The 69357-nt window shown below is 52.8% G+C and overlaps 2 protein-coding genes across 2 annotated transcripts in view; one reads left to right on the forward strand and one right to left on the reverse strand.

Annotated features, from left to right (window-relative positions):
• Positions 1-8558: 8558 nt before the first annotated feature.
• On the forward strand, positions 8559-34541 carry CLIC4 (chloride intracellular channel 4). Its single transcript, XM_038160699.1, has 6 exons — positions 8559-8746; positions 22815-22924; positions 27507-27632; positions 28437-28543; positions 29690-29871; positions 30529-34541. The coding sequence occupies exons 1-6, from the start codon at positions 8675-8677 to the stop codon at positions 30691-30693; spliced, it is 762 nt and encodes a 253-aa protein (XP_038016627.1). The 5' UTR covers positions 8559-8674; the 3' UTR covers positions 30694-34541.
• Positions 34542-57377: 22836 nt separating this feature from the next.
• The window catches only part of RUNX3 (RUNX family transcription factor 3), a 33497-nt gene continuing 21517 nt past the window's right edge, over positions 57378-69357 (reverse strand). The window contains exon 5 of the mRNA XM_038160953.1: positions 57378-60904. Within this exon, the coding sequence (XP_038016881.1) occupies positions 60381-60904 (524 nt within the window). The 3' untranslated portion in view covers positions 57378-60380. The remainder of the gene's footprint in view (positions 60905-69357) is intronic.

The following is a 69357-nucleotide window of genomic DNA, read 5'->3' on the forward strand; positions in this document are numbered from 1 at the left end:
GGACTTGACCTCAGGGCCAGGCCAGGGGAGGCCGCCCAGCCCGGGATGGGGTCAGGAATCCTTCTGAACTCCCACATCTGCTTCCCCGGGCCGAGGAGCTGAAGGCAGGAGGGATGTGGGTCCGGAGCATCCTTCCTCCCACACAAAGGCAGGATGTGGCTGCCCCGGCAGCTCCCGCAGTCAATGTGGGCTCTGTGCACCAGGCCTCGGGCAGGGACCCCTGGAGCCGGGGCTGCTCCTGATGGAGCTGCTGAATCCCGGGGAGAAACGGAGAAGGACCTTGTCCGGCAGGTCCTGGGGAGCTCAGGCTGCTTTTGGCGTGGGGCTGGTCCTCGTGCTGATCCAAGCGTGGGGAGGATGATGCTCTGAATCCCTGGGAAGTTCAGGATCCTTCTGTTTCACTTCCAAGAAAACACGGAGAGCAGCTGTGCTGGGAAAGCAGCGCTGGGGGCAGGCAGTCGTGGGGAGTTGTTCGGTTCCCCCACAGAGACTTTGTGTTCAGTCCAGGGGCAGAGCTGCAGCTCTCCTGTAAATTGTCGTGGCTATGAAATAAATGGAATTCTGCTGCCGGCGTCAGCTGGGAATGGCCCCTGGAGAGGAGGGTCAGCGTGAGGGGCCGGACTCTGCAGAGCACGTGCGGTCCTTATCAGCTCAGCCAGAGCTTCCTCTGGTTTGTCCCCAGCCCTGACCTGTGCCGAGGCCGTGTCCTGCTCCGGGCTGGCCCCGAGTGCTCTCAGCTCCGTGGGGTGCAGCCCCTGACCCACACGTGCAGTGGGAGAAGGGAGTGTCTGGGGGGCACAGCCTGGGAAGCTCTCAGGAGTTTTTTTTACCAGGGGAGCTTTTTGTAATTCCTCACTCAGGCTTTAAAACTCGAGCTTGAGATGAAACCAAAGCTGATGGAATGGTTGTGAGAAATGTGGATCCCTTTTAAGAGTAACCCCCCCGGGCTTCCCCTCTCCAGGAGGGAGGAAGCTCCCATTAAAAATTGATAGTCTCCCTGTCAGCTGGATTTTAATTCAGCAAGTGGATTTGACTACTGATGTGAAAAAAATTACCTTTGTCACCGTGCTGATATTTTTTTAATGAGACAGAAATGGTTTGGCACCTTTCCAGCTTATTAAAACCTTTGTGAGTCCACCAGCACAAGGGGACGAGAAGGGAAAATTGCATTAAGTGCATGATTGGCAAAACAAAATTGAGCTCTTTTTTATTTATTTATTTTTAATCTATTACAAGCCTGTGAATGAATCTTGTATTATTTATGGGGGAGGATAAAGGGAGCCGTCCCTGTGGCTGCAGGCAGACTCCACTTTCAGTTCAACTCTTCTTTCCAGACAGGGAAAGTGGACACCTGCTGTTATCCAGGACAGAGATAAGTGGAGGGAGCTGTGTGAAAAGGGAGAAATCCCCATGTTCTGTGGGAGAACAGGGCCCTGGGGATGATTGATCTCCACGGCCGCTGGGTTCTCCGTGGTCTGTGGGTTCCCAGCTCGCCACAGGGTGGATTTCTCCACTGGATAAAAGCCTTGCCCCCTCCCAGGGGGATCAGACCCTTTCATCCCACGAGCTGAGCCTCCCCAGGGTCTCCATCCTGTGCCGGACCAGCCGCAGGAGCTGCTGCAGCCCCCAGGCTTTGCTGTCCCAAGGCCGGCCGCGTTGCCAGCGGGGATCTGGCCCCTGTCCGGCTCCGCTTCCTTCCTCCTGCCCCCAGCCCGGCCCCGCTGCAGCCGGCGCTCAGCCAGGGCCCTGCTCCCTGCCTTCCGTGGGCTCGGTGCTGAGCTGGAACGCTGACACACCGTGGGACTCCCTGGGATCCCCCTCCTGCCTCAGCGTCCCCTCAGTGTCCCCGGGCTCAGCATTCCCTGATGCCAGGGAGATCGCTGTTGATAAAGGGCTCCATGGAGCTGATGGGATGGACGCTGTGTGCTGATAACCCAGGCTCTTCCGGGCTGCAGAGGGGCCCGGGAGGGGCTGGCCCTGCTGGCACCAGCCCCCGGAGAAGGCGGCTGAGCAGAGAGGGGTTTCCCCCTGCTGCCAACGGAGGCTTTGGGTTTATCCTCTCCAACTGCACATCCCACTATTAATGAGCAGCCAGGGTACCATTTGAATTTTAATGACATCACAGATACAGTGCTGCTAATTGCTCATTTGCTTATCTGGAATGAGCTTTAAATCTGTGAAAGAAACCTGAATCATGGAAACCTCTTGTGCAGCTGATCAGGGCAGGGTTAGAGAAGCAGCTGTCCGTGGTTTAACCCCCTCAGTGACAATTCCTCCCCTTTCCATCCCACTGCCCACCTTGCTGCACCGATCAGCTGGGATTCATGGCTGGGTTTAAAAGCAAAGGATTTAAAAAGGGAAAACCTCCACAGCCTTGGTACTCAGAGAGATGCTCCGAGAGCCTGGCTGGGTTTGGACATCCCTGGCTGGGCAGAGGAGTGGCTCCAGTCCTCAATTATCTCTCCCGGGTTTGTGCCTAAATGTTTGGTTCTAACCAGTTCATATCGTTGCTCAGTAGGAGCCCGAAGAGCCTTACAGCAATCATTACACAGACAAACCACGGGGTAAGGAGGTGATAATTAAAATTGCAAAAGCAAGGACCCGATGATCTGAAATACCAGAATTTCAGCCTGAGCAGGTCGAGCGTGTGCTGCAGATAAGCAGCAGAGAGACAGGAAGATTTGGGAACTCTTTGGTCCTGCCCTGCAGGATTGTTGTTGTTCTCCCCATCTGCAGGGCACAGTGGCTTTGCTGGGGACCGCAGCTGCTTTTTGAGTCGGTGACTCAGGAGGTTTGGGTTCAGTTCCCCGTCCTGCTGTGGGTATCTCAGGGATTTAGGATCTCATTCCCTTGGCAGTGCCTCAGGCTGCAAGGTTTGGAGAAGGTGGAGGAGTTTCTGTCGCTGTGTTTGGAGAGCTGGAGCACTCTACATGCTGCTGCAATGCAAATAATTTTATCAGAAAGATTATTTCTAAATCCTGGTAGAACTGCGAGATCTTGGCCTCTTGTCCTGCCCACAATTCCTTTCCTTTCCGGAGTACTTGGAAAAAAATCTGGCTCCTTCCAGTGTGAGTCAGGTAGGAGGAAATAAACCCCACATTCATCATGTCACTGCTTGAGTCAGATCAGCATTTACGCCATCGCCAGGGAGCAGGGTGGCTCTGGGAGAGGTGTTCCCTTTGTTCCCTGGGACGAGTGCCATCCATCCCAGAGGTGGACTTTGCCCAAGGAACCTCCTGGAAAGCTCTGGGGATTTGGGATGCACAGCTTCACCCCACAGGCAGAGCAGAGCAGAGATGTGAAGCTTCAGCTGGTGCCCAGCTGTACTGAAGAGGTTTGGGTTTGTGCAGGTGATGGCCCTAAACTGGGGTGGGTTATCAGGTGCCTGCACTGATGGAATCATGGAATGGTTTGGGGTGGAAGGGACCCTAAAGATGATCCTGTCCCACCCCTGCCATGGGCAGGGACACCTTCCACTATCGCAGGCTGCTGCCAGGGGATCCAGGGCAGCCTGTGCCACGGCCTCCCCACCCTCACAGGGAAGGTTTTTTTCCTAATACAGCTTTGGATCAAGCCAGCTGGAGATAAGGAGGTTTTGTGTTGGACTTGGTTTTTTTTTTGTGAATCTTTTTCTCTCTGGTGTTGGGCTGCACCTCAGAGAGAAAATGGAGCGTCTTGGTGTTGTTGCTGTGACCGGATTGATCCCTGCAGATCCATGGGAGGGGCTGGAAGCCGGGAAGGAGCTGCTGCTTCCCTTTCCCCACACACGGACGGCAGCACACGGAGCCAGCACTGCCTTCCCACAGCTGCCCCCAGACCTGCAGCCACTGAAACCCCAGCAAGCCGAGTTTCTGCATTCAGCTCCTGCCAGGAGCCAGTCCACGCGCTGGATCCCAGCGGGGAGAGAAGGGGCAGGGCTCATTAGGGGAGCCCCAGCTACCAGCACCTTCCAGGCTTTTCTGATGATGGGAGTTCAGCAGGAAACCTGGCTGGAGTGTTTGATTGCTGCTGCAGGGGACTGTGGCTGATTGAACCACTTAATCAACCTCAGCCAGGCAAAGCTGGGGTTGTTATTTTGGGAGAAGCAGGTTTTCTAGTGCTTTTTTCTTCACCAAATCTCCTTATCAGCCCAGGTGTTTGAATCATCTGGGGACTAGCCTTGAAAGAAAACAGACAATATCTGAATTTATTTACTTTCAAGCAACTTCTATACATAAAGGTGGGGAAATATAGATATTAATCAGGTTCACAAAACTAAGGGGTTTTTTCCCCCAAATAACTTTTCAAACTAGAAATGCAGTGGATTTTGGGATTTTTGTTGAAGGACTCCTTGGTTTGAAGGAAACCTTGGTTGAAGGTTTCCCAGCACTCAGACCCAGCTCCATCTCTGCCTCTTTATCCTTTCCAGGTCTCTTCCTGCAGAAGGAAGAAGCCCAAATCTTTGTTTCCTGATGCTCACAGCAGAGGACAGGCTGATATCTGAATTTGGAAAGTAGGGCAGCAAGAAACCCGGGGCAGAGCACAGCAACAGCCTCCTGCTGAAAGGGGAGAGTCAGGCATTCAATTACTCCTGTCGTGTGTGGTCCTGGGAGCCAACTTTCCTTTCCCCCCCTCGGATCTCACCTCCAAAGGCAGGGAGGTGACGAGCCCTTCAACTTCCCCCGTGTTCCAAAGGAAGCGAGGTGAAAGCTCTGCCTGTGTCAGCATTCCCAAAAAGCTGCCCCTGGTGCCTCCGTGGAGGGGACCCACGGCAGAGGGAAACCTGCAGACAATGCCTGCTTTGTCCCCTCCCTGCTTCTTGGGCGCCCTGAGATGCTGAGTCCAAACGTTTAACCACAAAATGCATTAATTACCATCCAGCTCCCCGGGGAAAGGACCATATGCCAGGATCCAGGGGAAACAAAAAAGGAAGAAGCACGGAAAGGCCATTGATTATTAAATTACTCCAAGTGCAATTACTGCCACCGAACGTTCTTGATGAACATTTCCTAGAAACATTGAGTTCTCCAGCCTCTGCTAACTTGGGCCGTGGAGCACAGGAGTGACCCAGAAATTGTGGGGTGAGGTCACCTTCCCACAGAATGCCACGGGATGTGTCCTGTGCTGCCGGAGCCCTGCTCAGCCTGCAGCACAAAGCTGTTTTCTGTGGCAGCTGTGAGCTCCGGGGCCGGCTCCACGCGTGTCCTCAGCTGCTCACTGCAGCTAATCCTAAAGTTTGGCAGCCACCCCAGAGGAAAATGAGCCATCCAGGGACAGCTGGTTGGGAATCGCAGCAAGCTGCGAACAGTCTGACACCGGCAGAAGCTGGGTTTCCCCCGCAATCCTTGGAAATCTGGCAAACCCAACCCTGCTCGGCGCAGGGGCAATGGAGGAGGAAGGAGCCGTAACAAACGCATCCCTCCCGGGAGGCAGGTGACAAATGGAGCCCAAACCCCTCTCGGTGCCTGGATGGGAGGAACGTGCAGCTCCTGGGGTTGCTCTGCTGAGGGGCGGCAGCTCAGCAGAGCGTCTGACACGAGGGCTGGGCCTGCGGTGGCTGCGCCTCCCAGCCCAGGATCCCAAGCTAGCTGTGGAATGGGAATGCTGCTATTTCCAAGCAGGGTGTGTCAGTCCTGCCTGCCTTTAATAGGTGTCCCTGGGCAGGTTCCTGTCCCAGCTGTGAGCAGCATGGCTTTCAGGAGCTCTACTGAACCCGGCAGTCAGGACAGGCTCCTGCTTCCAGCCACGGCCAGCGCTGGATGCTCTCCTTCCCAAACCTCCTCACATCTTTCTTCTCGCAGCAGTTTCATTGTAATTTAAAAAATGGGACGTTCTTACGTGCGTCCCACTGAGTGACAACATGACCCGTGTGCTGAGCTCCTCCCGTGCCTGAAAAATTCCCCGTGGAAATAAAAACCCATTTTTGAGTCCCGGGGTCAGCGTGGCAGAGAGTTCCACCGGAGGAACACGGCCAGGGCAGGACAGGGCCTGCTTTGATATCTTTAACATCTGATGCCTCCAGTTTCAAAAGCACTTGGAAAGTTTGAGATGGAAAAACTGCTGCAGAAAGGCCAAAACTGCTGGAGAAGTGAAACAATCCCACGTTGTTTTGCTGCTCTGCCAAATGGGGACGAAGCTCCTGAATGCAGCATAAAATAATATTGAGGGAGTGACCCACTGAGCACTCGTGGGGGGCCAGAGTCGCTTTGTTCCCCCTCCGTGGCTCGGTGCAGATTTAGCTTTGAGTAAGTCACTGAGCTGCTTCCCTGACTCATTCCTCACTGCTGTTAAAGGTGGGTGATGCTCATTTCCCTATGGATTGTTAGGAGCACTGGTGGTTTATTATGTAAAGCGTGGACAAATTAATTCTGAGTGCTCTAAAAAAGAAAGAAAGAAATCCAGAATAATACAAACAGCAGTTACTGAAGGAGGAAAGAATTGAGAGCTTTCAGGCTGAACATTGTTAGATGTTTCATTTGAATGGGGAGCACGAGGGGTTTGGTAAGTGGTAGCTGGAAACCAGGAAAATGTCATCTGAAAGTGAAATAATTGAAAAGATATTAAAGCAGAGCCAGGGCTGGTGCAGCTGGGTATAAATGAAATAAGCTATTAGCTGCTCTGCGAGATACCAGCAGGGGAGAGCTTTTGTTAGAGCAGAAATGCAGCAGCGGTGAGGGAAAAACAGCCCTGGCAGCTCCTTTGTGGGGCTGGGAACATAAAAAGGCCCCGAGAGCCTCGCAGACCTCAAATTTGTTGCTCTACACCCACTTCTGCGGGCGCCGTGGGAGAGCAGTTTCTTTGTGCTAAACCACTGCCTGTCCTCGAGCAGGTGGGTCTGTGCTGGGGGGAGCCCTGGGAACGACTGCAAGTTTGACAAAACCCTGGGGTTTTAAACTTTGTGGTGAAGCAGAGAGGAAGGCTTGGTCCTTGGCTGAGGGGGAGTGCCTGGCTCAGCGTTCCTTGTCCTGGAAGAAGGACTCAGCTCCTGCCTTTCCCAGCAGGCAGAGGATCCAACTTTCCTTCCTTCCCTCGTTAAACCAGTCCCAGAATCCACATTTGACCCCAACTGGTGTAAATTCCTTACTCTGCCATGCAAAAAAATGGATGCAAAGCCTAAGACAGATGCTTGGGGAGTCTCTGGGACAGCCCCATTTAAGGGAAATTTCTTCCCTTCTCTTGGAACCCACGTTCCAACAACAACAGTGGGACGGTGTCCTTCATGGTGCAGGCTGCAATTAATTAACGGGTAATTACCAAGGGAGGTTCCTGGCCGGGGCTGGACTGCACAGCCCCACATCAGTTTGGTTCCAGTGCCACACCAATTTGCAGCCCAGGCTGTCCCACCCCATGAATCAGCGAGATTCCTTGGACTCTAAACCAAGCACAGACGGATGTTCCACTGGCTCCCGAGGAGCTGGGGCTGTCCAGAAGCTGCAGGAACGGGAATGAAAAGGACTTTGTCACATCGGTGGCCCAGCCCTATCAGCTCCGGAGAGGGGCTCGCAGCAGTTTTTCCTGCTCCAGATGAATTCAAGGGCATTCAAAGCTGATATTTGCTTAAAGACATCCGGTTATGCAGAACCGAGGGCAGCAAACGCCTGGAGAGACGGGAGGTTTTGTTATTAGCAGCGAGGGCTCCGTTGGTAACCATTCCATGTGGAGCCATCCCGGGCTGCATTTGGGTACAAATTACAGGGAGGCTCAGCCCGGGTCACAGACGGCATTGAAGTCACTCCGTGCCACCTCGGGGGATGCCACAGCCCCGGCCTGCCCTGGGAACGGCTCTGCCGAGACGCTCAGGTGCAGCTGCACTCAGACTATTAAAAATAGAGTCTGGGCTTCCAAAGGGAAAGCGAGGACTGGGAGCAAGGGCGGGAGGCGCCGAGGCATGAAAGCCGCTCTGTTGTGTGGAGCCGCACGGGGAAAATGTGAGCGCGGCTCTGCTGTTCCGCTGGAAAGGCTGGAAAAAGTGCGGTTTCCTCTCTTTCCGATGGTTCACCCACTTGTCCCGCACTTTTTTTTGTCCGGCTCCTCAGTCCCTGACCTTAATAGTGAGGGGAAAATTAGGCTGGAGACTCACTTGGGATGGATTTTTTCCCCCTGCCAGGAAAGGAGCTGTTGGTGCTGCTCTGGTGTGGTGGGTGTATGAGGGGGAAGTTTCTAGATTTTAAGTTTTTTCCCTTGAGGGCGAGGCGGGCTGTGCCGATGGCGGGGGGGACACATACCCCGGGACTACTGGCAGCTCCCACAGGGCTTGGCCCCGCCAAGGCCGCTCCCAGACGTTGTCACCGAGCATGACATCAGCCGCGGGCGGTGACACGGGGGTGTCCCTGCCACCATGGTGGGGATCACGGGGACCCCCATCCCTGAGGGGACTCCGCGACCGCCACGGCCGGTGCTGCCCCTCACAACTGTCCCCTCACGGCGGCCGCGCCCCCGCGCGCAGACCACGCCCCCAGCGCGGCCCCGCATTGTCCCCTCAGGGAGGCCACGCCCCCTCAGCGATGCCCCCCTCAATTCTTGTCCCGCCCCCTCCCGGGGCCCCGCCCACGCGCGCGGCCCCGGCGGGCTCCCGGCGCGGGGCGGGGCCGCTCTCAGTCGCGCGCAGGGCGGGTGAGGGGAGCGGAGCGGCGTCGCCGTCCCGGCTGTGGCAGCGGCGGGCGAGGCGGGGGCAGGGGCTGCAGCAGCGAGAGCAATGGCGCTGTCCGTGCCGGTCAACGGGCTGAAGGAAAGCGACAAGGAGCCCGTCATCGAGCTCTTCGTCAAGGTACGGCCGAGGGGAGGCAGAGGAGGGCAGGTGGGGCGAGGGGAGTCTCGTCCCGTCTGAGCGCCGAGCGCGCGCGCGCCGCGACCGTTGGGCGCTCCCCCCCCCCCCTTCCTCCCTCGGCTTTCCCGCCCAGGGGGCTCCGAGTCCCCTCACGGCTCCCTCGGGCCCCTCCGTGCGCGCCCCGCTCCCCGCGGACCCCGGCACGGCGGGGGGAGCCCCTCGCAGCGACCCCCCCGAACACCCCGCGGGCGCGGGGGGCTCCGCTCGGGGCGGCTCCCGCACAAAAGCGGAGCCCAGGGCGTGTGCCCGGCGCCGGGAGGGAGTGCGGGAGCCGCGGTGAGTCAGAGCGCGCAGATGGAGCGGGCGATAGCGCCGGCGGACCGCCAGAGAAGTCACTTTTTTGGGGAGGGGAAAGTGCGGCCCGGATGCGTTTTGCTGGAAGATTCTCCGCCCGGAGCGAAGGGTGCCGCGGGTGCGGGGCAGCACCGCGGGCAGCGCTGGCGCACGGGAAGAACCGAGCGCCACAATGGATCGCCCTCGCTCGGCATTGTGTGCCCCGCGAAGCGCAGCAAGGCGGCAAAAAAGCAGCAAAAACACGAGTTAGTCCTCGCTCCCCGCCCCAAAAGTCTACTTTTTATGACGGGGAATGAGTATGTAAAGTAACGCCAGGTTTTTATCCAAACTAGAAGAATGAGCATGTGTTGTGCTGCCCTTATCTGGCGAAGATACCATATGGTATCTCCACATGTTTTGCATTCATTTATTGCTGTATGATGCAATATTTTGCATCCTCCGGGGCTCTGGTGATGCAGCACCTTACTTTTACTTCATATCAAAAGTAACACCAATTACTCCGTGCAATCTTCTCTTTCTGTGCTTAAGCGTCCTTTAATGAAAGCCGCTGCAGAAAAGTATTTAAATTCTTCAGATAGAGTTTCTTCCACTTGCAGTGAGAAAATCAGAGATCTCTTAATCTGGGAACTTGGGAATTGCTTTGTGTAAAAGCAGCGATGACAAACATGAAAATTTCCAGCTAGAGCTTTGGAAATAAGTTATTAAATATAGACTTTATTTCTTAAATGATACTCTAAAAGTGTTGAATTTTTCCTCTTTTCATACTTCCTGATAGTTGTATCAAGAGGCACTAATGGGACACCAGGGAGAGCATTGCAGTGGAGGATTCCAGACCTGATTTTGGTCAGAGTATTTAGGCTCTTGGTGTAGAGGTTAGAACTTACAACTGCAGCAATTAAGTTACAGATTACTTTGAATTATTTATGGCAGTGTATCTTTAATAAAAAATGCCAGTTTATCTTCCTCTGTCCTAAAGTTCGTCAGCTGATTTTTCTTATTTTTAAACAAATTTGAACAGTGATTGATGGCAGGATGATTTGGGGGCAGAGAGAAATCAGCTTTGTGGGTGTGTTTAAAGAGAATATTTCATGCATGAGGAGTGGCATGGAAGAAGCTGTAAAAATAGTTTTGAGAGAGATGTGTTCATTCTGATTAAATCAGAATGGGACCAATAAACCTGTGGGATTATATGAAAGGGGGAAATCGGGGGAATTTTCTGTCCTTTTCAGTGAATTTTTTTTATTGGCATGGGTTTAAGAAGGCCAAATTTTGGGTTATCAGTGAGGATTTTTTCCCTCAAGGAAACCTTTTCCCATTGTTATGGATGACTGCTGCACGCTGAGCACTGTCTGCCCTAAGGATAAAGTTCAGGTTAAAATAAGAAGTTATTACTGCCTGCCTTCCCAATCTTCAGGTAAAGGTTATTTCCTTTAAAATCCTTCAGATAAAGGACAACCCCCAGCCCAGCAGACAGAACCAAAACAGTTGTTTCACCTGGGTGTTGCTGCCTGTCCCACGCTTTATGGAAGCTGTTGAGGATTATCAGGACAGCTTTTTTGTAAGGCAAATAAAATCTTGTTTTCTGACTCATTTAGATGCTCACTTCAGAAACTGCTAGGAGAATATGTTCATTGAAGAGAACCAACAGTGTCTGTCTGTCTAAAGGAGCACTAAATCTGAATTTTGGTAATTATATTTTCCTCTGTGAATGGGATGCTCACTTGCAGTTTTTCCACGTGGTTGTGGGTGCGATCTAGAAAAAAAAACCCGAAGTTACCGAGAGTTTCTCCACTCAGATAATCACTCTGCAAGCCGTGGCTGGGATCTACCTGAGCCCTGTTAGCCAGGGAAGCTCTTCAGGCAGAGGTAGTGGAAAAAGTTCTGGACCAAAGTGGAGCTCTCAGCCCAACGCCCGGCCCAGGGGCGGTGACTGCATGACCTGAGCACAAAGGATTGTAGCAGCCAGACCTGAGATGAAACAAAGGTAGGGATTAAAGCTTGAGAAACAAACCTGTGAAGCAGGAGAAAGGGTCTGGCTCTGTGCCCAAACTGCGGGGTTTGAGCCTTATTAAATTGTGATCAGAAACCAAATAGGATGGGCACGGCGCGGGGAGGAGCACACACACGGCGGGTTCGGTTGGGAGTGACTGTCACGGTGGGAATGGCTGTTGGGAGTGACTGTTGGGAATGGCTGTTGGGAGTGACTGTCACGGTGGGAATGACTGTTGGGAATGGCTGTCACAGTGGGAATGACTGTTGGGAGTGACTGTCACGGTGTTGTCACAGCACATCCATAGGATTTTTCCCACCAGACAATGTATCAGTCTGCTGTAACTTGTATTTTCATAGTCCGTGAGAACTCCGTGCTGGATTAGGGTATTAAGTTAAGAAAATCTCTTGCAGTGCTGATTCTGTTTCTTGGTGTCACAATGAAAACTTCCAGCACATTTTCATTGCAGAGCCGGTGGGCTGCCTGTGGTCTCTTTTTAAACCAAATGTAAATATTTTTCGAGTCTTTTCTCTTGAGAGCTGATTAGGACAAAAGCAGCGGTGTATCTGATTTCATTTCGTTTCCTTGTCTGTTCCATGTTTTATTAACGAGGGAGGCTTCCATTGTCTAAGAGGAATATTTTTATGTGCCCTAGTGGCATTTCAGAGCAGTGAAGGCTGCATTGTGCTGAATGTGCTCGGAGAAACTTGAGCTCTGGGATTGGAGTGCAGCTCAGACAGGTCACTTGGAATAATAGCTGAGCTTTAGTTGGTGGTGTGTGGAATTTTATTGTAAATAATAAACGCGGTGAGGTGACTTGGTGAAATAGGCCCAGTCAGCTGTGGAAATCATAGAACAGTTACAAAACTGCCTGTGCAGCTCCTGTAAGGGAGAGTGTGAGGATGGAGCTGCTGAAAGCTCAGCCCTGGGCGTTCTGGAGGGCACTCAGTGATTGCATCTTCTGCTCCTACCGAGGTGAAGACACAGAGGGTCAACAAGTTCGGTGTTAAAGGAAACTAACACCAGTCTCCACTAACGAGAAATTCAGAGTTGTGTGTCTCTGCTGGCATGGCTTGGCTTGCAGCTGATGCAGGGAGCCAGTGAGGAAGGTCTCCCCTCTCCATGGGTAACGTGTGTGTACTTGTAATTAATCAGACCTGGGATTGCTGGCAGCTCCCAAGTAAGGTGTCATTGCGAAATGGGGCAGCTGTGCTGAAAATCAGATAGAGTCTACTCCCCGTTTACCCTTGAGCTGTCTGTCAGTGCAGAAGAAAAAGCTGTGATTTCACATTTAATAAATTCCACAGTGACTGTAGCAGAAGCTTGTCTCCATTTTTGTGTGTCTGATCCAAACAGAGATTTGGCAGGTGAACTGTTTGTCTTCCGGGCTTGGGGTCTGTTGTGTTCAGTGCAATGCTGGGGCCGAGGCAGGAAGGGGATGTGAGCATCTCCAGAGGATGGATTTGTGTGGATTCAGGTCTGCCTTTGTCTCACCCTGTGCTCATTCCCTTATGTAAGCTCTGCTGTGGCACTCTGCAGCCCTGTAGCTCTGTACATTGGTTTATTGCAAACCATCCCTGAGCTTCTTTGTCATCAGTTTTTGGGTTTTTTTTTTTCACCCACAAAGTAGCTGTATGATTTAAAAGCACATCAGTACAAGGAAATAACAGGACTGGAGACATGCAGTGCTGCTTCTCAGAGATAGTCTTGGCAGGGTTATTGCTTGATAATCTTATTAGATAAGTCTCCTCCTTATGCCCCAGATCATCCTTGAAGGGTTTGATGTAACCTCAGCAGCTGAGAGCCTCCTCAGCCTGTCTTTGATACGTGTTTGGTGCGGACAGCAGAATGTCATGTGAGGGTTGTTTCTTGGGAGTGTTGTAAAGGAGCCCTTTGTGAACTGAGGTGTAGCTATTAGTTATACCCTGTGCTCAGTGGGTATAAACCAGGCCTTTTCCTTCTCCGGCCAGCAAACCCTAATTCCTTTCAGTTCTGCCTGGGGAGGTCCTCACAGCCAGAAACATCCTCAGCTTTTTCATTTGGCTCTGGTTGGTGATGCAGGAACTGCTGCTCTTGCTGCACAGTTGTTTAAAAGCACAGAGATGGTCCCAAGTGTAAATGTAATTTTTTTTGCAAATCATTGGTAAGTAAGCCTAAAGCCTCCTGGCAATCATTTCCAGAGGGTTAACTCATTTCCAGATGAGTTAGCTTTCCTTCAGTCAGGAATTGCTTCTGAGTAATGGTTCTATTCCCTGGCATCCCTTCTCCCCTTCGCAATGATTAGCATCAGACAGCTCTGATTGTCAGAACTTCTGTTTGACTTTGCAGCTGAAATGTGTCTTAACACTCAGGCACTTTTCCTCTTCTCCCCTCAGAGGGCTCTAGAAACGGTGAATTCCCAGATTTCAGCTGGTGGCCCGTCAGGGGCTGAGGGCTGGGCTCTCTGGGGGTGCTTGTGAGTCACTCCCTCCGTGGGACACGTGCCACGGACACATTCCTGCAGCGCAGATCCTGCTACAAAAGACAAGCCTGTCCTCAGTTTTCCCAGCTGGGATTTCTCAGGCTGCGCATCGAGGGCTTGAAGTGGAAGGAAAGGGAAAGCCTGAGTGGCAGAGCAAACGTTGTGGGGCAAACTTTGGGGCCTGGAGGCTGCTGAAAGGCAGGGATGAACGAACACTGAGGATCCAGGGCTTGTGCTGATGTTTGGTGTGTCAGTCTGGGACTGAGTGTGCAGTGGTGAGTTCACCAAGCAGGGAAGGGCACTGTGAACACCAGCATTGCTGTGAATACGAGTAAAGAGAGTGAGATCCTCTTTAAAGAGAGTTTTGGGTGGCCATGAAGATACGTGATTGTTGAGAAGCAAGGAGATATGAGAAATCCTTCCATCAACTTAGGGAGTGGGTGGGAGGTGCTGCTAATCTGGCAGTGGGCAGCCCTGGGACAGGATTAGCACACTGAGAAGTTGGTGATCATCCCCCTCCCAGCCTGGGGTGACTCATGGCACTGTCTGCTCCTTCCATGGCTATCCTGACCTCATCTTGGGCATGGAAGGAGGTCTTTATTCGAGGAGCAAGCCTGTCTGTCCTGGAATGGGGAGAGCAGAGAAGTTGTTGGTTCTCTGGATGTGGATTTTTGAAGGCTGAGTTGTCCCTTCCTGGAATCTGTATTTGGAGGAATCTAATTGGGGAATTCCTTGAACTCCGAGCTAAACAGTAAGCTGTGTACTCTGGGAAGTGACTGTTGGACTCTAAAGTTTGATTTTTTAAAGTGTTCATTAGCTCAAAGGGACAAAAAAAAAAAAGCCCCGGACTGTTATTTTCTCACCAGTGTGTGTTCAGATTGTGTTTAAATGAAACATTTCTTGTGATGTGACAAACACAAGGCCTGCAAGCTTTTGTAACAGTGCCTGCACCAATCCCAGCTTCTGGCCAGGCTGGACATACCACTTGAAAATCCACAAGAACGACTTTCAAGACTGGATAACCGTACTTGGCAGTAATTGGATTTGTTGCCTTGTTTTGGTAGATGTTCTTTTCCCAGTGAACTGAGCAGTGCAGTTCTGCAAAGCCTGAACTGGACAGTGTGGGAGAAAACAAGGTGGTTTTTGTCTGCCAGGGGAGGCACTTGCTTTGTCTAAGACAACAAAATTTAATTAAGGTGGTGCTTGGTTGCAAATTGATGGTTCATGGAAAAATAGTTTACATCTGTATTTGTTATCCATCTAATTTGATTTTTATCTTCAAAGTTCTTGGTAAATAAGCTGTAACAAACAGCTTATTGTCCTAATCGGGTCTGGGGTTTTTTCCCTGCATATTCTTCAGTGTGGAATAATATAGTTTTAGTCTTAAAATAGATGCTAGGTGCTCCTTTGTGGTATTAAGAGTTTGTGCATATTTTAACAGTAAAAACACCCAATCCCAAAATTGTTATGTTATCTTCATAGGAGTTTCAATAGAGGTTTGACTTCAGGAGCTTTAAATCCTTTATTTAGAATATTTTTTCCCTAAAAAAAGGATAACAGTTAATTTTTTAAACTTGCTTTGAGTAGTTTGGGGGTTTTAATTCAGGTCAAATACATTTGTGGCACAATCTGGATTTTTAGGGTTTGCTTCTGCTGAAGTGAAAAATAAAAGCTAAAGTGCTGTTAATGACAAACATCTTTGTGTGGGAATTCTCGGAGAGCTCAGACTTATTCCTTGTATTGTTGGCCAGACAAAGGGCAAGGAACTTACCCGAGGAAAGGAAATGACTGAGTTCTCCCCACTGAATCTCCATATTAGGTATAAACTAAATATAGGAGTGTAATCCAGGAGTGAAGTCATATCTGAATATTTTCCCCAGAAGAGCTGATGGGATCACTCAGTGCTACTGGGCCAGCCTCAGAGGTTTTTTGGCTCTCTTGGAGCTTTACTATTTTGGCTCTGCTTTGGAGAGCTGCTTTTCTGAAATAAAGGAAATAGCTTTTTTTACATGGTTTTATCTGAAAATAAAATCAGAGCAAGCCTAAGGTGGCCTTTCAGGGTGCTGCACGAGGTGAGACGCGGTGTTCTGGAGCTCAGGGAGATCAGGACCCGGTCCCAGAGGAGAAAAGTGGCTTCCATCTGCCAGGGGAGGGGGAATTCAGTCAGGGAGGTGCCTTTAGTTGGGCATTGCTTGTGTTGGACAGAGAGCAGGCCTCCCCCGGTCCCTTCACTCTGAAATAGAAACTCCAGCCCCACTTTTGCTCTCAGATAACGTTTTTCCTCCGCAGAGCTTGTGCACGTGCTGCTGACAGTGGAACAGGTTCAGGGCTGGGTTTTGGGAGGCTGCTGAGCGTCTGGGCAGTGTGTGTCCTTTGTGGGCACTGCCAGGCTGAGGCAGTGCTTCAGCTGCACATCCTGTGTTCTGCCAGGCTTCGAGGCCCCAGCTGGTGCCTTTTGGGCTGCAGTTTGGACAGGAAACTCCTCTGGGCTTTGCTGCTCCTGGGAGGGTTCAGACCAAGTCAGCTGGGCTGGGATGACCAGGAGGAGGAGGAGGAGGAGCAGCCCAGGGTGAGGCTGGAGCAGCTCTTGGTTGTTCTCTGCTCATCTGTCTCTAAATGAGGTTATAAATACCACAAACACAGCTCTAGCTTTTCCTGTCCCACGGAAGCGAGGCACAGTCAGAGGTTTATTTGAAGAACTCTGAAATGCCACAGATACAGATTTGACTGATTTCTGAGCCCCAATGACAGCGTTTGCTGTTCTTTCCTCTCGCTTTGGTGCTTCATGGTTTGGTGGGGGAGGTTTGGAAATGGGTCTCTTGGGCTGTAGCCAAGGCACACACTGTACTTCAGCAAATTGAATAAGTCCAGGGAGAGAGAATCGCTGTCATGAACAATTCCTGCTCTAGGTTTATGTGCTGGAGACCCAAAGGCAGCTTTCAGGCAGCGTAAAAGAAACCCTCAGGCTGCAGGGTTAATTGTCTGCCAGCAGTTTCCTACCAGAAAATTGCAAGATTGTGTCAAGATGTTGCCCAGCACATTGCAGCTTGTGTGACCCTGCTGACCCTGCGGGGTTTGTTCACCAGCAGCTCTCTGTTCGAGGTATTGCCACAGCAGAGATGCCAGGCCTGTGCCATTAGAGAATAATTGGATTTTCCTGTGCCAGCCCAGGAAGTGTCCTGCGTCTGTCCACAATAAAGCCAGGGTTTGGTGTTCCTGTCATTAAGCTTCACTGAAGAAAATGGTGATTTGTATTTAAAGCAGGTTTGGGACTCTCCATCTGATTCTTCCAAAGGATGAGCATGGAATAATTCCTGTTCTCCAAAGGACTAGAAGCACTTAATTAAATTCTGCTGAATTGTGAATTTACTTCCCTACACCGTGAGGATCCCACAGCATCTTCCAAAAGCTTCTCAGTGAGAATTGGGCAGTGATGAGCAGGAGCTGCAGCAAAGTGTGCAGGACAAGTCTGCTAATGATTTTCTTGGGAGCAGCATCACAGGGCTAAAAATAGCATCATCCTAAAATGGCCAGAGGCTGTTCCAGTCTGGTGTGTGACACAGAGGGGGCTTATCAGAAAGGTAGTGACTGAAGGGGCAGCTTGGATGGGCTGGCAAACATTCCTTTCCTGCTGAAAGAGCCAGATCTCAAGCAAACACAGGCACTCGAGTTAATTATTTTGAAGTATTTTTTGAATTTAAAGGAATTTCAGCTGAAGTGGAACTTGGGTTGGTTACAAATGGTGATAGGGGTCAGGAGAGGCAGTGGTAACTCAGGTTGGTTTTGCCCTGGGTCTGTTAATGTCAGTCAACATATAGCAAATGTACACTAATTATCTTAGGTTAATTATCTTAGGGAATTCCAGGTGTCAGCACTGATCTGGTGCTTTTTGTTTTCCATTTTCCCATGTTTTTCTCAAAGGAATGGCTATTTAAAGCAGTGATGGCCTGAGTTGTTCAGTAGAGCTAAATTTGGGCAGGGTGTGGTGGTTGTGACTTGAGAGTTTACCTTCAGACAGTGTTACCAAGTTAAAAATTCACTTTCAAAAGGCACTTCTGATGTCCTGAACCCTCTGCAGGATGTGCTGTTGGTTTTCTCCCCGATTCCCACCTTTCCTGGTTTTGTTCTTGGTGACAGGGAAGTTCTTTGGGCTGTCAGCCCCATTTTTGTGCCAGCCCCGTGCTGAAGTCTTCTGTTCATGTGTGCCCTGCCTGGTGGCACGAGGAAAAGCTTTGCCTTGGAGATCGTGGCCCCAGCTGTGCCCTGTCCTGGAGAGCCAGAGGTGACAGGAGGAAGTGTCCCTGTCACTCAGCCCTCAGATTAAATCTGGTTGAACCAGATTTAGCCAGGGCTGGACTCTGCCTTGCTCCCTGACCTGTTCCTCCCCTAAAAACAAACCAACTCCCTTCTCAAACTGCAGGTCTGGGAGGGAGCAGATCAGCTTTTCCAGCCCTGCGCCTCACTGCCTTGTCACTTGTTCTGCTCTTTGAATAAGAGACCATCAATACTGATCAATATTGGAGCCGCTGGGAGCCGTTGAGCTCTGCTTTGCTTTGCAGAGCGGGTGTGAGCACAGAGCATCCCCGAGGCCCATCCATCCCTGCCCCAGCACAGGGAACACTTGCAGCAATGGCCCTGTGGGGAGCGTTTGTTACATCCATCGACTGCTGTCACTCCTCCCGTGGCTGCAGCTCTTGACAGCTTATCTGAAACACCTTCAGGCAGCAGCACAATTCTGCTGTTCAGCCTGGCAAGGGAAAGGTCCAGGGGTTTGGGCTGGCACAGCCAGACCCTTTTCATGTGTGGAACATCAAACCACGCCTTTCTGGATCCTCTGTTCCCTTATCTCACACCTTGCAACTGCTGCGGGTTTTTCACTTGAATGGCTTTGTTAGCTCGCCTTAAACCATTTCCTCTCAAAACAGTAATCCTTAAAGGATTATTATTAATTACTCAGTTTTGGAATGAGCCTACTGCTTATTAAGCATGCAGAATTGATTGTTATCTGCTGCTTTGAGGCGATGGCTTTGCATCGTGCTGGGTTGCTCATGCAGTTTTCTCAGCAGGTTTGGTTTGCATTGTTAGAACTCAAGACATATTTCCAGATTACTGAGTTCAGAGTTTGAAAATACCCTCTCTTTCATTTTCATTTCCCCCCCCAATCTGTTTATTGGCTGGAGCATTATTCTTCTAGACTTTGCAGAGTGTGCTGTCCCACTTGGGGGAGTGGGGATTTCCTTGCTGCTGCAGTCACATGGCTCCAGTCGTTGCCTCTGGTGAAAAGGATTCTGTGAGATGCTTCTAAAATGTCTTCATCCCTCTTCATCCAAACTCCTTTTACCACTTCTGGTAAAGATGTCACATCTGGGAGAAATTCCCTTGAGAGTTTTGGGTAAATTAAGAAATGTCTTCTGGTGTTCTGCCCTTTCCTTTTGTTCTATTTTTGCAGGCAGAGGCTGAGCTGTATCACATTGCTCATCACATGCACTTTGACTTTATTATTTTTCTGCAGTTATTTGAGCTAGTTTGGGAAACTTGTAGCGGGCTCCCTTTAACTGGTTAATATATGAAACAGTTTTGCAGAAATCTTCGGGACCAAGGATTTCTAGAATTCTCAGATCCGTGCTGGATAAGAATAGTTTTATGCCCTTTAATGTTTCTTTGCTTGTCTGGCTTTTTGTTGGTCTTGCAATAAACTTCAGCACTCCCTTGCTGAGGTAAATCCACTCAGGTTCTCGTGTCAGGACTCAGGTTAATTTTTATGCAGCTGTAAAGACAAACATTTCACAATTTAAATGGATTTTTTTCCCTTCCCTTGGCTTGTTCAGCCACTCAAACAGATGTTTGCTTGCTTGTACTCTCTGGGGTTTTGTTTTTTTGGACAGTCTCATTTGAATGAAATCACTATTCAGGGAAAGAGAAAGGGAGGAGGTGGCTTCCAAGCTAAGCTCGCTCCTGCAGACCCTAAGCAGATTTTGGGGTTTTTCCCTTTCCCAAGGGCTGCACTCCTGCCTGGGCCGAGCTGCTGGGCCCTGGGAGCTGCCAGGAGTTTCAGTGTGGCTGTGATAAACCAGGCTGGCTTCTCCATGAGCAGCTGATCTGTGTCACTGCCCTGGAACTCTCCCATTCTTGTTTGAACTTCCTTTCTTATTGAATGTTTCTTTAAAAATAGCTTGATTTGTTTTCACAGAACACTGTAGAGCAGTGTTCTGGAGGGTGTGGGCTCTGCTCTCTTACAATTAACAAGGTCCTTTTTGCCACCTTCTCAGAAGTTTTCTGAATTCAATTCAGTTTCTAGAGGGTAACACACAAGTGAAAAATTCCATTTTTCTCGTTGTGTGGAAGGTGTGGCACTTTTCCTCTGCCTGATCCTAATCCCTACAGTTGAAAACTGAAATTCAGTGAAATTAGATATATGGTGAGGTTTTTGAACACATATCCTTCAGTGTGCAATGGTAGAATTGGAAATGAGCCCTAATTGCAGGCAGTTTGGCATTAGTAATGTTACCGGTATTTTTGTAATAAAGATTTTTAGACTGGTTTTAAAAAGAATTTGAAATAAAACCGCAAAGCTTCTTGGTATAGAATGACTATAACCTTGTTAAATAACAAATAACCTATGCTGAGGTTAGTGCAAAGAAGTCAACATTTAATATTTGCTTTACTCTGCTGGTGATGAGGATTAGACACCGAAGACATCCTGGAATTTTATGGCCTGAGTTCAAAGGCAAGGCAATGACAAGAACAATTATTCTGTGATTAACCCCTGCATGTCAAATCATGTCAGATTTCAGAGTATTCTTCTAACGTGTAAAGTTTAGAGTTTACTGCCAGCACAGCTCTGTTGTGGCAGAGAAAAGCAGAGCCAGGAGTGACTCCTGCAGGAGCACCCACCCCAGCGGGGACCCTCTGAGGAGAATCCATGGGCTGAGGGGGCACCCAGAGCTGGCTGCTCCTCAGGAGGGGCTGGAGCATCAACCACCAAACGGGCCTCTCGGGCAAGCACTTACAGAGCAGAATTCCTTGGCTCCAGAGCTCTGGAGCCAGAGTTTCTTGGCATTCCGAGTGCATTCCTTCTCCAGTATGTGCTCAGAATAACTTGGGACTTTTTGGAGCAGAAGTGGGACAAACGTTTGCAGACAGAACAGTCTGGGCTCCCTTTGGGCTGCTGGGCTTTGAGAGTGCATCAGGGTTTGTTCACAGCACCGAGTGTTACTGGGCTCTACTCCCTTCCTCTGACTCAAATAATCCAAAAAGCCTGTCCTAAACTGAAGCAGATGCTGCTGCTTGGTCGCTCACTTTGAATGTTGCACTTGTGTTGGGAGGGAAGGAAAGTTTCAGGATGAGCAAATGCATGTCACCTTTTTTGGTCACTTTGATTTTGGTTTAGCAGGATGGACCTTAAGGAAAGCCACAGGTCAGCCTGAAATGTTGAACAGCTTTTGGTGCAGTTCTATGATTTTAAAGTAGTCTTGGTTTGGATTGCAGTGGGCCAGGGAAAGTTTAGTGGGATGGGGATGTCAGCCTGTGCTGTTGCTGCTGTGGAACTCAGGCCTTGCTTGAAGTCTGGGGACTCAGATCAGTTTTGAGTCAAAGAATTATTTCTGCTTCAAAGCATGAATTACTCTGGGCAGTACAAAATATTTCTTTTCCTTAGATGGGATGCAGTGTTATGTTTTTCCAAAGGTAGATCAGACCTGACACGTGGCAGCAGAAAAAACAGATGAATATAAATCTATAATTTACCTGTAGGAAATGTAAACACAGGGAGGGGGAATTGCTGAAATCCAGCCTGCTGTGTGCAGGGACAGTGATGGGTTAAATATTAACATGTTATCCTTTTTCTAGATGCTTCTAGAATTCAGCCTCCTGAGCAAACACATGGCAGAGTTTGAGACAATCCGTTGATAATAATCTGCTGCAAGTTTCACTCCACTGTCCAAAGACAGAGCTGGCAGTTTGTAATCTATAGCAGAATAACAGCTTCCTTTCTCTTTCAAGTCTTCATTAATGACACCAATAAAGGTTTGAAGAGAACTGGCTGTGTCTACACCCAGGTCTTTGGGAGCTCTGACAGGAGGGACACTTGCAGGAATTAATTAAAAAATGCTCAACAGCTGTTAAGGAGACTCAGCTTTATCTGCAGAGGCCCCATGACTTTACAAAACCCAAACCAGCTTTCTGAATTTAAGACAGTTTCACTGAAAAACTTTCTCTTTTCCTGGCCTTTGAAAATCCTGCTGTTACTCTTCTTAACTTTCAAAGTCTTTCTGAATTCTCCTCACTGTGATGATGAAAGAATTGGCCAGGCTTTGAGAATTGCAGGGATGAAAATCACTCTTGGAAGGACTCTAATAATAACAATAATAAGCAAAATCCATTGAAACTCATCTAATATAAAGTACACGTCAGGATAGTCTGACATATTTGGCTGCTTTAAGTACTGAACCAGTTCTCAGAGGATTGAATTTTATAACAAAGGTTTCCAGTGCCTCATTCTAGCCCAGTAAAAACTAAAATTTTCCAACTCAGCAATGCATCCTTCATTGTCAGAGGGATGATGAGATGGGTGCTATCACTGGGAGCTCACTGCTGCTTCTAATGGGCCTTTGTTGTGCTGGGACAAAGCCTGATTGATGAATTGCCTATAAAAAGTGGCTTTGGGATATTATTTAACTGTCAGTGAAGTCTCTATGTACTCACAGTTATGTCTTTCCTCACAACACCTGCAGTACAATCAATTCTCAGTTCCTGGCTGCCCTTGGCTCCCTGGAGCACTGCACAGGCAGAGGCAGGGGCACTGAACTGGGAGATGACTCCAATTAATCAGCCATGCCTTGGAGAAGAAAGAAAAAGCAATAATAAAGAGCAGAGAGCAGCACTGCCATTGGAAAGCTGCCATCAGAAGGTGTGGCTGCTCAGAGGAGGATGTTCACTGCAGCACTGGCAGTGTCACACACAGCTGAAATGTTGCTCGGTGCATTTGCACAGAATCACAGAATTTCTAGGTTGGAAGAGACCTTGAAGATCATGGAGTCCAACCCATGTTCTAACACCTCAACCAGATCATGGCACCCAGTGCCACATCCAGTCTTGTTTTAAGTCTTTTTTCTGGGCAGCTGGAGGACATGACAAGTAAAACCTCGACAAGTGTGACAATTTGAGTTGTAGTGAGTGTGTGTTTAACTACAGCTGCTCCAGTGGCTGGGAGATGAGCGGATGGCACAGCCCTGCCCACGTTAATGCTCTGTTCTGTCCTGCAGGCTGGCAGTGATGGTGAGAGCATAGGAAACTGCCCCTTCTCCCAGAGGCTCTTCATGATCCTGTGGCTGAAGGGAGTCGTGTTCAGTGTCACAACAGTGGACCTGAAGAGGTAAGAAATACTTCATTTATTGGGGCAGCACGAGTTCAGCACCCTTGGTGGAACAAAGCTTTGGCCAGAGCTTTTATGGCTCACAGGCTGGTTTTGTGAAATTAAAATCTGTCCTAATAATTGACTGAGGCAGCCTGGATGTAAATGGTGCATTCACTGATGGTTTAACCGCAAATAATGGTAAGTTCCCTTGAATTTCTTCAGTGATGCTCTTCTGTAAACTCACAAAGTCTTTTGTGACTGAATATTGACTCTTCCTTTCCTGACTTCACATCGAGATGCCCCACGTGGGGACAGATGGATATTTTTAGTCAGCCACCCTCTGGTCAAGTCTCCAGTGATGGATAATTGCCACAAACAACATGCAGCCTCTCCTTTTCTTAATGTTTTAAAGATAATTTTGGTTATTGTGCAATAATAATGAAAATACCTGCCCATGAGGTAAATCCAAGTGAAATGGGCAGGAATAAAAGGTGGAATATTCTGCCTTTGTTCAGTGTCAGCCAGATAAGTCATGATGCTGTCACCTAAATTGCAGCTGCTCCTCCTTGAAATGAGTACCTTGGTGGCTAAAAACGGTGAGAAGTGAATCCAGGAGTCTGAATTTCCTCAGGCTGGGCATTCTTTTTTATGAAAGTGCTAAATTCAGCAGGGGCCTTGTGTTTGCTTTGGGTGTGAAGTCATGTTTTCCCAGCACTGATGGAAAACTCTGTTGGTCACAGCTCTGCAGAGGGGAGGCTGCCAGTGCCTCCAAACCTGAATTTCAGGAATAAAGCCAACAGAAACACAGTGTTCTGCACTGACTCCAGCTTAGAAGGGAGAAATCACCCTGCTGGACTTAACCTCTTGGGGTTTTTTTGAGGGAGGTGACTTGTTTGGGTTTTAAAAATCACTGAAGCTGCTGCTTCAGAGCTGGCAAGGAGTGTTAAAGGCTGCCAAGCGTGGCGAGGGGCAGAAAGCAGCTTTTGTCAGCTCTGGGTGCATCTGGAGCTGCTCAAAGAGCTTTTCTGGGATTTCCCTGCAAAGGCTGGTGCTGCCAGCCCCATAAACCAAATGTGTCACGTCTTCCAGCGAGCCCTGCCTGTGCTTTCTGCAGGCTCAGGAGCAGAACTGGTGCTTGTGGGCTCTTGGTAGTTTGGGATTTCCTTCTCCTTTAACGAGGGGCTTGTTTAGGCTAGTGCAGTTACTGGGGTGGGCAGGAGGAGGGGGTCTGCAGAGATATTTTAGGTTTGAAAGGATTTTTAATGCTGAAGCAGTTTAGATATCATTAAAATGCCAAATATTCCTGATGAATTGGCTTCATTTTGTGTCCCCTTGGCAACTTGGAGTTAATTGGATGGGGGAATGGGATGTAAGACCAACTTTTAGCCTATAAATTGGTTGCAGATGTTTAAAGTTGACCTTCCCTACACAAGGAAAGCTTTCTTTCAGGGTTTTTTTTTTCTGTTGAGGAGGGGAAAACACAAAATAAGTGCAGAATTAAAGATTTGCAGGGGAATAGGTCAAATAAACCACCTTTGAGTTGTGCACTGAGGGGGTTCTCTGGGAAGGGAAACAAAGGACCACTGAAGCTAATTCAGGTTGGAATAGATATTGATACAAACTTAATTCCTTTTAGACTTTATTTAGATGTCCTTAAATACAGCTTTACCACTGGGGACTGATCAATAGCCAGTGGCAGAGCAGTGCAGCTTGAGGAACATCACATCCAGCTAAGTGCTGAATAGGAAATGTTTGACATCACGTGGGGCTGTTTCCCCCTGTTATCACTGCCAGGATGATAATAGATGTTAGGTGGTGCCTTAATATTGCCACAAGAAACTGCTTTTGTGAGCACATGACTCCAGCCAATTATCTCCTCTGCTCTTTGTTCCTGTTAGACACAAACTCAAAGAGCAGAGCAGGAATTGTTTAAAAAAACCCGAATTTATTTTGTTGGCCAAAACCAGAAAAAAGGCTTTGCTTGCCTCTGCCTCATAACGTCAGTGCTGCACAACAGCAAGGCCAGCTCTGCCTGTTTGTGAGCCTGAAAAGGTCATGGTTGGGTACAAAAGTTCACGAGTGAGGGACTTGGGACACAGGAAAATCTGAGCCTGCTTCTCCTGCCTCTGCCATGTGCCTTCCCCTGCAGAGCTGCCCTGAGCTAACAAAGGCACATTCTGCAGTGCTCAGCTCTGCTCTCAACACACAAAATATGCACATAGGCAAAGGAGGAGGGCAGTCCCACCCTCTGCAAGGAGTCAGGCATTTCTTCCCTCTCTTTGGGCACACAGAGGCTTCATTCTTCCCTTCTGGGCAGCAGCATTTCAGTGCCCAGAGCTCTGGCTTGTTCTGGAGGCCCGAGCAGAGCTGCACTGCACAAACCATTTGTTGGGCTTGGAACAGCACTCAGGGCCAGCTTGCCTTCAGCTGAGTGCTGAAATCCTGTTTGAAGCATCTTCATTTGGAGTTTTTGCAGCTCCTTTGACAGGCAAAGCCTAAATAAAGATATGGAATATTCAAATTCAATATTAAAGACCACCCAGAGGTGAACCAGCTTCAGCGGTGTGAATTACTGCTGAGGAGCTGGGGTTTTAGTGCTGACATTTCCCCATGTTACTCCTCAGATCCTCATTGCAGTACTTGTGTAATTTATAAATGTGTTACATTTGGGGGCTGGAATTTGTCTGCTCTACAATAAATAATTTGCATGCTAATTACTATTCTGGTTTGTGGCAAAGCCATGAGGTGTTTACCCCTTAACTCTGAGGCTAGTGATGGCCAGATAATTAATGTGGCCCTGCCTCCAAAACCCCTGGTAAACTTTGGGGTAGGCACAAACCCTCTTGGAATTATTTGGAGTGGCTACAGAAGGGTTTTTTGTTTGGGTTTGGTTTGTTTTTTTAAGCTCTCCAGCTTTATCTCTGAAGGAAAACATCGCTGTTACAGTAATTGCCTTCTTGTTTGACTGTTGAGGGAATTTGTACTCTGAGCCTTTTCAGGCTGTTCCTGTGTGCTTGGGATCTCCTGGCAGGAGCAGCAAACTGGAAGTCAAACCCTGAGTTATGTTTGGGCCTGGGCTGTGGGATCTTCAGCTCTGCTTTCTTTCTCTTGAAAGATCCAAGTGGTCTGACTGGATGGATAAAGTGCTCCGAGTTCTTTGGAAAACTCTTTTGGGCATTTCTTTGGAATAATCTGCTTCTGAGCCAAAGCTTGCCTTTGATAGTATTCCTGCAGATCCTGTGGTCTTGCCCCTGTTTGTTTTTAAAATAACATTCCTTTTGAGGAATTTTATCTGGCCAACATGGGGAACTGGAAGGGAGCCACGGTGACTTCCTGTAATTGTTGGGAGTTACAAAGCTGTATTTAAATGAAGTGTTAAGCTACTTAAAGCATTACCCAATGACAGACTTTAAATCCTAAAAGTGAGAGAGAGCTGGCAACTCTTAGTGAGAAATAACTTCTCAGAAGCTTAAAAATTGAAAAGAGTTAAATTCTTGTATTCATAAAGTCTCCATCCCCTGGCTGAAAGCAGGGTAAAGTATGAAAATCACTTTTCTCCTTCAGTCTTACAAGTAAGCACACCGTGGCTCTGTAAAAGGGGCAGCAGTGGGCAGGACATGACATTCTGGCAGGGTTCTTAATTTTGTAAGAAATGGAAAACAAGACAGGCTTGTAAGCTGGGCTCAGAGTCCAGCTGCTCTGTCACGCTGCCCTGCAGGACTGGGGCTGCAGATGTCACCAGCTCAGTTTCCCTGGCTGATGCTGTCAGGAGGATTTCTTGAAGCGCAGTTGCAGTTTCCAGTAAATCCAGTTCCTGCATGCCTGGAGCTGGCTCAGGAACGTGGCCACGCTGGACAGGGCTCGGTCCCAGCTCGGGGTTATGGTCCAGCCTGGATTTGTTCAAACAGGAACCGAGGGGCAGCTTTACCTTGGCAGAGTTTGCTGTTGCTGGGCCAGCAGGAGGTGGTGGCCAGGCTGCCTGAGGGAAATGTTAGCTGGAAATAGAGCTAGAAATGGCCGAGTATTTCAGCTTTTTGCTGTTTCTCTCATGAATAATCCTAATGTGGGATTCCTCTCCCAGGTGTGCTGCTCTTGTTTGTAAATCCCTTTTTGCACTGGGGGAAACTGAAGCGTAATTTTAAACACGATGTTCAAACATCTGTGAGCCTGCCTGGAAGCAACCTCCCTGGGCACAGAATAAATGCTTTATACACTGGGCTGGAGCAGAGCTGCCTCTCTCCAGAGCAGCTCTGTGTGAGGGGGGAGGATTAGCACAGATTATGCTATATATAAACTCTTCTGTGGGGTTGGGGAAAGAGGCAGAGTGTGAGGTGTGTGTACAGGTATCCCTCTTCTAGTCAACATTGTATTGAGGTGAGAATAAACACAGCCAGAGGTAGGAGGAAGTTGATTTTAACTGTTTTAAATTAATTGTTAGCAGGTGTAGTCAAAATGTTTCATTGTAAACTCACATTTTAGAAAGAAAGCTGGTGGTGTCTATTTAAAACTGAGGACGTGGGAACCTCAGCAGTGCTTTTGTGGTCGTAGCAATGAAGTTTTGTCCCCTGCTTACTCTTCATGGGTTTGCATCTCACCCCAGGAAACCAGCAGACCTTCAGAATCTGGCTCCAGGCACTCACCCCCCCTTCATCACATACAACGGGGAAGTGAGAACAGACGTGAACAAGATTGAAGAGTTCCTGGAAGATGTTCTGGCCCCACCCAAGTAAGTGTTAAACTGATGGTTTGTCACCTCAGACAGGCACAGCTCTCACGGGGGATTTCTGCCCTAAGGTGTTCTTCAGCATCAATAAGCTGAAGACGTGGAATAGTTCTTGCTTGTCATACCTTCCTCCCCTCAGCTCCCTCATCTTTAGATCAAACACTGCTTTCTCTGTAAGATTATTTTTAATTATCCTTTGTATACCCTGGTCATCCTTTCTGCGCTTTCAAACTCTTCCTTTTGGTGACAGGCACATTTGTGTCCCAATAATGCAAATGAAGATGAGTCTGCTGTTCAAAACTTACTCCTAAACTGCAGTGAGAATTTGTTTTAATGTGTTCAAACTTTCTCCAGACTCTTGGCTTTCTGCTCTTCAGCTGGCAGGCAGATCCAGACCCTGCCTTTAACAGACTGAGCTGTTTTGTCCTTTCAGCATGGCAAAACTTCAGGCTTTTGTTAGGAGGTGTGGAGTCCATAATTCTCTGATGCTAATTGAAATGCAGAACCCTGTATTTTGGTTCCAGATGAGTGATGTGCCCCCTTGGCAGCCCTGGATTGAGGAGCTCTGGTGCCCCTGGGCTCCTCAGACACTCTGCTTGTGCCAAATGTCTCATTCAGAGAGCAGCCATGTGCTTTGGTGTCCCTCTGGGAAGTGCTGGGTTTTCAAACCTCAGTGTGTGATGCTGCACTGGAGGAGCCAGTCTGGAAAAGGATAAATCAGTAAAAAGTGCCATTTTGGGCTAGCTGGTAGATAATGAGCACCATTCTGCTAAGTGTGCTGTAGATCTGCTCCTTGCTGCTTTTCAGGTACCTGAAACTCTCACCAAAGCATCCAGAATCCAACACTGCTGGAATGGATATTTTTGCCAAATTTTCTGCTTTTATCAAGAACTCCAGACCAGAAGCTAATGAAGGTGGGTCGCTGGGGGGACAGGGCACTCCTGTTTCACTGCCCTGTGTTTGTCAGAGCAGCCTTGTGGGAAGTGTCTCCCTGACAGATTTAGCTGCATGTTGGTGGACACTTGAAAGTCTCATGAATTAAAATCTTGTTTAAATTTAATGTCAGAAATTTCAACATTTGAAAGAGAACTTGAGTTCAATCAGAATTTCAGTGGGGTGTGCGTGGTTTGTAAATATCCCTGGCACTGGATCTTCTCTGTGCGCAGCCACTCAAAATTCTTGAATGAAGGATAAATATTTCAACGTCCAGAAGCAAATTTCAGGCAGAGTTTGTGTCATGCCCCAGTGGTTGAATTTCTGTGCTCTTATTTCACCTCTCTAGGACTGAGGGCTCCCATTCAGAGTTCTGAGCTTAGTTCAGTTTGTGTCACTTCCATTGAGGGATTAAAACCTTTCTGTGTGGAGGGAAAACAGGAGATTTCACATGAGGGATCAATAAGTGGTAAAGAACTCTCAGCTGGGCCTTTAAGTAGTTCAGTACAAATCAATTTTGTCCTCAAAGTACATAGAGGGAAAACCAAACTCAGGGAATCAGGGTTCCTTTCTGCTGCATTTCAAAGGGAGAGATGCAAAATATTTGTAAACGGTTGGGAAATAAACGGGGATTTTCTGGGGTGTGCTGCCCTCTGCTGCTGCATTCCATACACCTGCTGTTCCACTGCAAATCCTGCTGTTCCAGCACCAGCCTGGGTGCTCTGGGTTGGTCAGGGCTGTTTCTGAGCATGTGACATTAAACAGATTATGTTTAAATGTATATAAACCCCAGCATAGCTTAATTCTAATCAGTTTAAGCCAGTTAGGCACAGTCTTAAGAAACTGACATAAGCCACTTTTTAAACCAAAAATAAACCCTTGTGGGCAGCCTTACAGTATTTTAAATTAGTACAAACTCCTGTACTAGCCAGCTTTTACATAAACTACACATGTGGGATATTTAAAGAGATTCTGGTCTGGTTTCAGTGTTCTGGTGAGCACAGAGGCACAAAAACTGACCAAGGGTTGCAAATCCTTCAGGGTAGCACGGGGCTGTGGGGTTTGCATTTCAGCTCTGGCAGCAGTCTCAGTTTGATATTTGTTTTGAACCGTGCCTTCCTGTGCAGCCTTAGAGCGGGGCCTCTTGAAAACCCTGCAGAAGCTGGATGAGTACCTGAACTCCCCCCTGCCCGACGAGATCGACGAGAACAGCCTGGAGGATGTCACCGTCTCCACCCGCAAGTTCCTGGATGGCAACGAGATGACCTTGGCCGACTGCAACCTGCTGCCCAAACTGCACATTGTCAAGGTAAAACCTGGGGGGCCGCGAGGGAAAATGCAGGAGAAAATAGCTGTGGTTTGTGGCATTCCCCAGCCCAGCTAACTGCAGCTGTCTGTAAGCTTGGCTGCGCTGTTAGCAGTGAAGCTGGGGGCAGGTTGGGCAGCAGAGAGCCAAACCCCATTTCCCTGCACTGACCTCGTGGTGTCAGGGAGCTGCAGAGCTCACAAGGACAAGGAGGGTGAAGATCAGGTGAGGAACTACTCCAGAACAAAGTAAGTGGCACAGTGGGAAACAAAGGGGTTGGATAAATAAGCGAGTTGGAATCTTGGAAGAGGCAGCCTGGGACAGCCACAGGAGTGCAGGTGTGCCCACATCAGTGTGGTTTGATTCCTCCCCCTGCCTGCAGTGCTCCGTGTCAGTTCTGTACTGCAGATGGAGCCACAGGCTCAGTTTCTGGCTGCCTGCAGAAGTTTCCCCGGGTGAGGACAGCCCCGAGGGAGCGAGGCACGAGCAGCCCTGAGGAGCAGCCAGGGCCAGGGGCATCCCTCAGGAGCAGCCTCTGGAAACTGCACGAGTCATCCCAAGTGTCCAAGCTGGAAGGATAACTTCACAAGAGAGTGGCCAGGGCTGGCAAAGTGTTTTAAGTGAAGGGTGTAAATTCATGAGGTGATTCTGTCGTTCCAGGTGGTGGCCAAAAAATACCGCAACTTCGAGATTCCCAAGGAGATGACAGGGATCTGGAGATACCTGACAAATGCTTACAGCAGGGATGAGTTCACCAACACCTGTCCTGGAGACAAGGAGATTGAAATAGCTTACAGTGATGTAGCCAAGAGACTCACCAAGTAACCAGCACCTGCAAAGGATGAGGTCCTGCATATCCCATAACAATGCTTCTAACAGACTGCTCTTTTCATATCAATAGCAATTGTTTTTTGCATGAACTCGCAGTTACTCCAAGTCACGTGGATAGACCAGGTACAGTAATTACCTAAAGTTTGCAGACTTAATTACAGGCTTGTTTTTCCCGGCCTCCTCTCACAGCCTTTGAATATGATCGATGCAGTCGTGTTCCTGTTGCACTGGGGTGACTCTGGATTCTTCACTGTGAAGGGCTGGCTCGCCCCTGCTGCTTCTCTCTGTAAACATTTGGTCCATGATTTGTCCAGGAATTGGTTTAGGATCCTGTCTCACTGTATGGTACAAGGAATATTTATGTATTTTGGAATTTATTGCTTTTCCAGAAGATCTGTACACGCCTGTCATACCTGTGACACGTTGAACTGTACCTGCTTGTCTATCCTATTTACATAGAGAAGGGAACTTAGTATCCAAAAGAGCCATTTGCAAAATATTTGGTAATGTTTTGTTGGTTTTGTTTTGTTGTGTTTTTATAAAATCTCTTGGATTTGAAGTCACAGTAATGGTTGAGAATGGACTCAATGTGAACCTTGGATTTGAATGACCCCAGCATCAGGGAAGTTTGAATCCAGGCTTGAGAGCTGGGGCAGGAAGCTCAAAGCTCAGAGTTGGTGTTTATTGTGTCTTCAAGAGCTTGAGGAGATTTAAACACCTGCATTGTGTGAATTTTGAGTTGCAGCAAACAAATAATTGTCAGGATTTTCTATCAGGAAACAGCAGAGTTGTTCACCTCTGTTCACCTTAAGAATTGCAAGTGGCTTTCTTTTTGGTAGTTAAGAGCCTTTTTGTTTTGTATAGGTATTTTTGGTGATTTTTACTTAAAAATCTGTTCTGTCATAGCCCAAATCCATGGAAACTATAGTGTCCTAACTCTGGGTGGGGAATAGCAGTGCAATGATTAGTGATGCAAAATGGACTGAGAGCCATGAAATGGGAACTTTTTAATGCCCTTTCTTCCCTGAAGAAAGCTAAAGTGACCTTTAAAAAGAACATTTGCCTTAAATGATAGTAGGTTTTTTTTTTCCTGAGTGGAAATCTGGGAGTTTTGTAAAGAAATGGTGGTGGAATCCAGTCCTTTCCATTGAACTTATCCCACTTGTTTCTGTGCACCTGGACTGCAGTTTTGCATACTCATAATCATTGCACTACTAGACTTAAATCTTTTTACAGCAACACTGAGGAATAGCACTACAATTTTTTTAAAAGCAATTTTCAAATGTTTCTAAACCAGGGAATAGTTTTCTTGTTTAAAATTAATGGTTTTGATGCACGAAATAAACTGCTAGGTTATTTTTAAAAGACCATCATAAACAACTCCAAAGAATGCTAGACTTATATGCCTATTTTTTTGTAAAGATACTTTTATATTTAACTGATTTTAGAAGCTGGAAAGTGCTATTCCTGCTAGGTTGTTCTTGGAATATTTAACATTCTGCAATAACGTGGAAATGCTCACACAAACACTTTTATACACTAATTTTTTTTCTTTTCTTTTTTTTTTTTTTTTTTTTTTTTGGTAAAGCACTGGCTTTCTGAAAACCAGCCTGACTTTTCTAAGCATCCTGCTTTTGCTACTTTATGTACCCGTGGAGTTAGCTGGACATAGAAGAGGTAGAGAACCAGATCCATATTTGTATACCTGGCTTGTGGTGCCTTGCCCTGCCTTCCTAGAGCTAGAACTCCAATGTAAAGGCACTTAGCAATCCTGTCACATCTCTGCCACAGGCAACTCTCTTAGATACACTTAACCCCTGTTCTGATTTGTTACAGGAATGTTTGGGCACAGAGGGAAATCCTGGGAGTGACCTGGTTAGGAGAAGCTTGGCTGTAGCCCTTTGTTGATTACTGTCTTCTAATGTCACGTTCCCCTCCTGAATAAAGTTCCTCAGGCAGAAGAATCCTCTGTAGGGCTTCAGTCTCTGCTACAACGTGACATCTAGAAAAAGGAATGATTTTTTTATTTAGAGAACAGCATTTTTAATGACACGTAGGGTGAAAAAACCCCAAACCCAGCCCTCCTTGGTTTGGTGCTCTTGGCCACCACGGCGTTCACAAAGCTGTAGGAAGCACGTGATTGTGGGCATATCTTTGTGAAGTTTTTAGCTCCCCTTTCAAAAACAGATCGGGGTGGCCCTTGGAAGTTGTGTTGAGGGGGCTGTGGAGTCAGGCTGTGCTCCCTTTCCCAGGGAATTATCCCTGGAGTGCAGAGAGCAGGGCACCCACAGCCTGGAGCTCCTGGGGTGCTGCGAGCAACCCCCACCTCCTTAAACACCAGCTCAGGCTTCTTCTGACATAATCCATCCCCTCTGCTGTCCAGGCAGCCTCCAAACCATTGCCCTTCTCCCTCAGAGGTTGGATTGTGTCTGGGAGCTCGTAAACAGAGCTCAGGCTCTGTCTGTGACCAGTGGATTCCTTGTCCCAGCACAGAGGAGCCTTTCCCTCGGAGCTGGAATTCCAGTGAGCACCAGCTTGGCAGGGTAACTGTCCTGGGTGTCTCTCAGGCTTCCTGCTGCAGTTTTGTTGTGGCAGGAGCTGCCCAGCCCCTCCTGGCTCGGGGAGGGAGCAGGAATCTGGTGGAGAGGAGCAGCTCCAGCTCCGTAGGTGATCCCTGCAGAGCAGGGGAACGGCGGCGTCTGGTGTGGGCAGAGCACTTTCATCTGGCCCCAATCACCAGCTCCACACTAATTAAAAAAGCCCTTTCATAACTATGTAAATTCTTGACTTCTGTCAACTTGTTTACAATCTGATCTTTAAATGCATTTTTAATTTCATCAAACAGCAATTAATCTACCCCCTGTTTAAATTTAAAATGCTGCTTCTAGCCCCTTCTCCAATTTAAAAACAGCAGTTACCCTTTCAAGTAGGCATTCCAGTTTGCAAGTTGGTTGCATGTATTAGCATGCTGAATAAATACTTTATTCTCAAGCTGAAATATGCTTAAATTCGCATTAAAACAGGTGACTTGTGTACTTCCTGAACACAAGGGGAAAATCCATCACCTGCACCCTGTTTTTGTGTGGGAGAACAGATTATCCTAGCTGCATTATTATTTTATTTTTTCCCCTTAACAAAGTTTTCCTTTTTGGGGAGATCCCTGCTGTGGAAAGGCTGCCTGTGGAACGAGAGGCGTGTGGGACTTGTGGAACAATTCCACCCTGTCCATCCCTTCCCCGATGTCCCACAAGGGCAGCCCCAGCTTGCAGCTTTGCATTTTCCCATAAAATCAGTGTTTTCTCCACACTGGGCATGTCCAAACCGATCGAGAGCTGCGTGCAGCTCCGTGATAAGGAGAGAGATGTAATCAAATTTTTATGCTAAAGCAGCAAATTAGCATTTGGTATCAAAGGAGCACAGACAGGAGTAAATGGGAGCTGCTGGAGCCAAACCCACTGATGCCTATCTGGGTGCAGAACAAAAAGTGGTGAAGTGCAGCCAACTCTGCTGCTCTCCCTTTGCCACTCAAAGCATCTGAACCCATGCAGTGAGTATTTTTCAGGAGAAGGCTGTAACCCAAGTGAGAAATGCTCCATCTGCCTCAGAAGCTGTGCCACCAACTCCCGAGTTTGGTTTCTGGAGGGGGTGGGAGCAGGATTGAGGGGATGGAGACTCCCAAGACAGGACATCAAGGATTGGAGCGTGGTTTGCAGAAATACTTGAAGAGTTGATACAATTTGTTGTAGTTTGCTTATGTCTTTCACTTTCTGGAACATCTTTTACAGATATACCAGTATACTGCTGGCAGCTATTGTTAAATAAAATTATATTTTCACTACCAAGCAGATCTTTCTCTTATTTCTGAGGATTTCCAGGACTGCAGGGTGACGGGCTGAACTGCACAACACAACTTACTAGCAATTATGTTCTCCATTTTTGGCCTTCAGGTTTAGGGTTTTTCCAGTGGTGGTGTGATTTAAGGCAGAATGAATGTTATTTCTAACCCTGTAACCAGCTGTGGTGCCCCTGAGAATTTAGAACTTCCTTAAAATTAAGAACAAGTTGAGAAATAATGAATTTCCACAATTTCTTTAGGAGAAGCAAGATGATTTTTTTTCAGATTTTCAGTGGAAAGTTAAGAACAGATCCTGCTTGTTTTTCTATGGAATGCAGGTTTTCAGAGTTGTGTGAGATTTGATTTAAAGGACAGCCCAAAAAAATCTCAACTTTGGTTCAACTTCATCCCCTGAGTGGCCACCTCAGGAGTTGAGGTTGCATGGATCCCATGAGAGAATTCCTGATTTCAGAGCTCTCCTTCTGAGTCTCAGGTGGGTTTCTTTGCTGTGTTTTGCTTTCAGACAAGGTGCAGCAGCTCTGGCACTACCCAAGAGTTTTAATCTGGGTTAGTGTTTTTCCAAAAGCTGTGACTGAGCGAGCTGGGGTCGTGATGGCAACGTTTGAAAGTAATCACACTCATGGACTTAGTCAGCAGCTAATTAATGAAAACCTTAATTTCAGGGGCAGCCAGAGCCTGGCCTGTAGCTGGTGAGCAGTGGGGAGAGCAGGGGGGTGAGCAGTTCCCTTCTCCCCACAGAGCCTCCTGCACTGGGCCTGCCTAAATTTGGGATGAGCTCTCCAGGCTGGTGCTGGGTGCTTTCCAGAGCTGGGGAAAGGGAACTCATGATTCTTTGACTCAAGAGAAGATCTGCTGTGTTCTTACCACTGGACGGGGAGATGAAAACAGTTGCTAAACAAAGATCAAACATGTGAACTTTATAAATAAACAAACAAAATTGATGCTAAGGGACGTCTCAGCTCTTTGCCTAAGGCAAAGGGCTTGGCAGGACCTAGGGAATGACTTTGTCAGTTTGCACACAGAATTGTTATTTTAAAGAGGCTGATTAAAGTGATACTGCTCCTCTTAATGAGTCTGAAAACATCCCTGTCCACACCGGGGGAATGTGGGGGAGAGGAGAAATCATTTGTGGGGCTGAGCTCTGGGTGCAGAGCGCAGCAACGTTCTAAATCCAAACGATCCTCGGTGATGAAAAATGCTGATTGGGGCAGCCAGACACCGAAGGCAGCAGGGCTGAGAGGCTGCCAGGGAGGGAGCTGGGGCAAGCAGGGGCTGCTTTGATGTGCTGTGCACTGCCAGCCTGGCCAGGCCTGCCCGGGGAGGTGGGACCGTGCAGGGCATTGCTCAGGGTCTTACAGCAAGCTGTGCTTGGACAGACAGACAGACAGATGTTATTTATGGTTTTCTTCCTTCTGCCCAGTGTGCAGAGGGCCATGAACTGCTGTGGGTCAGTCCTGGCTCCCCATTCCAGCATCAGGGACCCTCCATCCTCTGCAGTTCCTCCTGGTTTTCTCCCTTGCCTCCATGCCTTTGCTGCTGCCTCTATCCAGATGTTTCCAGCCTCCTGCAGGGAGCAGCTCCAGCCAGCCTCTCCCAGCTGCTCTGTGCACAGAGCTCTCCCAGGGGAACTCCAGCTCCTGGATGCTCCTGCCATTATGGGATGCCAGGAAGAAGGTGATGACCCCCCAGTTGTCTTCCTGAGCCATTTCCTGCCTGAGGCTTTGAGCTGCATTGGAGGCTTTGCTGCCTTTAAACGCAGAGCAGAAGAGCTGGACCCTGTGAACAGCCACGTGGGGCTCCTGCACAGCTCTTGCAGGTTCTTTTGGGGGTAAAGTTCTTGTTGGGAAGAGCCTAAGGAGGAATGGGATGAATTGGATCCCTGGAGTTGACTTCAGAGGCCATGAGTTCATTTCTTGTCTGTGTCAGGCAGGCTGTTCCCATTTGTTGTGAAAATGTAGGGTAATTAAAATGTAGGGTGAACTATTCCCCTTTCCTTGATTGGGTGTTTTTTCCATTTCAATTAATTTAATTTCTAAAACTCAAAGGAATCATTTCCTTTGGAAGATTTTGGTGGTATTTCCCATCTGCAGCTCCAATCATCTCCCCTGTGCAGGGCAGAGCTTGGCTGCTGGACCTGCCCTGGCCCAAACTCTCACGTGTGGCTCCAGGTGAGTCCCAGCACTGCTGCACCTCCTGCCAGGAGGCTCCCGGGGTGAAGAGGGGACCTGAGGTCGCTGCCCTGGAGGCTGCTGGAGGACAAGGACACGTGCTCTGAGGAAACTGGCTTTTCTTAGCAGTGCTGCTCGCAGTGGCTCCAGTTTATCAGCTCCTCTGGCTGCTGGCAGTGAAGCTGCAGCCGGGTCCCAGAGCTGGGTGAGCACCCAGCCCTGCTCTGTGCCTTGGAGCTGAGCTTTTCCTTGCTCTGCATCTGTGGATGTGTTTGGAGCTGGAGAACGGAGCCCGTGCTGTTCTTTCTGTCACTCAGGACCCCTGGGCAACCTCAGCTGCTGTCTGGCTGCCAGGTGGCATCACCTGTGGCACAGGAGCCAGGGTGCCCAAGCAAGGACAGAGGGCAGGAAAGTGCAGGGAGCTTTTGGGGGTTTGAAGTGTGGGCAGGCATGTGCTGCTTCAGCTACTTCTGGGTTTTAATTTCCCCAGGCAGTCGCTCTTACGGGGACTGGGAGTTCCTGCAGTCTGTGTTTGCTTGTTTTTTAGGGCAGTGGTTGGCTCTTCATCTCGCTGCGCCCACTCACCCAGGAATCAGATCCACAACAGCACAGGAACATTTACTGCAGGCTCCATGCATGGGCTTGGTGGGTTTGAAGTGTTCAGGGTGAGATTTCTCCATGGGGCTTGAATTTCCCAGCTTTCTGTGGCCTTGGAGCCGGAGTCAGCACCCGAGGAGGAGTGTGAAATAATGCTGCTCTGACCTTTGGGTGAATTCTTCTCTGCGAGGCTCCTTGAGGAGAAATCCTGCACACTTGGCTCCCTCCGGGCCCCAGAGTGTGGCAGCCCAGCTCGGGCCCTCCGAGATCCTTCTGTCCCAGCGGGCAGCGAGAGATGCCCGTGAGCAAAGCTGCTCTCAGCGTGACTCGCCCGAGGGGGCCGTGACCCAGAGGCATCAGTGGCCAAAATCCCTTCTCAGGCTCCTTCTGGCCTTCCCCTCTAGCCCAGGCTTCCCTTAGGAGCAAAACTTGCTCATTTTCCCCATGAAATCCCTGGGTTTGCTGAGCCGGCTGGCATTTCACTGTGGGGCTGGGGGTGATGAGGAACCTGCTGGGGGCTCCTGAGGGCAGCTCCTGCTCCAGAGCTGAGCTGCAGGTGCTTGACTCTGGCTGCAGATGGTTTTAAGGCTGTGCTGGAGGAGGGAGAGGCTGCTGGAAGTTCTGGAGGGCTGGAAGAGAAGGATCCTGAGTATCCTAACGCGACTCTGGGAGCCTTTGAAGTGCTCTCCTGCCATCCCTCCCGGAGCAGCACCTTTCATCCCTCGCCAGCGCTTCCCCAGCTGGAGCCATGAAAGGGAAACTACAGAAGCCATAAATCCTGGCTGCTAACATCTCCAGTGGGGAGATTTCACAACGAGCCCGAGCTGCCGCAGAAGATAAGAGAGGGCCTTGAATCCCGGGCAAGTCGGGGCCGGTTCCTGGGAAGAGCTGAGCTCCACGGCATCGTTGGGGGTCCCTCCGGCTTCCCTGGGCTCAGGAGCTGCCTCTGGGTGCCCTGGGGTGAGCCCCAGCCTGGGGCAGAGCTCCCCAGCCCTGACCCCGGGGCAAAGCTGTGTTTTGGGTGGAACAGCCCCTCTGCACGGCCCTGCCGTGGTTTCACTGCTCCCAAGGGTTGATTTTATCCTTCTCAGGCTGAGAAACCCCTGCTGCAGCAGAACCCCCTGTGCAGAGAGGCCAGAGGGGATCCAGCAGTGCTGACCCCCAGGATCCCTGCTCTGGCTGCTGGAGCAGGGGATGAAAGGTGAGGGATCTTTGTTCCTTCACAGCCAGAGCAGGCGGAAGGCTCCCGGCTCTGTCAGGAGGGTTGGTTCAACAGAGGGGAAAGCCAGCCTGGACTGCCAGACAGCAAAGGGAGCAGCTCCTGGGAATGTTTCCTGGAGTGAATGGGAAGGCTGTTCGTGGGCAAGCTGGAGTCAGTGCTGGACTCTAGTTTGATTCACAGCCTTGCTGTGCTGCTGATCTGTGCCCAGCCCGGGCTGCATTTCTTGGCTCTGCAGGATGTGCCTGCACATCAAACTGTGCCAGGGCTTCCTCAGCTCTCCCTGGGAGCCTTTTCCTTGTGCCCCCACAGCACCAGCCCAGCAAATCCCCCTGTAAGCTCAGGCCAGGCAGGATGGGTCAGCGGGGCTACAAGTCCAGTGACACACACGAGGGGACCGGTGGCACGGCAGTCCCAGAAGGTCTCGGGGCTCTGTTTTCCCGTCGGTGTCGCTTGTTCCCACACTAGGAGAGGGAAAACCCTGGAATGCTGGGTGTGCTGTGGGCACAGCTGCCCTGCAGTTCACCAGGGGGAGGTGATGGTGGGACAGCTTGGGCTGGGCAGCTCTGAGGGAAGCTGGAACCGGCCCAGAGCTGGGAAATGGGGCTCAGTGAGACCCCAAGGCCTGGGGAGAGGCTGGGGCGTGAGGGACACAGAGCAGCTCCTGTCACATCTGGCCAGCGTCCCCAAACAGAGGCCTGCAAACCGCTCCTGTGCCCTTGGCTTTGCTCTGCTCCCTCTCCCCCAGGCATTAGAAGGAGTCTCTGGCTGATCCTCCTTTGATTCCCTTGCTCTGGAGCCCCCCCAGCAGCAGCTCCAGCTGCCCTTCCCTGGGGACCCTGCCGGGTTCCCCTTCCCGTCACGGGCGAGGGCAGAGCGGATCCGCTCTGGAATTTGGCGCTGACACCCAGACAAACCCCAGGCTCAGGAGGCAGAGGCTGCGTCTAGGAATTCACAGCAGCAGCTGCTGCTGCAAACCCCAGCCAGGCAGGAGCTGCCCTTGCCCTGCAGGGATGCCTTGGCTCTGGCAGGGCTGTGCTCGCTCTGACTTTCTTGGAACAGGAGCCTCGCTATCGGCTCCACCCGCGGGATCTTTCCCTCTTTTTCAGCTGAAAACCCAATCCTCAAATTGCTGCCTTATTGATTTTTGGGATATAGGATAAGCCTTCCCATAATGCAAAGGTGTAAACGGTCCTTGCCTGCTGTCACCTGTGGGGGCAGGTGATGTGGGTTTGGGGCAGTCGGGATTTCTGGATCTGCTCCTGGCCTGGATCATCTCCTGCAGGTCCTGTCAGACCCCCAGCTCCATGCCCTGCAGAGCTTCCCTGCCTGCAGCTTGTGACGAGCCCGGGTTTGTGATGATGATCCCGGGTTTGTGATGGTGATCCCGGGTTTGTGATGATGATCCCGGGTTTGTGATGGTGATCCCGGGTTTGTGATGATGATCCCGGGTTTGTGATGATGATCCCGGGTTTGTGATGATGATCCCGGGTTTGTGATGATGATCTCGGCTGTGATGATCCCGCCGGCCTGTGGAGGTCAGCCTTGGCTCGGGAACCTCCCGGGGCTCCTCTGAGGCTGCGCCTCCCACCCCGCCGGAGTTCGCTGCCCCTCGCTCCCTCCTGCAGCATCCTCCGCGATTTCCTCGCTGACCCTGAGGGGAGAACACAGCGGCGTCTGGGCTGGGCTTGGAGAAATGTTTGTGCCCCCATCCCAGGGTCTGCCGCATCTCCGATGTGCTGAGCTGTGCCTTGCACTCTGAGGATGCAGAGGTGACCACACATGGACCCTGGGTCTCCTTTTGGTGCTTTGCTGTGCTTTGGGGTGGTTTTTTTGGGGTGGTTCTCTGAATCTGAACCCTTTGGGTGTTATCAGAGCAATAATTCTTTCCATTTCCCACCCAGGAGAACTGAAACCCCGTTTTGGTGGCTCAGCAGCTGCTGCCAGGCCCTGCTGCTCCCTGGGTCACTGTCCCCACTGGAGCTCCCTGTGCCCCAGCACGTGTGCAGAAGGTGGATCCCTGTTTCATTCGAGCTCGTGCTCTTTGCCATTCCCAGGTTTCTCTGGATGCCACGGAGAGCGTTATTAAGCAGATGAAAGGCCAAGGAACGAGTCTGCTGTGCTTGTGCTTGCCCAGGGCTGAGCTTTCTGCCCCTCCCCAGGATTTTGGTGCATCCATCCTGCACCAAAGTCACTCCAGGAAGGGTCTGTGATGGTGGTGATGGAGCTAAACCAGAGAGTGTGTGCTGCCAGAATGGTGGCTGGGCTGAGCCCAGTGCCAATTCCATCCTTTGCTTGCTGCAGCCTGTTCCCAAAAAAAGGGCAGCCCCCTCCTCCCTGAGCCTCCTTCCCCTGCCCTGCTCTGCACTGACTCTGCGTTCCTCCTTCCACACCTTCCAAAGAGCAACGGCCTGGGCAGGGTGTGACATTCTCTGCTCTGGACTGAGGGGTTTGGGGCTCACCCTGGGCAGGGTGTGACATTCTCTGCTCCTGACCGAGGGGTTTGGGGCTCACCCGGGCCACAACGTGTGGCCAAACTCCTGGAGCTTGTCGGGGCACCGAGGGAAAGGAGCTCCTGGCAGGAGGGGCCGCCCTTCAGGAGCCGCAGCTCCTCTGTGCCCATCCCGAGGATTTCACAGGGAGGTGCTGCCGTGCCCTGGGGCAGGAGAGGCTGGTTCCAAGGAGCAGATAAATAAATCCCTGCAGGGCTGGGGAGCCTTGGTGGCACCGTGGTCAGGGGTCTCTGCTCTCTGCTGCGCCCGGGGCTGGCTCTCCCTGCTGGTTTCCACGGGCTCTGGGAGTGGAATCACTGCCAGAGCTCCTGGAGAGCTCCTCAGATCCTGGAGAGCTCTTGGTTCTGTTCTCTCCAGACCCAAGCCAGCCCCAGAAGGCCCAGGGATCCTCCTCCAGCTCCATCCCTCAGGATGTCCAGCCCCAGAGACAGGAAGGACACCCTGGGCCTGGGGAGAGGCTGGCCCAGAGCTGCTGGAGCTTCCCCGAGGCTTTTCCTGCCCTGTCGGGGCTGGAGGCTGCCAGGCCAAACCTGAGAGGTTAAAGTGGCTTTTCCTGGAATTCCATGGAAGAGAGGAGGGACTGGGAGCCTGGTGTGGGGTAAATGGAGGGATGGGGAGCAGGAGCTGCAGAAACAAGGGCTGGGAAGAGGCACCAGTGCCCAAGGAGGGCACTGCTGTCCGAGGCACAGGAAGCCAAAGGCACAGACTGAGGCTGGGTGGCTGGAACCATCTGCAGCTGCTGGGGCAGAGCCCCCATGGGCCCGAGGCTGGGCTGCAGCAGCAGACAGGCTGATCTGGGTGAACACGGCTGCCTGGGGCCAGGGAACAGGTTTGGTGACTCCAGCCCTGCTTCTCTGGGGTTTGTGGGCTCCTCCTGGCCTGGGCCCCCCCGTCCCACCGTAAACACACGGCTGCATCTGGGCCAGGAGCTCCCATCCATGCTCCTGAGGCTGGCTCCTGCCCTCTCCTGCTGCTCCTGTCGGGAGCTGCAAACAGCCCCCGGCCCTGAGAGGGATTATACAAATGAAGCTGTTGTAGGGCTGTAATTTCAGAGACCTTTTTTTTTTCCCTTTTCTTTCTCCTTTACTAAAAAAACCTTTTGTGCACTTTGGAGCAAGCCTGTCATATTTCTTGGAGTCTCCAGTGACTCCTTCATCCTACAGACTTTCTGGAGTCCTCCTTGTTAGGCCGGGGACTGCATGATTCATTGTGTGCTGGAGATTTAATACTGCACGGAAAACAGGCCCAGTTCAAATTTGTTTTCTTTCTTTCCCCCCTCCCCTCTTTTCTTTTTTCCTTTTTTTTTTTTTTTCCCTTTCTTGGCTTCTCACTTACATCCTGGAATTTCTTTTTTTCACAAGGTATAAAATAAATACGTTGCCAAATATGTCCAGGAGGAAATGATCCCATTGGATTTTTCAGCTGCTGTTTTAAGGCTGTTAAAAACAATTTGGAGCAGTTCAGCTTTCTCGGGGGCTGGCTGTGTGTTGGGAAGACCCTCTCCCATCTCTCCTGGATCTCCATGAACAGCTCAGCCTCTGCTGCATCTGGACACGTGTATCCCCAGCCAAAGGCTTTGGGGTAGCTTTTCCAAGGGTGAGTGAGGGTAAGTAAAACGTAGAGATTTTTAATGCCAAAAGGGACCTTTTTGGTTGTTGTCCCGTCCTGGTCGATCAGCAGGTGGTTCTCTGGGTCTGATGTCACCCACGTGCTCCCAGCTGTGGCTGGGATTGGGATTTTCCCAGGACAAAGTGCTCTGAGGGGCAGTGAAGTGGTGACCTGACCCTGGGAAGAATTAATTGAACCCTTTAATTAGAGGTTGCCTGCAGTGAGGTGCCTCTGTCCTGCCCAGGCTCCTCTCCATCTGCATTTTCCAAATCCACGGTAATGAATTCCCGTCCCTCTCGGCCATCACCTGAGAACCAACGCTCCAGAGGAGCCCAAGGCTGGCTTTCCTGGGATTTGGTTCTGGGAATGAGCTCCTAGAGCAGCCCCTGCACTCCAGGAGCCTGATTTCCAAAAGGGCCTCAGCATTCCCACAGCAGGGTCAGCCTGGAGCCCATTCCCGGGGTTCAGGGGAGTCTGGAGCCCATTCCCAGGATTTAGGGTCAGTCTGTAGCCTATTCCTGGGGTTCAGGGCAGTCTTGGAGCTCATTCCCAGGATTTAGGGTCAGTCTGGAGCCCATTCCCAGGATTTAGGGTCAGCCTGGAGCCCATTCCCGGCGTTCAGGATCCCTGCAGGAAGGTGGATGAGCTGCCTGAGCCCGCTGGGTGCTGATGCTCCGCTGTCTCTGCCCCGTTCCCAGGGCTGTGGGGCACAGCTGCCCCTCGGGATGCCAATCCCACCCCTCTGCTCATTCCCGGGGGACCTGGGCCCAGGGCAGAGCTGCTGTCCCTGTGCCCCCAAGCAAAACCTTTGCTCAGCCTCAGAGAAATGGTTCCCCCCCTCCCTGAAGGATTTCTGGGTCACTCCGGGGAGCCCCGGCCGCCGGTCCCGCACAGGGACACCCAGGGAAGGCGGTGCCACCCCCGGTGCCCCCAGCCCCGCAAACACCGCGGTGGGCAAGGGGCGGGAGGCTCTTGCTTCGTCCCGGCTCCGCGCTGGGGCAGACCCCGCAGTTCCAGCCCCGTTTCCTCTCCTGTGCGCGGGGTCTCGGGCTCCCGGCCGGGGAAGGAGCGGTGCCCAGGCTGTGCCCGCCCGGCCGGGGAAGGAGCGGTGCCCAGGCTGTGCCCGTCCCAGCCGGGGAAGGAGCGGTGCCCAGGCTGTGCCCGCCCCGGCCAGGGAAGGAGCGGTGCCCAGGCTGTGCCCGCCCCGGCCAGGGAAGGAGCGGTGCCCAGGCTGTGCCCGGGCCAGGGAAGGAGCGGTGCCCAGGCTGTGCCCGCCCGGGCCGGGGAAGGAGCGGTGCCCAGGCTGTGCCCGCCCGGCCGGGGAAGGAGCGGTGCCCGGGCTGTGCCCGGTCGGGGAAGGAGCGGTGCCCAGGCTGTGCCCGGCCGGGGAAGGAGCGGTGCCCAGGCTGTGCCCGCCCGGGCCGGGGAAGGAGCGGTGCCCAGGCTGTGCCCGCCCGGCCGGGGAAGGAGCGGTGCCCAGGCTGTGCCCGGCCGGGGAAGGAGCGGTGCCCGGGCTCCGGGCCGGGGAAGGAGCGGTGCCCAGGCTGTGCCCGGCCGGGGAAGGAGCGGTGCCCGGGCTGTGCCCGTCCCAGCCGGGGAAGGAGCGGTGCCCAGGCTCCCGGCCGGGGAAGGAGCGGTGCCCAGGCTGTGCCCGTCCCAGCCGGGGAAGGAGCGGTGCCCAGGCTGTGCCCGGCCGGGAGGGGAAGGAGCGGTGCCCGGGCTGTGCCCGGTCGGGGAAGGAGCGGTGCCCAGGCTGTCCCCGTCCCAGCCGGGCGCTGCTGCAGGTGCATCCCCCCGTCCCCGCCCGGCTCCGGGGCCGCCGCCGCCGCCTCCTCCTCGCAATCTGCCGCCATCGCGGCGGGGCTGCCGCGGCCCCGGGCTCCCCGAGCGCCCCGGGCTGCCCGAGCGCCGCTCTGTGCCCAGCCCCGAACCGCGGCGGCCCGGGCGCTGCTCCCACGCGGTTCCGCCACCGGGGGCTGCAGCTTCCCGGCCGGGGTGGGGCCGGAGCCGGGGGCTGGGATTGCTTCAGCCGCCAGCCTTTAATCCCGGCTGGGCTGACTCAGTGCCCCCGGGGGCCCGAGTTGAGCTGGCTCTCGCCGCACCGTACATTATATTTATTTATTTATTTATTTATTTATTCGTGGGCAGTGCGGCCGCGGGAGCAGCGCAGGGACAGATGCCCGAGATGGGGAGTTAAGCGAACCCGTCGGACCTAAACCCGGCCCAGACACGGAGCCCATCTGCGGCCTCCGCTGCAGCTCGGCCGCGGCTGAGGCGGCTCCTCAAACCTGGGCTGCGCTGCTCAGGGCTCTGCCCCCGCTCCTGGCAGCTCCGAGTCACCCCTGCCCCGATCCGGGGCTGCACGAGGGGTCCCGCTGTCGCTGTCACCCCTTGGAGTGTCCCCATCGCCCCACAGCGTCTCCCCAGCTGCTTTTCATCCGATTTTCCCCGTTTGCAGAGGGCGAATGTCTGGGCTGCTGTGGTGGCCGTGCCCCCGGGGAGCCACCAGCGCAGGTACCCCTCAGGGCTGCAGATCCTGAGCACGGAGCACAGAGGTCCCAAACCCTCCCGGCTTCAAATCTGGGCTCCCTCTGTGCCTGCTGAGCACACTTGGCTGCTGGCAGGGATGTAGCAACTCCCCAGCACACATGTTGGTGGTTTTGAGGGCTAAATTGGACCTTGGGAATTAGCAGCCTTGTAAGTCAATAACAACATGTCCTAATGAATGCAAGATGTCCCCGGGAAATGAAAGCTCCTCTGCTGGACTGGGATCCTGTGACTGGGGGAGAGGACCAGTAAACAAGCAGGAATGCTTCAGCTGGAGATGAGCAGGAGATACAAACTCCACATCTCGGTATTGCAAACACACCCCGAGTGTGGGTGGTGGCGGCGGGGGGAGCCCGAGCCATCGGCAGTTGTGAAACGTGGCCGTGTCTGACTCCTGAGCGTCCCCTGCGTCCCCCCCGGGGCCGGGGCGTCCCTGCTGCCCCTCAGCAGCACCCGCAGGCTGGGGTGACTCCTGCAGCCCCTCGGGAGCCCCTGTGCCCTGTCCCTGTCCCCACTGGGCAGCCTGGGCACGGCTGGGCCCTCGGGCAGGGCTGGGAGCAGCTGCAGAGGGGAGCTTTGGGCTCGGGGTTGGCTTTGGGGGTCTGGCTGTGCCGGGAGGAGGGAGAGGGGCTGCAGGACACAGGCTGTGGTGCTCCCCGGGCTGTCCCGAGGGCAGGAAGGGGCTGTGGGTGAGCCCAGGGGGAGATCTGGGGGCTGTTCCTGGGGCGGAGCAATCCCCGGCCTGGCTCATGGCATCACCGGTGCCACGTCCTCAGGGACAGGGGACCTTGTCCTCAGGGACAGGAGAGCAAACGGCCTCATGGATCCCTCTGGGAAATGGGGCCTTGTGGGTCTTGTCCCTCAAACCAGAACCTTTTCCCCAAGCCTGCGGGAGCCCAGCACCTGCGAGACCTCAGCCAGCTCCGGCGAGCCTGGAAATGGGCTGGGATTGTCCCGGCGCTGATTCCCACCGAGCTGGGCACGGGGGGGGACTGGGAGCCCCGAGAGCCGGTGCTGGATCGGGATGTCCTCGGCGGGAGCGGGGCAGGGAGCCGGGAAGGGCAGCGTTGCCCAATCCACGCGCATGGAAATGAAGTGCTTTGTGCGCAGAAAAAGCCCTCGTTCTGCAGAGGCGCTGGGTGTGTGCGCGTGTGGGAGTTCAGACTCCGCAGGAGCAACCTTGGATGCCTGGAAAAATCTCCTTTGTGCATTTAATTAGCGGTAAACCCCATTTGCATGCGAGATGCCTCTCGGTCTGAAGCTGCTCGTCGATCAGCGACTGCAGCCCGTTGGGATTGGGAGCTTTGCTGGCCCCAGACCGCAGCGGCGCTGCCGGAGCGGAGCCGAGCGCTTTGCATTTCAAAGCCGGGCAGGTACCGGGGCTGATTTCACAACCCGGCCTCCTCTCCCACTTCCCTGCGAGCTGGGGACGCGGCAGCCGCCGGTGAGGGATCAGCTGCCTGCCCTGCCGGGGCCCAGCCGAGGGAATCGGGATCGGAGCTGGAGCTCCCCGGGGTGCGCCCAGCAGAGCTCCCGACACCCGGGCCGCCGGGACGGGAAGGGCTTGTCCAAGAGGGAGAAGTCCTGGCGGACCTTGGAGGATGCAGAGAGGACGGAGGGGATGCTCCACGGCCGGGTGTGGGTGGGAAACGACGGCGTTGGGGTCAGCACATCCCTCCCGCTTTCCCGCCGTGCATTTCCTCGGCAGTGCCCGCCGTGCCCCGTCCCCGGGCCAGGCTGCGGCCCCGCAGGTGCTGCCCAGCCGGGGCAGCTGCCCAGACCTGCGTGTTTTCCCTGCGGTCACTGCAAACCCTTCCCAGAAACCAGCGCAGTGTGGGTTTGGGTTCAGGCCGGGCTCCTGGGGCAGCCGGGCCCCGGCGTGGCTCAGCCTTGGCACGGCCCCGGTGCCAGCCCCTGCTCCCCTCCCCTCACCAACGGCGTGTCCCGGCCCGGAGGGGCAGCCCGAGCCCCAGCCGGCTCCCGTGATGCTCTTTCGGCTTTTCCGCCCCCGCCGGTGCATCCGAGAGCTGCCCGAGGAGGCGGCCGAGGTCCCTGTGCTGAGCTGGGGAGGTTCGGGGCTTTCTCCGGCCCCGGTGCTCCAGCGAGGTCCCAGCCGGCCCCAAAGAGGAAAAAATCATCCCCGGTGCAGGGGAGGACGGGGAACGTCCTTTCCTGCCCCGGGAGCCGCAATCCCTGTGCTGATGAGTAATCCCCTCCCTCCCCAGCTGTCCCGGGTCCCTGCGGGCTGGGAAAGGGATTTTCTGCACGCTGGTGGCCCTGGAGCCAAGGGGACCAGCAAAGCCACCCTGGTCCAGACAGGATCCCTGCCCTGACCCCGTGTCCCTGCCAGCTCATCCACGCTCCGCGGGGAGGTCTGGAGCTCCTGCTGCTCCCGGGAGGCTGCTGGCAGCTCCAGGACACGCCTGTCCCTCGGCCATGTCCTGGCTGACACACGTCCCGTGCTCCCGTCCCTGTGCTCCAGCGAGGCCAAGGCTGATGACTGGGATTGGAGGGGGAAAAGGGTCGGATCCAGGTCCTCCATCCTGGTGTGGATGTGTCCCTCCTGCTCAGCCCAAGCCCTGCGTTCCTCACCAGCCACCTTCTGGGCACCTTCCTGCAGTGGCAGCTGGCACGGAGGGGCTGGAATTTCCTCCTCCTGCTTGGTCCAGGCCCAAAAGGCCTGGCTGGCATTTTTAATTTGTTATTTTATTTAATTATTATTACTTTATTTGCATTTATTTGGCTTTCCAGCCAAGCTGTGGCCAGCAGGGCCACTGGCATTTGTAGGGAATTAAACTGGACTTGCTGTGCTTGGGTTTTCCTCGATGAACCTCAGCCAGTCCAGACCTCCCTGAGCCTCACCTGAGGCTTGGGGCTGTGGTTCCTCACACAAAAACTATCATTATTACCCTGGTTTTGTTATAAAAACACAGAATAAAAATCCCTTTGCAGCTGTGAAGCCTCTCAGGGCTCCTGCAGCTGATGCCAGCCCGGGGCCACCCCATGGATATGGAAACCCTGCTGTCCCCAGGTTTTCTCCAGCACAGGAGTGGGAAGCTGGGTTGGAGCCTGGCTTCCAGCCTTTTCCTTTAGTCCCAATTCCTGTTTTTCCTGAGCCCACGCTGAGCATCTCCCCGTGCTGCTGAGGCAGGGGTTTGTGCCCCCTCCGAGAGCGTTGGTCCCTCCTGGAGCAGCCCCGAGCTCCTCCTGCCTCGGGGGGTGAGGCTGGGCAGCAGAGGGTTAAATCTGCTCCCTCCACCTGTATCTCTCCCCAGCCTTTGATAGGATCAGGGAATGCAGGAAACTGCACTGAAGGGCTCTGGGTTTGCCGGAGCTGTGCCACGAGTCAAAGGCAGAAAGCAAAGTTTATTTGTGGAGTTCCAGCAGGCTGAGGCGTCTCCTGTGAAGGGCTGAGCTCTTCAAACCTGTCCCGGTTTTATTTTTGTTCCATCTCCGGCTTTTAAAGTGACCAGGCTTGGGAAGAGGGAGAGGATTCATGCACAGGGGCTTGGTTTTAATCTAATAAGGGTTTTTTTCCCCCGTAGGCAAATGCTGGAGCTCTTCAAGGCACAGATCAACCCCGGGCTGGGTTACAGAGGGGCCTTTGATTGGGATCATTTCAGCGTGTTTGGAGCCTTGGGAGGGACCTGGGGGGGCTCAGCCACGGCCCAGCTGTGACCGCCCAGCTCCAGAGGGGCTCAGCAGCCCCCAGTGCCTGGGGTGCTGTGTGGGACGCTGGTTTGGGATGCTCTGATGGGATGCTGTGTTGGGATGCTGTTTGGGATGCTGTGTTGGGATGCTGTTTGGGGATGCTGTTTGGGGATGCTGTGTTGGGATGCTGTTTGGGGATGCTATTTGGGGATGCTGTTTTAGGATGCTGTTTTGGGATGCTGTTTTAGGATGCCATTTTGGGATGCTGTTTTAGGATGCTGTTTTAGGATGCTGTTTTGGGATGCTGTTTTAGGATGCTGTTTTGGGATGCTGTGCTGGTCCATGGCCACACAAGGACCACAAGGTCCTTGGCCATTAACCCAGCCCGGCTCCACGTGCTAATTAACAATTAACAAAGATCCTCAAACCCACAGAGGCTCCCTGGGAGTGTTTTACAACCTCTCTACTCCAGTGGCAGCCGCCGTGCCCCTCGTGCCAGGGGAGCACATTAAAACTTCTTAATTAGATATTAAAAAATTAATAATGTTTGCGTTTTGTGTGGCAGGGGGGAGCCGGGGGCTGGGTTTGGCTCCTTGCTCGGGGGCTCTGGGCATTCCCAGCTCGGCACCAGCCCCGTCTGCTGCTGCTGCTGCTGCCTGCAGCGAGAGGGGAGCGTGTACCATCCCCATCCCGCCCTGGAGAGGCAGCAGCTCCTCCTGCCTACGTGAGCTCTGGCACACTCCTGCTCTCCTCAGCTCCCGGAGCCCTGGGGCAGGAGCTGGGATGGGCAGAGCTGTCACCCCCTGCCCTGGCAGCCCAGAAGCTCCGGAGGGGACAAGGAGAATGTCGGGACCCAGCATTGCTCCCCCCTTGGACGGGCTCATCCCCGCCTGGGGGAGTGCAGCCCCATGGCCAGGCTCCCGTGGGACCACATCCCATGGAACCACATCCCATGGGATCACATCCCATGGAATCACATCCCATGGAATCACATCCCATGGAATCACACCCCACGGAACAACATCCCACGGAACAACGTCCCATGGAATCACATCCCATGGAATCACATCCCATGGAATCACATCCCATGGAACAACGTCCCATGGAATCACATCCCATGGAACAACGTCCCATGGAATCACATCCCATGGAACAACGTCCCATGGAATCACATCCCATGGAATCACATCCCATGGAATCACACCCCATGGAACATTCCAGCCCCTCCAGACCCAGCTCGAACCCCGCTCAAGCCCAGCTCTAGGCCCAGCTCTAGGCCCAGCTCAAGCCCAGCTCAGACTCTGTTCCCAAGGCGCTGGGTCAGCAGGGCAGGGCTGCAGCCGGGGTTTGGCACTCGGCTCCCTCGGGTTTATCCAAATCCCTCTGATGCCCCTGGAAGGAATTGGGGTGAAGCCAGGCTGGGAGCGCTGCAGGTGCTCCCCGGGCACGGGGCAGCAGGGCTGGGCACCCGCGGTGGCACCGAGCCACCCCAGCCTGGGTGGCCCTTTCGGGGGCGGTGGTTGATGAGCGGTGACGGGGCTGAGGCCGAGCTGCCACCTGGGCTGGGGCAGGGACAGCGATAGGGGCGAGCACGGCGTGTCTGGGTGCCACGGGCACGGCCCGCCCGGCCCGACCGGTCCGACCAGCCCGGCACGGTGCCCAATTTCGGCACCAGGCGCCCAGGGCTGGGCTCGCACCTCCTCCTCCTCCTCCTCCTCCCCTGCCGCGTGCCCGGAGCCCCAGCGAGCCGCAGGAAAGGGCTTTGGTTTGGGGTTTCCTGCAGGAAAAAGCACAAAGCCACCCCAAAACGCCAGCTCGGCGAGGTCTGGGGGCGGCGCTGGGTGCTGACTCGGGCACAGTGGCGGAAAAAAGCTGGAATCGAGCTCTGTGCAGAGAGCCCTGGGGACATGCCCTGGGGTGGGAAGGAGCTCCGGCTCTGGAGGGGACACGGGGCTGTCCCGGCCTGGCATTAGAGCACATGCAGCACCCTGGGGCTCCTCGGGCACCGGGTGAGGTTGGGGTGATGGGAAGGGGCACCTCGGCTCTCTCCAGCCCTTTAAACCTCACCCTCAAAAATGCCAAGGCCAGGAACCTACTTTACACTCACTAAAAAAAAAAAAAGGAATTAAATTACATTAAAAGGCTAATCTCCTATAAAAGGGGATTTGGAAAAGCCACCAGCTGGCGCAGCCAGGAGCAGGGATGGAACATGGCAATAAAATCATCTCTTTAGGCAATCTCCACAAAACTGGAGATGATTTAGAGGGTTGGAAATGCCTCTCAGCTTCCCCCAAAAAGGGCTCAGAGAGGTACGTGGGTGCCTGCATGTGCTGAGTGACCCCGCTTCCTCTCCATGGAAAAAAAAATAAAAATTAATAATTAAAAATCCCCTTGAAAAAAAATTCCTGCAGCGTTTTTCCGCCCATTTCTTTTTCCCCCCACGTGGATTATCTCCTCTGGTTCCAAAGCCACAAGAAAATATCATCACATTTTTAAACCGAAACCTCAAGGTAAATAAAGGAAAGGGTTTGGATCTGCCTCCAGCCCTCGCCACTTCTATCAGGGAGAAAAACGCCGGCGCAGTTCCCGCCGATAGAAGATAGAAAGGTGGAGAACATTTTTTAAATGTTCTGAAAACATTCCATCATCTATAGGAATCAAAGCCCCATTGAAAGCTACAGAACCCCTCACATTCGAGGGTTTTAATGAAAACCAAATTTTTTTGCAGGCCCTGTGTTTTTCTTTGCGAGGATTTCCAGGGGAATACAACTGGAGCAGGGGGCGGGCGTGGGGAACTTGGCTGGAGTTTCTCCTGCCCCAATAGGGCTTTCACTGTGGGGCTTTTAAAAAATGGTTTAAAGATAACATGGCCTCGTATTTTTGGACTTGTCCAAGTGCTCCGGATCAGCGCTGGGTTATTTTCCACTGGAAAATAAATGATGGAGCAAGGGCAGGAGGGGAGCTGGGGGTCTTGGGCGCTTGCCATGAGAGGAGGGCTCCCGAGGTCGGGCTGCCAGGCTGTGGGCAGGAAAGCAAAGACCAAATTCTGGGCTTAATCTTTAAAGGTGTGGAGCTGGGCAAACCTCCTGCCTTCCGTGGCAGGAAAAACATCCCCTGAGCTGTGAACCGCCCGGCCCCGGAGCGGAAACCTCTGCCCACCCTCCTCGGAAAGCAGCAGGGGTTGTGTCCCCGTGAAAACACCCAGCATAAAAACCCCAGCTGCTTTGGGTCAGCTGAAAGGCTGCTGGCAACAAACACCTCCTTGCTTTGGGTTCGTTTTTCCCACTCCTTTTAGTCTATCCCCATGTGGAACAGATGAGGATGAGGATGAGGATGAGGATGAGGATGAGGAGATGAAGGGCTGGCAGAGCTCCTCACCAGCCCCATCCCACAAGGATTTCCCTCTGCTCTTTCCCTCAGACACCCCCTGGAGCATCTCCATGCCCGGAGGGGTCCCCGGCGGGGCTCAGTGAAGCTCTGTGTCCCACCAGGCAGGGCAGGGTGCTGGGCCACACAGGTCGGAGGCAGCACAAGGCAGGGGTGCAGGGAGCCCCAAAAACACCCAGTGGCAGTCGGGGCGGCCTGGGGACCCCCAAGATTCACAGGAAAATTTAATCCCCTCGTTAACATCCCCCATTAGAACAATTCATTCTTTCACTCCGGCCTAAACACCCAACTTTGCTTTACAGCTCATTTCATTTATGACTGAGAAATGAAATTACTGTATCGATTTCATGGCAGACAGCAAAAAAAAACCCCTGGGTGTTCCCTGCCTTAATAAACCCACCAGCTGCAAAGACAAACAGCAAAACCTGCCAAGGGCTGCAGCCACCCTGGGAACAGCACCGGGAGCTGCACTGGGACCTGCACTGGGAACAGCACCGGGAGCTGCACCGGGAGCTGCACCGGGACCGGCACCTCCGGGACCGCCCTCCGCAGCCAAACCCGGCTCTGCTGTGGCTATTTTGCTGCCCGAATTAAAACCCTCTCTGTGCATGTTTGCAGGGACCCGGGGGCTCTGCAAATGGCTCGGGTGGAAAGGAAATACTGCGCCTGGTAGCGCTGGTGTGAAATATCCCTCCTGGAGCGCTGCCAGAGCCCGGCCGGGGCTGGGGAAGGGGCTCCCGGCACCTCCGCAGGGGGATCGCTGAGATCCGAGCGCTGGTGGAGACCCCGAGCTGATCCTCGGCCACCCACCCCATGGGCATCACGGTGTGGGTGCTCACAGGGCAGGATTTGGGTGCTCACAGAGCCTGAATTTGGGGGCTCACAGGGCAATTTGGGTGCTCATTTGGGTGCTCACAGAGCCTGAATTTGGGTGCTCACAGAGCCAGGATTTGGGTGCTCACAGGGCCTGAATTTGGGTGCTCACAGAGCCAGGATTTGGGGGCTCACAGGGCCTGAATTTGGGTGTTCACAGAGCCAGGATTTGGGTGCTCACAGGGCCTGAATTTGGGTGCTCACAGGGCAGGATTTGGGGGCTCACAAGGCCTGAATTTGGGTGTTCACAAGGCCTGAATTTGGGGGCTCACAGGGCCAGGATTTGGGTGCTCACAAGGCCTGAATTTGGGTGCTCACAGAGCCAGGATTTGGGTGCTCACAGGGCCAGGATTTGGGGGCTCACAGGGCCTGAATTTGGGCACTCACAGGGCCAGGATTTGGGTGCTCACAGGGCCAGGATTTGGGGGCTCACAGGGCCTGGATTTGGGCGCTCACAGGGCCAGGATTTGGGTGATCCAGCCCCAGAATGTGCCAGGAGTTTCCTTTCTCTCCTGCTCTGCTGCACGGTGGTGCTTTGGGCCGGAGCTCGAGGGCAGCGCCCGCTGCTCCCAGCGCTCTCCTGATGCCCCGATGCCATCCCAGGGATGGTTTGGTCGCCCGGCCAAGCCACCCGTGGCTTTTCCAGCCCCGTCGGGCTCAGGGCACACGGTGCTGCCTGCCAGGAGCCCGGGGAACATCACCACCAACCCCAGCAGCCGTGCGAGAGCCCTGCCCGACCCTCGGGGGCTGCAGCAGCGGGGAGGGGACGCTCGCCGGGGGGAGCCGCCGGCCGGGGGTGCCCGGGCGGGGCCGGCGGGAGCTGCAGGGAGCTGTGGGTGCTGCGGGTGCCTCCGGGAGGCCCCGGGAGCCGCCGGGCGCGCGTCCCCCGCCACGCGGACCTGCCCGGTCACGCGTGAGCCCGGCCCACGCAGCAGGTGCCCGCCCGGGGCGCTCACCTGGGGGATGCTCCGGGACGGCCCCGCGCACTCACACCCGGGACGCGGCCCCGGCTCCCCTGCCCGCCCCTCCCGCCCTAATTAGAGCCCGCTATCGGCCCATCTAAGCGGTCCCCGGGTTAATGAGGCCTCGCTGCGCACCGTGCCCTGCCCCGGCGCTTTGAAGTGGAGCTGCGCTCAGGGCCGGCTGTCTGACAGCGGCGGGATCCCGGCGCTGCGTCGCTTAACAGCGTTTTTAGCCTCTGTGGGCTAAGCCAAGAATAAAGACTCACATGAGCCTATTTTAATTTAAAACTCTTCTGATCTCCCGGCCCAGCCCAGCCTCTGCTCGAGAAAACAGCTTCCCTGCATCCCAGGCTGCTGCTGGCAGGAATTAACAGTTACACGGGGGCCTTGCTTTGCATGGGCTAAATAAAAATAAAACGTGCGATTAAATCACAGAGCAGCACACGAGGAGCCTGCTGAGGCTTTCAAGATGTGGTTTTTGGGGCTGCCAGGGCCGGGACGCAGGTTCAGGTGGCATCAGGGGGTGACATGGCCTTGCTTGGTGGCATCGCTGATGTGGTGCAGGGCTGGAAGGTGGTGTCAGGACAGGCTGAAGCTGGGGAGAACGAGCTCCCTGAAAAGTGAAACATCCTGTACAAAACAGCCGCCATGACCTTTGAACAACGTTTTCATTGGGTTGGTTTTGTGTTGCAGCAAACTGGAGAAACTCTGAGTTATCAGGAATGAAGAATTGGGGGGGTTTTTAGGGTTTTATACTTTGGGCACTGCACCAGCCCTCCGCCCCCTGCTCCTCTCCCAGCTCTCGTTGTCCCCCAGCCAGCACTGGAGGAACAGCCAGTTGGGGATCTCAGCCTGCATGGAAAGCCTCTCCAGCCCTGGCCATGGATTTGCCCTTTCTGGATCCTGGGCAAGCAGCTCCTGCCTTTTCCAAGCACTGGGAATGGCACCAGTCACCTCCCAGGGCTGGGAAGGGGACAGAGCCCGGCGAGCCCAGGCCAAAGGGGCAGCAGATTTTAAAGAGAGGCAAAAAGTCTCATTTTTGTGCCAGTCTGGAAATTAAATGGAGGGGAAAAAACCTCCCCAACCGCTCCTCTATATAAAACCCATGTATATAAATGTATATAAATATATCTCTCCCCCAAGGCGCGAGGTCCCGCTGAGTAAGTGGATGTGAATGACGTGTAACCCAACACTTGCCCAGACACCCTAATGAATTTTCCATGTTTTCCATCATTTAGCTTCTAAATAGGCAGCATTCACAAAAACACCCACCCCAGCCCCACAAACCCCCCGTCCTTTCCAGCAGGAAGGCCCTGCAGGAGGATTAACCCCCCGTGGATGCCCACGGAGATGATGCCAGAGTGGGAAGCTCGCTCTGCTCCAGCTGGGTGCCCACTGGGTGATTTTTTTGCAGGTGCAGGGGGTCCCTGGGGGTGCTGGATGGGTGCTCTGCACCTCTCAGGGCCATCTGGTTCTATTTCAGAGGAACAGGATTTCATTCCTATTTCAGAGGAACAGAATTGGGCCTTAATGATGCTGGTTGCTCGTTTGGGCACGGTTCGTTAAGGGCTTGATGTGGGCAAGGCAAGAGCCAGGATCCTTCCCCCATATCCTGTGTAGTCTCAGAATTTGTGCAAGTTAAAAGATTATTTACCCAGGCAGTTTGGACACAACAGAGTCATTAAAACAGAGGCTAGGCTTTGGAGTTTGGGCTGGAATGAGAATAAAACAAGCTTTTTGCTGAGACTTTTGTTAGCTCTGATCTCAAAGGAAATAGTCTTCATTTTTCCTAGGAGATTTTTTAGCCCAAACTCCACGCAATTTAATATCTGAATGCTCAAAAAATAGCTTTTCAAGCTCCAGCTATTTTTTCCCCCGTTCTGTTTTCTGTTGCAAAAGAAAATCCAAACATTCCTGCTCTGACTGCCCCATGCTGTTGCTTCCAGCCCTGTTTTTCAGCTTCCCCCTGGAACAGAGGGAGCCCTCGGGTATTTGGGACCCTTTGGAGAGGCTGATGTACCCCACAACCCCACACTGCTGTGCTGGGGTCCAGCTCTCCTTGTTAAATTCATTAAATTGGGGCAAAACCTGTGTGGAAGCCAGCAGCACGTCGGATGCCGTGCTGGGTGGGTGGCCTGGGTAAAAATATCCCCAATATAAAAACAGCAGCCTTATAAAAATATCACCCAGAGAATAACACAAATAATAACAATACCCATATAAAAATAATGCCCATATAAAAATCACAGCCCCCTGGCCCTCAGGTGCTGGGCACATTTAACACCACCAGCTCTCTGGGCCTCCCATCAGGATTTCAGGTGCTGCTGTACCCGACACATCCTCATCCTCTCCACGGGCACCAAACCCACCTGAACCCCACGGATTCCATGGATGATCCAGTGCATGTCAGTACAAAAAGACCTTTTTCATTTGTCCTCTTTTTCCCCCCCTTTCCTTCTCCTTCTCTCTTCCCCCTGCAGCTCTGAGCGAGGCCGCGAGAAAAGCAGGGATCCGTTTGGAACAGAAAGTTCCTGTAAATAACAGCTACACCTCGGGGTGTTTCCTCTCCCAGTAGCTGTGAAGAAAAGGCAGCTAACTCTCGGGTTTTCCTTGGAACATATTCCCGCTGGCCAGGGCTGTGGAGCTGGGTACGAGCATTTATTGTGGTTTGGTTTGGGCTTTTCCTAATTTTTTTTTTCTTTATTTTTTTTTCCCTCTTTCCAGGCGAACGCCGCTGTGGGCTCCGCTCACGGAGATGCTGCGGAGGGGAGGCAGAGCTTCGGGAATGGCCCCGGCGCTCCTGCCCCGGGCTCATGGATGATTCTGGCGCTGAGTTCCCCGGCTCCTCGGGAGCCCCGGCCCGCAGCGCCTTGGCATGGGATCCTGTTGTGGGTGGGATCTTTTCATTTGTGCCTTTCAGCCGTCATTCGGGTTCTGGAGGGGAGCGCTGAGCGCTGAGGGCTCTGGGCTCGCCCCGCCCGGGAGTTTGGGTCCTGCTGGATCCCGATTTTGCGGCCGGGGGCAGGAGGCGCTGACAGGAGGAGGGCAGGGAGGCGATGCTGGGCCGGCACACAGCGATCGCCCCGCCAGGGCTGCCCGCGGGCACGGGCGGCGCTCCGCACCCCTCCGGAGAGCTCGAAACGGCTTTTCAGCGAGCTCAGGTCCTCCCATCCCATCGCACCCCATCCCAGCCCTGCCTGCCCTCCCCCGGCCACCCTCGTGGTGCCGAACTGCGGCCAAGAGCAGCCCCCGAGCAGCGGAGCTGGCGCCGGGTGCTCTGACCGAGCGGAAAATCAGAGCCCGGAGAGAGAGCGGAGCGAGGAGCCCCCCTGCCCCGGGCACGGCCCCCGGCGAGAAGTGACAGGCGGGAGGCGGCGAGGCCATCGTAACCATCTGTTTATTGATCCACATGGCATTGACAGGATTACACGGCGGCGGAGCAGAAATGACCCCATACCAGAAAAGCAGAGCTGTCCCCCGAGCCGGGGCTCTGTCCCCACGCCAGCCCCGCCGAGCCCGGCTGCTCTCAGGGAAGCCAGAGCCCGGACACTCCTCCGGCCGCAGCTTCCCCGGTGACTTCTCCAGGAGCAGACCTTCCTCTTCCTCTTCCTCTGCCCTCCCCGCCTCCCCCCTCCCCAGTGACAAGTGCTACAGGTTAAAAATTGGGCTACATATTAAATATAGGGCATTGCCTTCAAGTAGGGCTGGGGTATTACACAAATAACCACATTTTTTTGGTATCGCTAGCATTTTTTTTAATGTCCATCATAAGACACCATTAAAAAACCCAACAACTTTAGCCTTCTTTATCTACAAAGATCTCTGATCTCATCTCCTTAGTCTGGTGATCTTTTACCCTGCACATACAAGTATTAGAAGCATTATTAAGAATCGTATCCTTCAACACATTTAAGAATTATATTATTATAACAAATAAGACCAAAAATTAGATTTTATAGTTAAATATTCTGTGAGCCAGACAAAGGGGCTTTACTGTACAAGCGATTGTGCATTCTTTTTTTTTTTAAAAAAAGCAAATTATAGTGCAAAGCAAAAAACATTGGCCTGTCTCGTGACCATTTGCATACAACAGAGGTGCATCTATTTACACCTTCACATGACAATATGTCATAAAAACAACATTGTTGCCGTTCTTTTCATTATTTTCTCTTTTAAAACTCACTACAAACAGTCTTAAATTAACCTACAACTACGAATGCCTTGTTTCCTTTGTGCTTTCAACCAGTGGGACGGGATGACAAATGCAAAAAGGCACCAAAACACAGGCTGCCATGTCCAGCTCCAGAGCCAGCGAGCGCCGGCGCTAAGGCAAGTGGAGGTTGCAGTTAGCTGGGGTAAGGCTTTTTAAAAAAAAATATTATTATCATTATTATTATCATTATTATTATTATTATTGTTGAAAAGAGTTGTTCTTCGTTGCTTATGGAGCTCTGAGTGGTCATGGCAGCTCTCCAGGGCAGCCAGGATGTGCTGCTCCAGCCTCGCCGTGGTAGTGCAATTCCAGCGCTCTGTGCTGAGGGGGACTGGCTGCCAGCTGGGAGCTGGGGACAGGTGACAAGGCTGGGACGGTCTGACTGAGGCTCAGGGGCCAGGAGGGCAGCTCTGGGCATTCGATTTTCTTGCGTTTATGGGAGAAGTGGAAAAAGAAGGGCGTGGTTACTGGTGGCACTGGGGCTGGGACTGTCCTCCGGCTGCAGGGAGGGCTCTGCAGGGCACTGGGTACTGCAGTTATGGATCCCCAGGAACCTGTCTGTGCCCTCCCAGCCCTGCCAGCACGAAGAATCCTGAATCCAGCCCCAATTCTCATGCCAGCAGAGGGCACAGGTGGCCCGCAGGAGGTGACAAACCCTGTTTGGCATCAGAGCCAAGCCCCCGAGCTGGCCCCGGAGGAGCCCCACAGCTGACTCCCAGCATGGCCCTGTTTGGTTGCAATCTCTGTGGTGTCAGCTGAGAGGGTGTGTGGTGCTTGGCAGACCTGGTTCCTGCAAATGCCACCTGATGCCACCGCCACCAGTGGCACCTTGAGTGCCCCCTCTTCAGCTTATTCCTCTACAGCAAGATCCCTGTGCTCGGGGGCACCTGGGGAAGGACAGGGTGGTGAGGGGACGGAAGAGGCTGCACAGCATCAATTCACAACATTCCCACCACCAGGAGTAGAAACTGCTCCTTTCTCCAGATCCCAGAGCTTTCAGGAGGAGCTGACACATGTGAGTCAAAATAAAAAATTGTGTTAATCCTCTCTGGGGGAGAACATGGGAAAGGAGCAGAACAGAACTGTGATGCTTCGCCACCAGCTGTGAGTGTTGCCACTCAGAGGGGACGGAAGGAACACCTGGAGAACGGTGGCAAGGCCGTGCCAAGGCTCCTGAGCCCCTTGGAAGTGCATCTCAAACGTCTCAGATTGTCCTGAACGCCGCCTTCACTTCAGCCACCATCACTGAGGTTTGCTAAGGGGAGCAAAGAGCTGAACGGTGAGGTCAGGACAAGAGAGCAAACAAACAAAACAAAACATCTCCATAAAAAGTACATCTCACGTGTAAACATGGAGGGGAGGGGTCAGCCAGGCCCGGGGTCAGCCACGTTACTGATTGACGAACGACGACAGCGACACCAAAATGAACAATACAACTTGTGTCGTCAACAAATAATAACAATAATCACATCACAGCTCTTGTTCACGTGGCTGACTGAGCCCCAGTGCCCCTGGCTGTGCTGCAAACCCCACTGCTCTTTGGTGCTCAGGGACCCTTCACCAGCGGGGAGGGAAAGACAGGAGACAATGGGGTTTTTGTCTTTTTTTCTCCTTTTTTTTTTTTAAGTTAAGTTTGGTCCTCCTGCACTGGCAGAGAGATGGCTTGGATGACTCCCTGGTGTCTTCTCTTCTCTGAGCCATTTTGCAGAGGAAGGGTGAGATTCTCCTCACTTCTGAATGCTTTGTGTGGGGAAGAGGTGCGAGTGAGATGAACGAGAAGTGTTCTGCAAGTACCAAACATCTGATTCCACACGTGTTTGGGGTTTTTTCCCTATGTACAATCCACATACCTAAAACATACGGAAGGAACCACATCAAGCGACACATTCAAGCCTCGTGGGTGTTCACCTTGAAATGCAATGAAGGTCTCGGTTGATCTTCGCTTGATGTTTGCATGCAGAGGATCCTTAACTTTGGGTTTGGAAGACTTTGGTTTAACTTTTCCCTTGGCATCACTTTGGTCACTCCGAAAAGGAGCCACGGTGGCTGATTAAGTTAAAGACACGGGTGCCCAGCTGAGCTCCTCCTCAGTAGGGTCTCCAGACGGACTCATCCATCCTGCCCGTGGTGCTCATGGTGGTGGGGGAATTGCTGTGGCTGCCGTCCGCGTCCACGCCGTCGTTCTGCGCGCCCAGGCTGGCGTTCATCAGGTTGTTCCCCGCCGAGGCGCTGGTGCAGGACGAGAGCATGCGGGTGGGCGAGCGCTCGCCTCCCGCCACCATGGAGAACTGGTAGGAGCCCGAGGACGTCCCGTAGTACAAGTGGTACGGAGAGGGGTTGGCCTGGAAGGGCCCGCTCTGGTTCTGCGTGGAGCTGGGGTACGGGGGCGGCAGGTAGGTGTGGTGGAAGCGGGTGGTGGTGGGCATGCTGGTCATGCTGATGCCCCCGATGCCCGTGGCCGAGGGTGTGGCCGTGTAGGGGAAGGCGGCGGACATGGCGCCGGGGTAATGCATCCGCGGGTCGGAGAAACGCGTCTCCGTCAGCGCCGGCAGCGTGGGGAAGGAGCGCTCGAACTGCCGCGGGTCCGAGAAGGGGCTCAGCTCTGACGTGCCTGCCGGGTGCAGGGGGAGAGGGGGTGGTTAGAGCGTTCCCAAGGAATCACAAGGGAAAGCACCTCCTGGGTCTGCCAGGGAAAAGAGCTGAGGGACTTAAATAAAAACCCTAAACCCATTTGTTTAAGTTGCTCCCATTTCCTGTCCTAAAATTTGTTGTTTCCTATCCAAGAAGGGACACGGCTAAGCTGACTTCTCTTAGGGGTCTATTCATCTCGGGCAGATTAAAGCAGCACACCCCATAAACACAGAAAAAAGATGTTTAGCCATGACATCAGCTGTGTAGTAAATAAATGGAGGCAGGCCCCAGACGGCCGGGCCCTGGGATCATCCATCCCTGCTGTATACACACACACACACACACACGGAGACAGGCAGGAAAAGCTGGAGCCCAGACCAGCCTGCTAAGCCTTCTTGTGGGTGGCCTGTTTGTGCTGATACCATCAGGGGATGGAGCTGATAAACACACAGCTGAAAACTCCCAAGCCAGGAGCCACTATATCCCTCTGCTTGAGTTCTCTGTGTATTTTTCTCCTTGCAAGAGGATAAAGAGAGTGAGAAAATCAGGCTTTCTACTGGGGGAAGGGAGACTCGGGGCAGCGTGGTGGGAATGTTCCCCAGCTCCACTGGATCATGGAGCCCCCCATGGAGCCTTTTCCTGGAGGTCTAAACCCAAAGGGGGACGCAGCCAGCTTGAAATTGGAAAGGGATGTTGGCTTGGGATCCCGTCCTCCTGCAGGAAGGCCAGGTTAGAGGTGGGACTCCACAGCAGAAGCTCCTTGGAGGAACTGGAGCCATTCCTGTGGCTCTCTCAGCTGTCCCAAGGCTGAGACAGAGCCCAGGAACCTCTGGCCATGGTGCATTAAAGCAGAGAGAAATGAGGTTTGCTCTCCAAGGAAAGTGCCCTTCAGACCTCCTCTTTTTTCCTCTTATTAAAAGCAGGGCCTTTCTCCTTTGCTAGTGGGACACCATCCAGCCTCAAAAGTGACTTTTTTTGGTCACATCAGCTGGATTTTGTATCTCTCAGGGCAAGAGAATGTGAGGTGAGTATGCTAAACACGCCTGTTGGTTTTGGAAATGCATATACATACAAACACACGTCCAGAGGATTGTGTGGCTGCTCTGCATGCACAGGGACGTGTGTTTTAGATCTATTTATTACAATGAAGCATTTTTAACTTCTCAGGGCTGGCGTTCCAGGCCCCAAAGCATTTCCCCAGGAGAAACCTCTTGATTTAATCCCTTCCAGCTACCTAGTGACACGGGCACGCTCTGGAGGAGCAGGTATGGAAGGGATTTGATGTGAACCTCCCTTCTGATCCCAGGTGAGTCCTTCAGCCATGGAAGGAGAAGGGGAGGATCCTCCCTCCCTCCCCTGCAGCCCTTTTGCGGGCGCCCAGCAGCGCCTGCCTTCCCACGCAGGCTCCACGGAGGGGAAAGGCGGGGGAGCACCTGGTTTGTGAACGTGGCTGCGGCTTTGGGGCGAGATAAGAGAGGAGCAGCTCCAAGCTGTCCCGAACCACACTGCTCTGCACACACCCGGCGTTGGAAAGCGCCCGTGGAAGCGGCTGCCCGGCCACAGGGCCAACCCTGCTCCATGCTGGGCTGGCTGGAAAAGCACAGCGGTGGGAAAAACGCTCCCAGCTTGATTTCACAGCCCAGCAGGGACCCATCCCAAAGCCGTGCTACAGCCACTGCTGCTGCCAGGCACTGAGGTTTGAGGGAGCTGAGGTTTGGAGACCAGCTCTGCAAGAAGCAGCCTGACCACAGCCCCGTGGCGGTGGCAATCCAGCAGCATCGCGGCTCGAGACAGGACCATGGGGCGGAAATCCTGCCTGCACACGGACTGGAAAGAAAAAGTGTTGTCTTCTGAAAGCCTCCCCTTGAACTCGGCAGGCCTGCAGTGAGAAAAAAGCAGCCAAATCCCCCTCAGCCCCCAAAACACACAAACTGCTGCTCACTGCCTTCCCAGATGACAATCGCTCAGACCACGCTCCTTCATTACTTTTCACAGCTCCATAAATAATATTCCATAAAATGCAAATCGAAATCAAACCTGAGTGCCCAGGGCACATTTCCTTTTTCCTCTATAACTCACTCAAAGAGGGTTTTTTTTTTTAGAGGCTACATTTTATTGGCCTGAACGTGCACTGTTTGGCAGTGACTCCCTGCTACTAATTTGGACAGGAGCATGAAAGAGTGTTAATTACGGGCTCCATGTGTGACAAGGCACAGCGAGGCCGTGGGGTCTGGGGACACTCAGGTGGGCAGAGAAAGAGCTCTGCCAGCCTCTGAACCCCTGGCCAGAGCACCTGCAGGGCCGGGATCTGCAAATTCGATCCTTCAAAAAGCAAATCCCTCGCTGCAAACCCCTCAGACAGAATCCACACCCAGCAGAGCCACGAGGCATCCGAGTGGCCATAACCGGCTGGCTTTCACCCCCGCCGGCCTTGGGCTCTAAGTCTGGCCCAGAACAAAGCTCCAGCTTTCCCTGACGGAAAAGCTCTCAGCTTTTCCCCGAGGCTACAAATAAAGCCCCAAACCGCTCTGAAAACAAAACCGCGGCGGCCGCGGCCCGCGCAGGGCCCGCCTGAGGGGGTCCCGCCGCCAGCAGGGGGCGCCCGCCGGGCCGCGGGAGGCGGGAAGGAGGCGGCCGGCAGAGGGGGCCGGGGCCTCGCCATCGCCTCAGGGCCGGCGCCTCAGGGCTGCTGCTGTGCCCCGTGTCCTTCACCTCAGGGCAGCCCTTCTCTCATGTGTCCTTCACCTGAGGGCTCCCCTCCATCTCATGTCCTTCACCTCAGGGCAGCCCTTCTCTCATGTGTCCTTCACCTGAGGACTCCCCTCCATCTCGTGTCCTTCACCTCAGGGCAGCCCCTCCATCTTGGTCCTCACCTCAGGGCTGCCCCTCCGTCCTGTCTCCTTCACCTCAGGGCAGCCCCTCCATCTTGGTCCTCACCTCAGGGCTGCCCTTCTCTCATGTGTCCTTTACCTCAGGGCTCCCCTCCATCCCATGTCCTTCACCTCAGGGCAGCCCCTCCATCTTGGTCCTTGCCTCAGGGCTGCCCCTCCATCCTGTCTCCTTCGCAACTGTCTCTCCAGTTCAGCATCCTCGCCTCAGCACCCTCTCCATCCTGGCTCCATCACCTCAGGGTTTCCTCTCCATCCCCCATCACCTCAGGGTTTCCTCTCCATCCCATCTCCTTCGCCTCAGGGTCTCCCCTCTGTCTTGGTTCTCATCTTAGGGCTGTCGCTCCATCCCATCTCCTTCACCTCACATCTGTCCCTTCACCTCAGTGCTGTCACCTCACAACTGCCCCTTCCATCTTGGTCTTCACCTCAAGGTTTCCTCTCCATCCCATCTCCTTCACTTCAGGGCTGCCCCTCCATCCTGGCTGCCGCAGATCGGAGCCACACAGCCCCAGCACCAGCCCTGCACGCAAGGAAATCTCCACTGAAACAACCCCAGCGAGATCCAATTAAAACACGGCCATTAACACCCTCCATAACCACCTAACTCAGCAGCAAGGACCCTCTGCCACAGCCAGGATCAAACAGCAGCCTGGAGCAAGCAGCTGCTGAGCAAAGCCAGGGAACAAGGAGTGGGTGAAGCTGCACCCTTGGACCCTGCGTTCCCCTTGGAATCACAGCTCAAAATGGGCTTAAAAAACCCCTTCTTGCTGTCCCCTTCCCTAGCACACCTCACACACATCTGCTCCGTAGTGCTGCCTCCGAGGATTTACTACGGTTTTCCCTCGCTTACTCGCCGTCCAGCCCCCATTTGCTTTTTTGGACCCTGGCAATCCGAGCTTGAGTACTTCAGTTGTCCAGTTGCCAATCAAAATATTTGAAGGAAATGTTTATTTTCTTCTCGAAATCACACCAGCTGCTGCACTAACTGAATAAGCCCATTTAGCTGTAAGAATTTAACCATTGTAAGAGTGAATTGAGTCCCCCAACTACTCCAAAATCTGACCCAATCTATCAGCGGAAATGTCAATGTTTTGGATGGGAGTTTGGGGAAGTGTGGAATGTGTATTAAATAAAAGCCATGTAAAGGTCAAAGCCCTGATTAGTAATGCCACTGTCTCCTCCTTAGGGCTGAGCTGCCCCGGGGACTGCAGAGGCCGGGACACACCCCATGATTTAATTGTGCAGCTGCAATTTGCACCTTTTGAGGACCCCCAAGTCCCCCCTGCATGAGGAGCCGGATAGAAACATGCTTTGAAAGCTGCTCAGCCACTTTCCAGATAAAACAACAGCGCTGCAGTGACACAGCAGCTCTCTCTGCATCAGAGACAATACAGGTCTTTCCTTGGGTGGGTGGCCAGGACATAAATGCAAAGAGATGCCCCTGATGGGAGCCAAACCTCAGCTGGGTCATGGTGGCGAGGGCTGGCCATGAGGTGGGAAGGGCTGGTTCGTGAGGCTGCCAACCACAGAGGTTTCTCTGGGTGTGTTCAGCCTCCTCCCTTCTGACCACGTTGGGTTTGGGAGCTGCCTTGGATGGAGTGGAACTGGTCCCTGCACCCTGGCAGGGTCAGGGCTGGTGGATCTGCTCTGAGGTCCCTGGAAGCCTTCAAGGAGATGAGGCAATGAACCCTGCAGATGGTTTTAGGGATGGATGTGCATCCATCCCAGAGGAGCAGTGGGTGCTGCCACTACCTCCTAACCCAGGAACACATCTGCTCTGCCTGGAGGGAAGAAAGGGCAGCAAAAGCAACATCAGGACCTCTTCAGCGCTGCAATGGTACCCAGACAACCAGCTCACCCCGGGCACGTGGCAGAGCACAGCACCAGGGCCTGATGTACAGCAGGATCACCACTATCAGATTATCTGGGGCCAGGCAGCGACGTGTGGAACCTGAGCAGCTCCTCAGCACCCCAGATACCACCTGGTCCCCACCTTAGAGATGTGGGGAGCACGCGGTGGCTGATGAACCCAGTCAGCAATAAACCTGAGCTTGTGTGGATGTTACACAACAAATACTCACAGTGTGTGAGACGCACAGAGAATAAAGGGGATTTAAAGGGAACTTGATAGCCTGCCACTCTCCAAGTGTATAGAATATAAAATATCATCAGCCTGGCCATAGATCACTGTTCTAATTCTACGCACATGTGTGCCTTGCAAAATTGTCATGAAAAATCTACCCCAGGGGAAAAAGCCCTGCTTTCCTGTCTCGCTGCACAATGATTGACGACAATGTAAACACTAATGATACTTTATGCTTCTGTATATAACACACCAGCATGTGAGTGACAGTGGGGACAGACATTCCCGCTCTGGATATACCTCTGGTTGTTTTTTCTCCGCTCACTTCTGTCACGCTTGGACCTCCAAGCCATCTTTGAGCATTTTTCTGATCTTTGTCCCTCTCTGCTTCTTCCCCCTGATGACAATGACTCCATGTGGGAGCACGGAGAGGCAGGTGGCCAAGAGAAGGAGAGAATCTCCATGGGAAGGTGCACGAGAGGCATCTGATCTGTGAAGGCCCAGCTCATCTCTAGAGAAGGAGCTGCTCTCCTCCCCACCCACGCATGCAGGCACGCTCTCACGCCTCTGTCACGTATGTTAACAAGTTCATTTGTTTCCAAGTCAGAGCCAACTAAAAAAGAAAACGGCCCCTTCCTCTCGGCCCACGTAAAACAGAGCAAAATATATTTTGGGGGAGGAGGGGAGGTGTTGAAAAAAAAAAGGAGGGTGTGAACAGCATCCGTTGTTACACGCCCATGGAGCAGTGCTCTGTATCTGATAGAACCAGCTCACAAACTGGGTGCACGGACTTCCTCTGCAGAGTCTGAAAAAAAAAAATGCAAACCCCAAACCAAAACACAACAACACAGAGGTCCTTATCACAGCATCGCCAGGCACCACCTCAACACTGCCAAGCACGTTTGCTGCTCAGTTTTGTGATTCTCCCCAAACACCCTGTGCTGCCATGCACACACACACGTGGCCCCAAACCCACCCCACTGAGCAGCACAAACCCAGCTCCTGGGTCCTCTCCCACCCCAAAAACGCGGGGCAGCAGTTGAGGGGAAATTTCCAGGTGTTCCCAACTCAGTGGATCATGCACCTCATCTCAACCTCCTCCGTAAACCCTTCCAGATCCATTGGGATGCTCCAATTCTCTGGACCCATCCTTCTGGGAAGAGCCCTGCTCCTAATTCCAGTGTGAATTTATGCAGAACCAGTTCAGCCCCATGTCCTGTGCCTGCAGTGTCCTCCAGAGCTTACATTAGCTCCTCTGCCTCGCCGTGTTTACCCCCTGGATGTATTTACACGGAGCAATCAGCTCCGTTCCCCGCCTGCCCTTCTCTAGACTAAACAAGCCCAGCTCCCCCAGCTTCCGCACAGCCTCGCTCATCCCAGAGCCCTCTGCCCGCATCGCCTTGCCCGGCACATCCCGCAGCCCCCGCCGCTCCATGCAGCCCAGCTAATGAATAACGGTGCTAATTGGAGCGGGTGGGTGGGCTGAGCGGGGATCGCGGGCACTCCCCTGCGCCCTGCCTGCGCTTTGCTCTTTACCTCTATTCAAAGGGTATTAAAACAAATTAACAAGCCCTGACTACATAAAAGGAAGCTGCTGGATTTACAACCCAGCCTGCAGCTAGACCACCTTGCCTGCCGAGCAGGTTTGGGCCAGGCCACGTCTGCCATGGGAATCCCGCTGCAGAGGGGTGATGGCACAGGGGATCCAGCGGCCAGGAGCCCGGCGAGGCAGCGACACCCGGGCTGGGGGCTCCCCACCCCGCCCTGAGAATGGCACTGAGGATCCCAGCACACTGGAAATCCCGTGTTAAAGGCAGGATAGCACCCCTGAGGCAAATTCCAAGAGACTCCTTGCTGTTCTCTAGGGATGCAGCACCCTGAGCTGGGGCTGGGGTTGGCCACATGTCCACGGCACAAACGCGGCGGTTGCGGGTGCCTGGACTCTGTCCTGGGGGAATCTCCTGCCCAGCACTGCTCTGTGGTTCATCTGTGACAGTTCCATGCCAAATTCACTGGAGGGACATCAGAAATGTAAAGGAGAGGAGCAGAAAAGCAGTTTAAAGATAGACACAGAAGCCTGAAAGCAGGCAGGAAACCCATCTCAAGCGTGTTCCTTCCTTTGAGGCTGAAGCTGAATCCCACAATATGTTTTCTTCCCACTAATGCTTGCCTAGCTTCCTTTGGAAACAATTTAGTCTCTGCCCGTGGTAGAATGTTTTTATCCATTAAGAAACGGATATTTTAAAGAAACCATAAGTCAATCTGGACAGGGATTAGGAAGCAGCAATTCAGTGTATTTGCTGGGCCCATAATTCAGGACTTAACCTCAGAGCAGCCACGTTGCATTTCGGAAACAATAGGGGCACTTGCTACCTATGCCAAGAGGCTTCTTAAAAGTAATGCAATACTTTAAAAATGTATATTTAAAAAGAAAAAGAGAGAGAAAGACTTCACTTCAAAGGCATATGATGAAGCATTCTGCTGATGATAAAAATGTTGTGCTGGCCTGAAGTAATGGATTGGGAATGAAGCTGAGTGAATTCCAGACCAGGAGATCTGAGGTTCTTCACCAGTGAACAGGGAGTCTCCCAAAAACCATTTCACAGGCACTAGGGCTAAGAGAGGCTTGCAAAAGGATCTGACATTTACTGTCCTCCCTGTGAAATCAAGGGAGTTTGGCTTCTCTGGAGCAAAAACAGGAGTGTGCAGGGGGATGTGGAGTGCCTCAAACAAAACAGCTCGCTCTGGTACCGAGGAGACCCAATCTAAAATCCCTTTGCAGTTGTCCTGGTGAGCACAAGGCCCCTCCATGCTGCTGGACAAGGCACACAATTGCTTTTGAGTGGTTGAAGATGTTTCCACCACAGAACTCGGGCGTGGGCGGTCCTGCTCTGCTGTGCTGGGAACAAAATGGTTCAGCCTGAGCCACTGCTGAAACGCAGGCAAGGGAGGACACAGAGAATTGGGGGCTGCTCCTGGGGAGGACGTGTGTCTGTCACCAGCCCACCTCCCCTGAGCCAGGGGCCCCGAGAAGCAGCTGAAGGCAGACAGCAGAAGTCCCTTTAACATCTTGCTTCACTTCTGAGAGCTACTTGATTTTTTTAAGCTAAAAGGCAAAACCCGACTGAAGCAGGCACGCAAGGCTCTGGCTTCGCGTGCCCCGTAATAAGGAACCATTTCGAGCCATCCTAATGACAGCTTGGTGTCTCTCTGTGGGGACGGCAGAGCTGGGATTGCAAACACTCAGATTTTCCAGACCTCTCTGGAGAAGCATTGGGCCAAATCCTCAACAGAGGCTCTGCTCGGTTGAAGCCCGGGAAGCAGAGCTGGATGGTGATGGGGGTCTGCCTGTCTGACCTGCCCAGCACTGGGCCAGATTCTCCTCACAGCTACAGGGGTGAACCCAGAGTTACTCTATTTACTCGCAGAGCAGCAGAAGTGGGAATGAGATCTGGTGTG

Source organism: Motacilla alba, chromosome 23 (assembly GCF_015832195.1).
Source record: "Motacilla alba alba isolate MOTALB_02 chromosome 23, Motacilla_alba_V1.0_pri, whole genome shotgun sequence".
NCBI classification, from domain to species: Eukaryota; Metazoa; Chordata; class Aves; order Passeriformes; family Motacillidae; genus Motacilla; species Motacilla alba.

What these genes read in the sequence shown, in the direction of transcription:
- CLIC4 (XM_038160699.1), top strand. Translation starts at nt 8,675, where the DNA reads ATGGCGCTGTCCGTGCCGGTCAACGGGCTGAAGGAAAGCGACAAGGAG. An exon ending in GATGTTCTGGCCCCACCCAA is followed by an intron (nt 27,633 to 28,436) that starts GTAAGTGTTAAA and finishes GCTGCTTTTCAG; the next exon opens with GTACCTGAAACTCTCACCAA. An exon ending in CCAAACTGCACATTGTCAAG is followed by an intron (nt 29,872 to 30,528) that starts GTAAAACCTGGG and finishes CTGTCGTTCCAG; the next exon opens with GTGGTGGCCAAAAAATACCG.